This window comes from Chanodichthys erythropterus, chromosome 11 (genome assembly GCF_024489055.1).
Source record: "Chanodichthys erythropterus isolate Z2021 chromosome 11, ASM2448905v1, whole genome shotgun sequence".
Lineage (NCBI taxonomy): Eukaryota > Metazoa > Chordata > Actinopteri > Cypriniformes > Xenocyprididae > Chanodichthys > Chanodichthys erythropterus.
The window spans coordinates 32,092,502-32,164,590 of record NC_090231.1 but is presented as its reverse complement, the minus strand read 5'-3'; the positions used below and the strand labels follow the sequence as shown (position 1 = coordinate 32,164,590).

At 37.3% G+C, this 72,089-nt stretch overlaps 3 protein-coding genes across 3 annotated transcripts; 1 reads left to right on the top strand and 2 right to left on the bottom strand.

Moving 5' to 3' along the window:
• Positions 1-601: 601 nt before the first annotated feature.
• mns1 (meiosis-specific nuclear structural 1) lies at positions 602-7,776 on the bottom strand. Its single transcript, XM_067401056.1, has 10 exons — positions 7,687-7,776; positions 7,278-7,502; positions 3,301-3,428; positions 3,102-3,204; positions 2,796-3,025; positions 2,442-2,658; positions 2,250-2,357; positions 1,442-1,699; positions 1,188-1,313; positions 602-1,057 (listed from the first exon to the last, which is right to left on the bottom strand). Exons 1-10 carry the CDS (start codon positions 7,687-7,689, stop codon positions 950-952), a joined length of 1,506 nt encoding a protein of 501 aa, XP_067257157.1. The 5' UTR covers positions 7,690-7,776; the 3' UTR covers positions 602-949.
• An 11,658-nt stretch (positions 7,777-19,434) lies between these two features.
• On the top strand, positions 19,435-22,536 carry LOC137030441 (intelectin-like). Its single transcript, XM_067400756.1, has 8 exons — positions 19,435-19,507; positions 19,746-19,824; positions 19,942-20,094; positions 20,169-20,416; positions 20,495-20,653; positions 20,939-21,059; positions 21,294-21,397; positions 21,620-22,536. The coding sequence occupies exons 1-8, from the start codon at positions 19,505-19,507 to the stop codon at positions 21,770-21,772; spliced, it is 1,020 nt and encodes a 339-aa protein (XP_067256857.1). The 5' UTR covers positions 19,435-19,504; the 3' UTR covers positions 21,773-22,536.
• An 849-nt stretch (positions 22,537-23,385) lies between these two features.
• On the bottom strand, positions 23,386-71,487 carry itga11a (integrin, alpha 11a). The gene is made up of 30 exons (XM_067400755.1): positions 71,436-71,487; positions 62,936-63,047; positions 47,762-47,874; positions 46,938-47,029; positions 46,590-46,704; positions 46,089-46,216; positions 45,853-46,001; positions 45,616-45,760; positions 45,171-45,336; positions 44,842-44,912; positions 40,290-40,434; positions 39,914-40,062; positions 38,294-38,437; positions 36,317-36,520; positions 36,105-36,235; positions 35,863-36,029; positions 33,616-33,755; positions 33,273-33,383; positions 33,063-33,148; positions 32,783-32,987; positions 32,524-32,622; positions 30,175-30,251; positions 29,686-29,769; positions 29,507-29,597; positions 29,298-29,411; positions 26,863-26,946; positions 26,324-26,434; positions 25,642-25,737; positions 24,878-24,991; positions 23,386-23,463 (listed from the first exon to the last, which is right to left on the bottom strand). Exons 1-30 carry the CDS (start codon positions 71,485-71,487, stop codon positions 23,386-23,388), a joined length of 3,573 nt encoding a protein of 1,190 aa, XP_067256856.1.
• Positions 71,488-72,089: the final 602 nt, after the last annotated feature.

Sequence of the window (72,089 nt, the reverse complement as noted above, 5' to 3'; positions counted from 1 at the left end):
GATGTAATAAAACGGAATTTGCAAGGCTTAGAATTAATATTGAACTTCCTAATGCTGTGTTAAAGTATGTGGGTTCAGTTATTTGACATTTCCAATGCAAATGATTTTATGATTAGTTTGAAATGTGTTGCATATTTCTTACAGTGACTGCCTTTTTAGAGGGATTTCATCAGAGCAGAATCAAGAGAGGCTTGACATTTTCATAACGCAGGTATGGATAACAGTAAACACATACAGATGGAAGAATTTTACAGCCATGACAGCAGCCAGACCAATGTAATGGACTAACTGAACAGAATGACTGACAGCTGTTGAGACACTGACAGACTGGACTGTACATGAGCAGTCACATCTGATTAAATTCTTGTTGTATGATATACTGCCGGCCAACCATCAACCATATCCAGTTCTTTCTTAGGAAGCAAAGATCTCACTCAGAGGAAAGGAAATCCTTGTTTTATTTTTAATGATTGAGAAAGACTAACCAAGTCTACAAACAGCATGGACATGAACATGGTTTGTATCACCACTAAACATTTTTCCAAGTGAAATTTACCTTTAAAGGTTCAGATAATAGGGAAAAAAACAATGTATTGCCCAGCATGAACATTAAATACATCGAGAGAATGTGATTAACTCATCTTAGGTGATTCAGATTTTCACATCGGTTTAATAGGTAGCATCGTTTGAGGCCAATGTTTTTGCATAAACCAAAATCACTAGCCTAAATGAGTTTGTCGTTAGAGTAACACACTATACAATATAGATTGAATATAGTGTATACATTTATTCAAGACAAAGTTCAATTATGTATGAAATTTGTTCCAATAGCTTGTGGAAGTGGCAGACGGACTTAACAGCTCATAATGCACTGCCAAGTATATCAGCACCAACAGATTTGAATTAAAAAGAGCGCCATCTGGTGGTCATGACAGTAATTACCCTACTGCTATTCATCTCCCCAACCCTCATCTGAGAAAATATCAGCCTGTCGTTGTTTAAAACTGTTTTTGAAATCCTCATCAAAGTGCTCCAGATCCTCTTCTTTGAAAATACCCTAGTAAAAAAGGAAAATAAGAAAAACAGATGTGTGATAACAAATACATGCTCTAAATAATGATGAATCTGAGCATGCGAGATGGCTAACAAACAACGAGTATCTGTGTACAATGGTGTGGTGTTCTCACCTTTGGTAGGTATCCCAGCAGTTTTGTCGCATGCTGTTTTAGGAGCCTCTGTCTCTCCTCTTCGATGATCTTCCGACGCTGAGCCTCCCTCTCCTGCTCCATTGCTCTCTCCTCTTCCTCCCTCTCCTGTTGAATATTTAGATTCATTCATTCCACATAATCAGCAGTTACTGGTATAGTCTGAATCATAAGGAACTAATGACTGAGCTGCATATTTACATGTTTTTTGGTTGATTTGTGGGTTTGAGTCTTACTTGTTCAGCCAGATACTGCTGTCTCCTGTCTTCCAGCAGCTTCTCCACTGCCCGTTTGTGTTCCAACTGTTTCATACGGCGCTTCTGGGCATTCATCTGCTCAATTCGGTCATCCTCTGCAAACTTGGCCATCATCATCTGTCTGAAGGCCTCCTCTTCCTCTTTCTCGGCTTGTATGCGCAACTGCTTGAAAGCCATCATCTCCCGACGCGTCTGCTGCAGCTCCAAGCGTTGCCGGATCCTCTTCTCCATCTCTTCCTGTGAGTGACATGATGGTAAAGAGATAGTAAACTTTTACATGGTGCTATTGAATTCACAAAGCATTGATAAATAATACAAATTTTTACAAATAATTATTATTACAAATTACAAATAAGTATTACAAATTATTATCAATATAAAAGATAAAACAGTATTTGGTAACACTTTATTTTACACATTATATGTAGTTACTATACTAATAATTACTATAAATTGTGCATAATTGCATGCAACTAACCCTTAACCACACCCGAATCCTATGTAGTAATTCATAATTTAATTACACCAGACAGCTTAAAATAAAGTGCAACCCAGTATTTTAATACAGTAAAAAATAAAATAAAAAAAAACTATTACACAAATAACAATCATCATTGGTTGATCATAAAGTCACAGCATAGGAAATCTTAAAGGTCCCTTTTTTGGGAGTTATTTGAAATATGACTGGGACATTTTCATGACATGAATCATGAGATTGACCTTTGACCTCTTTGGAAAATATTCAAAGTGCATCCAGTAAAGTGTGATGTAGTAAGACAGTTCTCACAATTTCTTGTTGTCTTGCAGCCTCTGCCTGCTCTTCCAAGTAGAGTTCCTCACGGACACGCTCAATCTTCTCACGCTGTCTTTTTTCCATCTCGATCTGCTCAGAGAGCTAAACCAGAAGGAAAGAAAAAAACATATTAATAATGATTACTTGCCTGTACTTGATTGCCCAGAGGGGTAAGCTGTCACATACCATTTTGTGCAGGGTTTCTTTCGCCTGCTCTCGCTCTCTAACTTTGGCCATCCTGTCCTCCTCCTTCCTTTGCTGGTATTGGGCAAACTCAATGATGCGCCTGTTCTCTGCCTCCACCTTTTCTCGCTCCATACGTCTCCACTCTGCTTGCTGCTTTTTAAAATCTTCAATATATCTCTGAGTGGCCGTCACTTTCTCAAGTCGTAACTGAAGCTCCCTATAAAATAAGCTTGCCGGTTTCAAACCATCCTAGAACCATCTTTCCAACTCATCAAAAACAGATGTTGTGATAGTCTGTTTTCTCCAGAATTTCAAAATAAGAAAATAATACGTTTAAGAAAAATGAACACTCACATCTGATCCTCCTCATAGATCTTTCGCACTATTTCGTCCACCATGAGTTTCTCTTTAAGAAACTCGTCATAGGCCTCCTGCCTCTTGCGCTCCTTCTCCTCAAGCTGTCGCTCAAGTTCTTGCTGGTAACGCACCACCTCCTCATACTTCTTCTGCTCCTGCTTCTCCTTCTCAATTTCTGAACGCTCATGCTCGTCCTTCATCTTACGGGCAATAGTAGCCTCTTGTCGCTGGTAATAAGTAAATTCACAATAAGAAAAAACACAAAATAGTTGGCCAAATGTAAGAGCGCTGATTCACACTCACCATGGTCTCATATCGCATGGCCTCCTTTTCTGCCATCTGTGCTGCCCGTTCTCTGTTCAGGTATGCAGATTTGAGCTTCAACTCTAGCTCTCGAAGCTCAACGCTGACAATAAAACACAGAGTTTAATAAATGGCAAACCTATAAAAAACATTATATAGTGCTACGGAGTGCCATTAAACTACAAAACTGGTCTGTTACCTGTTCTCTTTAATGTACTGCCTCATCTTCTCGTCTCGGAGTTTCTCATTATTAATTCTCGCCAGCTCCTTTGCCATCCTCTCTTCTTGTTCAAGCTGCCTCTCTTTGAACTTCCTGTCCTCTTCTGCCTAAAAACATACATTTTGCAATATAAGTCTATATATATATATATATATATATATATATATATATATATATATATATATATATATATATATATATATATATATATATATATATATATTTTTTTTTTTTTACATTTAATTGTAAAAAATATATGTTAAATGTGTTGATTCAGAATAGATGTTCGATGTATTAAAAATGCATAAGTAATGTTTCATGTATGTTCTTTTTTTTTTTCTTTTTGGACCCCAGGAAGACTGCCAGTGCCATAGAGCTAATGTGGATCAAAGCAAATAAACAAAAATGAGACCACACATTTTTTTTTTTTTTTTTTTGAGCATACCCTTACAAAAAAGAAATTTATTCAAGTGTGCCATTAATATACTTCTTATAAGATAAAAACATAAGAAAGTATACTTTCAGTCTACATTTTATATACTTCTTAGAAATATACTTAATATTACACTTAAGTATACTTGACTTATACTGACATAAAGTCCAAGTATATTAGGCCTATACTTGTACTCAATCTCTTGATCAAGATATTCTTAAATGTATTCTAATTATACTTGACTTGTAGTTGTGTTTACTCTTTTGATTGAGTAGCATACTAATACTATTTTCACATAGTTTTAAGCTAACATTGTTTGAAAATATTGATTTATAAAGAAAACGGATGTTCCTAATTCTGATTGTGTGAACTTTTATATAGTCCACTGGTAGCACACATAAGCCGTTTCCCTATTCTGATGCTGCATGCTTTTGCATCACAGCTCCGTGACAAACGCTGTGCCATTTCCAGGCTCCTTCAAATGCGGCCTCCAAATGTGTCCTTCATTACCGTGCAATGAAGGATACAACAGCTGTGTCCCAATTCAGAGGTTTCATCCTTTGAAGGACTCAGACTTCAAAGGTATTCCTTCAAAGGTTGCAAAGGTTGGAATGAGTGTTCCACTAGCCTACGGAGGACTGGAAGCTTTTTTTCTCTTTTTTTTTTTAAAGCAGAGGCTAGGTTCTTTCTTTTGATATAGCCTATTGTATTTTCAGATTTCATACAACAAAATATTCTGGGGGACATGAAAGTTGTGTGAAAATGATTAAAAAAAGCTAGTGGTGAAAAAAGCTTTATAATGGCAGTGAACAGGGTCACAAGTATGAGCTGAAGTAAGAGTCTCCATCCACATCCATCCATCATAAACATATTCCACACGGCTCTCTCTATACGTCCTACGCCTTCCCGATTTAACTTACGGAAAAAGCTCAACTGACGCGGAATACGGAACGTGGTCTGGCAGAAGCTAGATATTTTACTTCAGAACTTATTTTTTTTACACAAATGCATCAGTTTGCGTCAGGATATTTATTAATAAATCTCTGATTGTGTTCATCAGATGGTGAGTAAAATTTTCATTTAAAAGTGAACTAATACTTTAAGCCTTGTCTGTGAAACCAGGGGTAACGTTATAAGTATGATGCTAAGTTCACCTAAAGAAAACAAGTATATTTGCAGTATAAAACTACTAAACTAGTAGTTTACTTAGAGCATACTTCAAAGTGCATTTTCATAAACTAAAAAAAAAAATGTGCTACAAGTATTTGACTTGTAAACTATCAGTATCTATGAATTCACTTGTAGTATAGTTGCAGTACAAATTAAAAATGTAGTTGTAAACTAGTTGTGTACTCAAGTTTACTACTGTAACATTTAAAGTATAGGGCAATTCCACGCAAAGGTCATCTTTACTATGAAAAAAAAAAGTTTTAACCAAAAGAACAAAACCCTTTTTAAATTGTCCATTTAGGTCTGTAATATACTGTATTAATGTGCTCTAACAGAAATTTTAAGAAAATTGCCTTGTTTATCCACAATATATGTGGTAAGTAACAATGCTTAAATTAAATTTTCAACCAACCATATTTCATGCTTTCAAAAAAGGGATCAAAGACCCCATTTTTTAAACTTTAATTTTAGCAGTAAGCATTGTGTAGAAAGATGGATACATGCCTGAGAAATAAATACACTCATTTAGTCATAACAGCACTGCCTGATGAATTTATAAGGGCTAGAATAAAGAGGTCAGGACGCTTCAGTGCTCTGTCACGTCCGTAACGTTTTAATGATTAAGTTTATGTCATATAACAATTATAAATGCAAATAACTTGAAACTTTATATGCAAAGCTAAATTATGTTTATGCTTATTAGGATCAACAATTCATTTCACTACGTTGCTGTGAACAACCATAATAAGCGTTACGGACGTGACCGTTACGGACGCTTCATATTAAATCCTATGAGTTTGCTTCTTTATATTGCTATCATCTGTTTCAGGCTTACCATATCAGAACATACCCAATAATCGCAATACTCTTTGTGCTTTGTTAGTTTTAATATGAAAAAGGTTTAACTTTCAAATTCAGTCGATTTTATTATTTTTTTTTTTTCAAAAATTAAACAATAGATGTCGCTCTTTAATAGCCTACGGCGTGTGACAGATTAGCTTCTGCAGCGCCTGTAAGCGGCGGATCAGGCGCACATGAACCGATCTTCTCTTCCTCTTGCCAGAGAACGAAATATGAACATCAAAAGGTAGGCCTATATGATACAGTACAACTTATAGAAGAGCATTGTGTCTCATAGGACACTTCCCTCGGGAATTGGGATGTCGCGTTACCTGTTGGTTAAAAATGAATAGCCTAGCCTATAATGATCACAATCCGCGCGATCAAACAAAATGAAAATAATACGATTGCAATAATTTTGACTTGAAATAAAGTTTGATCATTTTGACTCAAGACTCCGCTTTAAACTCTGAAAACTAGACGAAAAAAACCGTGTGGTCATTCATACACAAAACATAAAACTGACATGATTGCGATTGGCAATAGTGTCAATCGGTTCACCTGACTGTGGGGAAAACATGCGATTTTAAACTGCTTTATGATAAACATTAATATTTGTCAATGTATTTTAGCATGCAGTTCTGTAAGAAGGAAAATCATGGTCTCTAAATTGATTCTTGAACAACGCACATGCTTGTCAACATGAGAAATAGGTCTAATCTATAACCTTTTGCAATACAGAGTATAACGTTACATTTGTATAAAGTTTAGTAAAAAGTTGATCAATTGTGGAGTCTTACCATACTGGTATCCCAGATTTCAATATTTGGTGGTGTACATGCTTGCTTGAGGTCTCTGTGAAAGTTTTAAAGCAGTTTTAAAGCAGTCTTCTGTGCCGCTTTCAGACCGGTCACATCCGTAACGGAAAACTGTCACATCCGTAACGTTGTTTTTTCCTCATTAATGCGAACACGAAAAATGAAATAAAATTATTATTTTATGCTCTGTGGAGAGCCAACCCTTCTTTATTCGGTGGGCAGTATTACTTTTGGTTTGCGCAATGTAATTCACAGAATTCTTAAAAAATATGTTGTCACCCAAAACTTAGTGACTTTTTTTGTCACGTCCGTAACGCTGTATATTTCCCTCATCTAAAAAATAAAACAGTTGAGTAGACTGACATTTTTCTAATGTCTGGACTCCTTTGGTAAGGGATTATGAATATATAAATAGACGGTTCAATATGTTGCTATTAAATGCATTCTTTGAGCATTTATATTTCAAGTTTTGACTCCAAATGTCACGTCCATAACGCTGGAATTGCCCTATACTTGAATTCACTAAAAAGTGGGCCCAAGTATTACACTTGCAAGTAAACTATTAGTACAGTACATTGATATTAGTATACTTACTACATACCTAAAATATACTTGAACTTAAGTATAATTTATAAAAATTAACTTGAAATATACTTCTTTTGGAAGGGTACGCTTAAGTATTTTATAAAACCAACCCTGAGAAGTGACTCCTCGATTTGTTTGCCATACTCCTCATCTTGCATCTTGCGCAGGAAGCGCTTTTTCTCGACTCTCTCTTCGCACTGGAGGTTGGCTTGAAGCTGCCGCTCTTTGGCGATGCGTTTGGTCTGATCTTCACGCATTTCCTCCTGTTTGCGGTAATCCAGGATCATCTTCTGATGGTGGTTGTGAGAGATGTTGCGCCGCTGGCTCATGAAAGACTGCAAAGACACGGTCGCTTATAAGCTCTACAACACAACCTCGCCAATTAATGACTTAAACCGGGTCTTACATGTCATCTTTATTCGCGCATTGTCTGTAGCATTTATATAAAACGATTAACGTTAGTTCGTTACAGCAAATTGTTCATGGCTTTTTAACTATTAAAATCTGCGTCATATTTACCATTCCTCAGGTGTGCTCGACAGCTCCGTCGAATTTGTGATATAAATGCTTTTGTTTCTATCCAAACAAAGTGGGAAACACGCTCATTTGTTTATGAGTCGTTGTCCTAGAAACGCCGGGCTTTCAGACCTGGGAATAAAGACGAATTTTATTGGGCGGCGCAACTCTTGCACAGCCAATAGCCAACAGGTTCCGGAAGTAAACATTCCATTTATTTTGTCAGAGGAGAAACTTTATATTGAAGGATTCTTTAACAACCTTTGACGACAGACCTACTATGTTATTCATCTATGATAGGCTAACGTTATATGTTTCTGCTGATGCCATCGGCGTTAATTTAACTTAATTTATAACAATAAAGCGGTTGTGCTCGGCCAGCCAGATTCATGTACAGTTTCTCCTCTCTTGGCTGCACTTGCCCTGCCTTTTCTTCACTGTTCTATATAATAAAGGCAAAGACAAAATTATTTTAAAACATAAGGATATATAAACGAAATGTGTTTTAATATTACCATTAAAGATATATATATATATATATATATATATATATATATATATATATATATATATATATATATATATATAATCTTATGATAGTGTAAGGTGAATGTTGTGCCAGAAACTGAGAACATCAAATAGAAAAGGGTAATTCGGTAATATTTTAAATTCGATTTAAAAATAAATAAATCAATAAGATAACTACATTTTAATTAATTTTCTAAATACCCCACATCATTAGGCACATATAAAACCTTCATAAAATCATACTTTCTCACCCCAGGCATTAAAGACCTTTTATTGTTCTTTTTTTTTTTCTTTGTTCAGATTTAAGCACCTTTTATTCTCAACCCTGTAATGAACAAAATGGAATTGGTTTTAAAAAGATTTTTATACAAAACTTGCTATGAAAAAAAAAATCTACCTATTGCTCATGTGTCCCTCATAACAATTTAATAACTACAAATGCAACATTTATCATAATTTTCACATTTTTATAGGACTGAATTTAAAAATAAATTGTTTGTCTGTGTTTTCAATTTAGATGTTTAACTAAAACTACATTTTTAGTGTGTTAGCCATTAACATGTCAGGTTGTAATCAGCAAGGTTGTAATTTTAATTGTCATATTTGGTGTACTATCCCTTTAAGCCAGGATTAGGCCTTAATTCAATTCTCCTATGCTGTTTACATTCAGCGCTTCCAGGTTCTTCGTCAGAATGACCACCATGACCCTTGAGTGATCATGGCGGCGGCAGGCAAGTGTGGCAGGTATGGCTACTTTATGCGTGTATATTGACGCTATTTGACCCAAATTACAAGTGGAAACATAGAACAAGGAAGGAGAGGGTTCGGTGAGCGGACTGCCCGGCTCCGAGTTTGTACAGCCGGGAAGTAGCTACCAAGTCACCGGGTGGAATGAGAGCGGGGGTGTACGGAGAATTCAGCGGAGCAGGGGTGCATCAGAGCGGATCAGATCGCGACTGAAACCGGGTACAATACTGCACACAATACCACGACATTACTTTTTTTCAGACACTTAACCAAACACAAGATCAAAACCAAAAGGCTTGCTGGGGGGACGTTTAAATATTAGGAGTATTGCCTCAAAAACTGACCAAGTGCATAAACTCCTCACCGACTCAAATCTGGACTTTATTTTATCAGAAACATGGTTAACAAAGACATTCCCACAGGCAGCTTTTAATATTCCAGGCTACAACATATTCAGAAGGAACAGGAAGACTGGAAAGGCGGCAGATTACTCTTTTATATTAAACACAATTTACAATGTAAACACATACATGTACAGGAAAAATTGAACATGGGAATTGAATGTATTGCATTCACTATAACTCTGTCACCTCAAATGTAATTTATTTTAGTTGGTATTTATAGGCCACCCTCCGCAGATATACATTTTTACATTTCATTTAAGGATATTTTAAGAGAACTAAATAACCTTGGTAAAGAACTGATCATAATGGGAGATTTTAATGTAAATTGGACAGACAAAAACTGTAGAAAATGATTAAAAGAAATAACAGGTTTATATAGTTTCACGCAATTAATAAACGGGCCCACTAGAATAACCAAGCCCTCTAAAACACACATTTGACCTTGTATTTTCAAATAAACCAGATAGAATAATTAAATCTTTCAATTTTATTACAGGCATTTCAGATCACAATTTAGTTCTTATCGCTCGAAAGCTAAATAAGAATAGATTCACATTTAGAAAAGGTAAGAAGGACATTTTTTATACAATACCAAAAAATGATCTAGTCCATTTTGACTCAAATGCAAAAGGTAAACTGTAATGATCTGTCTCATAATGATGGCATTAACCAATTTTGCACACAGTTTATAGATACAATTAATAATGTTAAAGGTAAATTTGTTAAAAAGATGTGTAACAAAAACAAAAAGGCACATTCACCCTGGTTGACTGATGAGATTTGGAACTTGATGAAAAGAAGATACTATTTGCTCAAGAAAGCCCTAAAGACTGGCATTGATACTGCGGCTATTTAAAGATTGTCCGAATAAAGTAGTTAAGCAAGTCAGGACTGCTAAAGCAAACTTCTTGAATTGATTACACCAGCTAAAGGAAACAATCAGTTAGTTTGGAAACATATAAAAGAGATTACCCGCAAAGAAAAATGTAATAAAAAATATGAAATCAACATTAATCGTGTATTAACCCATGAAGAAACTTTTAATATGTATTTCAGAGATTCTGTACAGGAGCTTGCGGTGGTTTTTGGAAACAGAATAACTGAAATCAGTCCTGCAGACTCGAACAAAACCAGTTTTACATTTAATTGAGGTCTCGGAGCAAGAAGTCCTTAAAATTTTACAAGGACTTAAAAATTCTAAATCACAAGATGCTTATGGGTTAGACTCCTGTATGATCAAAAGGAATGATTTCACCTTATGTGGGCCAATAACACAGTTAATAAACAGATCCATTAAAGAAGCTAGTTATTACACCGTTGCATAAAGGAGGAGACCAGGCTGAAATTGCCAACTATAGACCAGTTAACATCCTATCTGTAATATCCAAGGTAGTGGAAAAAGTAGTAGCCAAGCAAGGATCATTTAAATTATGGATGTCACCCCCTGAATCCAATGCAATTTCCGATGCAGAAACAGCTCTCTGTTATTTTGTTGAACAGCTAAAATGTAGGTTGGATAAAGGGGGGTGGGGGGGGGGGTAGTAGGAGCCATATTTTTAGATCTTAAAAAGGCGTTCTGACACAGAAGCTGGAAGCTCTGAATGTAAATTGTGTAGGAAATTGACACTAAAGAGAAAATAATGTTGAATAAAGTTGTTATTTTTGTTTTGTTTTTGTGTACAAAAATTATTCTTGTCGCTTCATAAAATTAAAGTTGAACCACTGCAGTCACGTGGACTATTTTAATGATGTTATTAGTACCTTTCTGGACCTTGAAAGAGGTGGTTAAATTGCTGTCTATGGAGGAGTCAGAGACCTCTCGAATCAAAAATATCTTAATTTGTGTTCTGAAGATTGGAACGACATGAGGGTGAGTGAATTAATGACAGAAATTTCATTTTTGGGTGAACTAACCCTTTAAAGTAGCCCAATTCCATGGGAAAACTGTGGACTTGGCAACACTGTGCTGGAGTTTGTTTTTGTTTTTGGACAAAAAAAAAAAAAAAAGGCAGGGACTATTTACAAAATATTTATTTAAAAAAAATCAAAACAACAACAACCAAAGCTCAATGGACAAAAGAAATGTATATTAATATTGCCTAAGTAATATTGCAAAATATAATAATTTATTTAAACACACACACACAAAAAAAAGTAGGTTTAAAGGTGGGGTAAGCCATATTTCAAAAATGCTGTTGGACATTGTTGATATTTGAAATCAACTCAAACAAACACACCCCTCTCTTCAATGCGCTGCCTCCAAAACTCACCCTCCAACCCTAACCACCCTGCTCCGAGTCGGTCTCGAACCCAGATTACTCCTGGCATTAGCTGCGCAACTCTCACTATCTGGCCACTGTTACACACGCAATGTGAGAGTGGATGTCTTGTTTATCACAGCTGACGCGCAACAAAATAACGCTTCAGAAAAAATAAAGTGCAAATGAAGGAATGTCACGGAAGCACAAAAAAATGAACGTACAGTACACAATAGTATATACAAACAAGAGTTTGTTGTTGTTACTCACACGTGGAGCAGAATACAAGCAGCCTCCACGTCTGATTTCAGGCCTTCCTGCTTAGCTCCTTCCAGTGCTGGAAAGCTTTTCTATTATTAAAGGAACACTCCACTTTTTTTGAAAATAGGCTCATTTTCCAACTCCCCGAGTTAAACAGTTGAGTTTTACCGTTTTCGAATCCATTCAGCCGATCTCCAGTTCTGGCGGTACTACTTTTAGCATAGCTTAGCATAGTTCATTGAATCTGATTAGACCGTTAGCATCGCGCTTAAAAATGACCAAAGGGTTTTGATATTTTTCCTATTTAAAACTTGACTCTTCTGTAGTTAAATCGTGTACTAAGACCGACGGAAAATAAAAAGTTGTGATTTTCTAGGCTGATATGGCTAGGAACTGTACTCTCATTCAGGCGTAATAATCAAGGAACTTTGCTGCCGTTCCATGGCTGCAGCAGTGCAATGATATTACGCAGCACCCGTGAGCCCCTGCTTGCACAGGGAACGTGCCTTGCAACCATGGAGACGCTGCGTAATATCATTGCACTGCTGCAGCCATGATACGGCAGCAAAGTTCCTTGATTATTACGCCTGAATGAGAGTATAGTTCCTAGCCATATCAGCCTAGAAAATCACAACTTTTCATTTTCCGTCGGTCTTAGTACACGATTTAACTACAGAAGAGTCAAGTTTTAAATAGGAAAAATATCAAAACTCTTTGTTCATTTTTAAGCGCGATGCTAACGGTCTAATCAGATTCAATGAACTATGCTAAGCTATGCTAAAAGTAGTACAATCAGACTCGGAGATTGGCTGCATGGATTCGAAAACGGTAAAACTCAACTGTTTAACTCTAGGGAAGTTGGAAAATGAGCCTATTTTCAAAAAAAGTGGAGTGTTCCTTTAACGTGGGTCCTAAAGCGCTTACCCAGTCATAAACCTTCATTCCAGTGATATTCCTTTTGAGCTCTTTTGTATTGTCTCATCTCTCTTTCTGCAGTCTTTCTTCATATATTTCTCTTGCTCGTTCTCTTTCCTCAACAGTCATACGCCCCCTAATACTGATTGGCTATGCGTTTGTTCTTGGTGTCGGTCTATCTAACTTTCCACCTTTAAATGGGCATGCACACTCTCCGACTTGCCCAGAAGCTTGCAGTCAGCAGTGATTGCTAAATCAGAGAAGAGAAACACAGACAACAAACTTAAGTGTTCTTGAACCATAGAAATGAAATTTAAGAAAATAAATGAAGTGAACTAAGCAGATGATACCTGTCTATTTAATCTATTCATGGTTTTGTAATAAACTTAAAAGTGACAACGTAAACAAGCTGTGCGTTCACCCAAATAGGGGAGAGGGGGGTAAGCTGTCACATGGGTAAGTTGTCACTCTTCATAACTCCAAAACTAGAGACTCTATCTCAAAAATCAAATAGCCACTTTGTGTGACTTATTCTTCTATAGTCAACTTCCTGTTCACATGTGGTCAAGATTGCTCTAATCTGAGGTTAGCACACTTTTCTTATTTTTTGGCTTAAAAAGTAAAAAATTTGCACTTCAAATTTTATGCAATACAACTGTTAGATATGAATATTAAAAATTATTATTTTGCACAACATAGAGGAGACAATAACGTGTCTTTTGATACTTTAGCTGACGTGCTATGTTGAGCTCACCTTGAAATTTAGCCAACATTAGCACACATGTCAGTTTGGGGCAAGTTGTCTCAATGACTTTGGGTAAGTCGTCACTTCCTTTTATTTGGTATGACATTTATACCATTGTGATGTATGGTGCTCAGCAAATGTTAGACTGTGTGAAAAGTGTGACAACTTACTATACCCTACTATATAACCTGTATTTCTGTTACAGTTTCTCGAATCATCCATAACATTTAGAAACCAGTGCTTTTCGCAAAACGATTTGCAAAAAAACAGCACTACACAATTTCAACACACCTGTTTTGTTTAAAATCCTCTCTCATTTCAAGTAAATATTTGATAATGAACACCAGTGCCATTAGAATGACAAGTTCTTGTGTCATTGTTCACAAACAAGATAGTCAAAATGCTTGACCGTGTTGTTGTCAATATAACAATGCGCTCTGTCAGTATTTCCAGATGTTAGCATTGGCCACAGGGGCAATATCAAAACAGGCAGGGAGCTTGAGGGCATCCGCCATGGACATAACAGGTCTGGCAAGGTGTGTCAGGTTGACCACAAGTTCATGTTCGATCTCTGCGGTCACGATAAGGCAGAAGGATACGACCAGCTGCTCGCATCGACATCCGCGGTGGAAAGTCCAGGAAAGAGAATAATGGGAAATGTAGTTTGTAAGCGAATGACAATAGTCTCATGTGGAGTGCCCTCTGGTGGCTCTCAAGGGCACTCCAGCCGGTGATCATAATTGTCTCACATAGAGCTGCTTTATAGCTGAATCAAATTTGTTTCATAATTGATAAACTTTGCAACATTCACACTGTTATTGAACTGTATTGAATCAACATAAATTGGGCTGAATAATTCCACTATATTGTAGAGCTGCATTATTGCTGAATCTGAAGTCACTTCATAAATCTAATTTTGCAACATTATTAATATTTTTCTTTTTATTATTGTAAAGCTACTTTGAAAAAAGTCTGCATTTTATAAAGCACTATATGAGTAAATATGACTTGACTCGATAGAATCCTGTATATGTGACATTATGACACAGGATGTGTCTGTGTGAAATGTTCCTGGATTTGGACCACTGGACAACTGCCTCCATCCTGCGATACCACACTGAAAATCACTTCTTAACTCTACATGGAGGAAACCTTTTAAAATTATTTAAAAAAGTGGAAATTAACTAAGATTAATAAATGCTTTACTTTGAAGTACTGGTCATTCTTAGTTCATGTAAACTAAAGTAGTTACCATCTAGGATACTAACCCCTGTTCCCTGAACTTGTTTACAAAGTACCATGCAAGTCAAACTATTTTTATTTAAAATGCTCTTATACTAAACATGTTAATTCTTGGAATACAGCCAGGTTTATGTCATATTAGCAGAACACATTTTACACATGAGGAAAACTAATGTTTAGTCAAGATCCATGATTCTAACCTGTACTTGGCCTTAAGAAAAAGTAGTTCTCATAATTGTTTAACATATTTGTTACAATAAGGATATAATATAATTAAAGCTAGACCATTAATGGCTCCTCATTGCATGCTTATGGCAATGTTAACTTTTTTTTCTCTCTTTTTTAAAATCTATAATCTTAATAGATTATATATTTTAAATTATTTAACAAGTTAGTTCAAATGTACCACAATAAATACAATAGAACGTGATAAATTCTAGGAAAGATGGTCATGAGAAGTTTAAAAAGCTTGCAAGATCATCATCATGTTTTCTCCTCTTTTCATGAGTCTTTTTAGTGGCTGTCTTTAGATCATGCTTGACTTTCTCCATAGCGTTTTACTACATTATCAATAGAATTCAAATGGGTTTCACATTTTATCATAGGAACGGCTCGCGCAAATCTTATCACACTTTTGGAGTGCGCTGGTGAACGCGCGTGCGGTGCGCCACACATAAAAGCTCCGAACGCGCGATTTATACAATTAATTAACAGCCTGATTCTATGTTTCGGTGTTGTGGTTAGAGTACTGGCAACGTGGGAGAAGTGCCGGTACGTAAGACAAAGCGTGGGCACGCTACAGATTAAAGAAGTGCCGGTGCGTACCGGCCCATTTTGAGCAATGAGTAAGATCGCGTGGGTGTTTCAATCCAGATTGCTATCTTTTTATGATTAATCATGCACTTTTATTGCGCTATGTGCAAGCTATGTTTCGTTTTCGTATGCTATTGAGTGAATAGATATAGAAATTCCTTGATTTCTATAAAAAAAAAATCGAACCAGTTTGAACCGGAACGCCGCCCCCCCTCGAAATTCAATCCCGGGACGCCGTCCTCCCGCGTTACCCCACCATTTCCACCCCTGTAAATATATATATATATATATATATATATATATATATATATATATATATATATATATATATATATATATATATATATATATATAATATATATATAATATATATATCAAGAATCAAGTCTTCACACTTGAGTTATAGAATCATTTATTTATCAGATTCTTTCAAACCGACTTCAAAAGCAAGTAACCACTGTTTTTATGAATCATTAAATCATTGACTCACCTGGTTATTTCAAAAATGCTGAACCGTGCAAGAATGATACACCACTCTGTGTTGTGTTGCATTCATAATATTGTGTCTAAAATTTGTCAATTAATATTAACTTACTGTTCATTTACCTTTTCTATACATAACAAAATAAATTAATCTGTGCAAAAAGGGCGCTTATCAGAGAGCATAAGGGCATTGTATGTGGCTTATCTTTACAGGCCTGTGAGGACGTGCTTCTAAATCAGGTCAGAAATCTAACTGGATATGCATAGGCTACATATAGAGTACATATAAACTGTCTAATCTGAATTTACAATGTAATTTTACAACCATTTAAAAAAGCATTCAGCCAGTTCAAATTAGCCATTGATAAGATTGTTTCCTTATTCCACTGTTGCAACACAGATAGATGTGCTCATTGGAAAAATGTCACCTTCATTTTTTCAAAACTCCAGAAATGTAGGCTACATACATATACACATAATTCACTTAAGCTTCTAGCTGAAATGAGCACTATGGTAATACAATACCTACAACTTTTATTTCTTTTCACACAGTCTGGTGTAATCTTAATGGACAAGATTGTCAAATCCGAAAACCTCTTTGTGTGCTCTTTGAGGGACAGAACCCTATGTGAGAGGAGGAGGATCTGAAATGTCATGTTAGGTTGCAAAAACAGAAATAAAAAAGCTGGTTTTAATTGCAGCAGTGCACAAACAGACTTAAGCACAGGCGGGCATTTATAACTACAACTGGACTTTTGTCTCAAAACCTTATAGTTACAGTTGGCCAATAACCTATAAGACTTTCTCTCTTCTGTGGAGCACGAAAGAAGATATGAACTGTTTTTGTTTTAGAACAAGACATTTTAATAAAAGAGATATACATATTTTAACTATGTAGTTTCCTCAAGTGGTATAAAAGAGCTTTCTTTCTAATAGCATCAGTGTTTGCCACAAAAAGTTAGTTTGTCATCAAATACAGTGCTCAAATACTTAAACTGTTAAGCAGCCTGCAGCTCATCCCTTGATGAGAATAGGCCTAATAAGTAACTGACACTGTCTGCACTGGATACAGTATACAGATGCCCATTTAATTTCCGAAATACCCTACACTCTTGAGCTACTCCTGACAACAGGACAAATGGAAAAATAAAAGAATGTTTGTTTTGCTGCATCCTGTTTAAACAGCTTTTATTGAGTGACAGTAAATACATTTATAATGTTATAAAAGATTATATTTCAAATAAACGCTGTTCTTTTGAACTTTTTATTAATCAAATCCTGAAAAAAAAAATTTGTGCACCAATATTTTGTACAAATGTACACAATAAATGTTTTTTGAGCAGCAAATCAGCATATTCAAATGATTTCTGAAGGATCATGTGACACTGAAGAATGATGCTGAAAATTCAGCTTTGCATCACAGGAATAAATTACATTAGTATTTTCAAATAGAAAAGCTATTTCAAATTGTAATAATATTTCACATATTACTTTTTATTTTTATTTTTAATTAAATAAATAAAGCCTTGATGAGCATAAGAGACTTCTTTTAAAAACATTAAAAATTTTACTGATCCAAAAATTGTGAACGGCATTGTATATATAGTACACCCCTTTGAAAAGTAACATTTTAAACAATATCTCAATGAACACAAAACAATTTCCAAAATGTTGACAAGACTAGGTTTAATATAACATATTTTTAACTTATAACATGAAAGTAATGTTAATAATATTACTTAAATTACACATTTTTCAGTTTTACTCAAATTAGGGTGATGCAAAAATGAGTACACCCCACAACAAAAACTACTACATCTAGTAGTTTGTCTGGCCTCCATGATTTTTAATGACAGCACCAAGACTTCTAGGTATGGATTGAACAAGTTGGCAACATTTTGCAACATCTATCTTTTTCCATTCTTTAAGAATGACCTCTTTTAGAGACTGGATGCTGGATGGAGAGTGATGCTCAACTTGTCTCTTCAGAATTCACTATAGGTGTTCGATTGGGTTCAGATCAGGAGCCACTGAATCACTTTCACCCTGTTCTTCTTCAGAAATCCAACAGTGGCCTTAGATGTGCGTTTAGGATCATTGTCATGTTGGAAAAGTGCACGATGACCAAGGGCACGGAGTGATGGTAGCATCTTCTCTTTCAGTATAGAGCAGTACATCTGTGAATTCATGATGCCATCAATGAAATGCAGCTCCCAACACCAGCAGCACTCATGCAGACCCACATAAGGACACTGACACCACCATGTTTCACTGTAGGCACCATGCTTTTTCTTTGTATTCCTCAGCTTTGCAATGCCATACAGTTTTGAAGCCATCACTTCCAAAAACATTTATCTTAGTCAAGAGTATAGAGTCCAGGTAGTCTTCATCTTTGTCAGCATGGGCCCTGGAAAACTCTAGGTGGGCTTTTTTTGTGCCTGATCTTTAGGAGAGGCTTCTTTCGTGGACGGCACCCATGCATGCCATTCCTCTGCAGTGTACGCCGTATTGTGTCACAGGAAATAGTCACCCTAGTTTGGCTTTCTACTTCTTTAAATAACTGCAGTGAACTTGAAAGCCAATTTTCTTCAACCCTTCTCATCAGAAGACGCTCCTGTCAAGGTGTTAACTTCCGTGGACGATCTGGACATCTCTGTGAGATGGTTGCAGTTCCATCTTTTTAATTTTTGTACCACTTTTGCTACAGTATTCTGACTGATAAGTAAAGCTTTGCTTATCTTCTTGTAGCCTTTACCTTTCTGGTGTAAAGAAATTATTTTCTTTCTCAGGTCTTGTGACATTTCTCTTCCATGTGGTGCCATTGCTGACAGCATGAAATGGGAAGGGTTTTAACACCCTTTTATAGTCAGCTGTCTGCTGGACACCTGTGTAATGAATATTAGACTCACCTGTGGTTGAAATCTTGTTAAATTAGACATTTGTAGACTAAAATTTAGCTTTGCTCCAGAGACTTTCAGTGGGGTGCACTTATTTTTGCATTACCCTAATTTGAGTAAAACTCAAAATTTTGTTCTCTAAGTTATATTATTAACCTTATACTTTCATATTATAAGTTAAATAGATGTTATATTAAACTTAGTCTTGTCAACATTTTGGAAATTGTTTTTGTGTTCATTGAGATATTGTTTAAAATGTTACTTTTCAAAGTGGGTGTGCTCATTTACGCTGAGCACTGTATACTTGTTTTTTGTGCAATAATAATAATAATAAAACAAAATCTACGTCATGACCTACTTAAACCATTATAGATTATGATATACAGGCCCTAAACATACTGTAATATCTGTAAACTTTAGTTACTCATAACTCAGCCATTGATAAGAAAATGATATAAATACACATCATTTCCTTATGCCACTTTAGACAGCAAGAACACAAAAAACATTTACCTCTGCCTCGTTCAAATGGTAAGTTAATATGCTATCTTGTTCAGATAATTGAAGCGTAAAAACAGATTATACAGTATATTTGATCATTTATTGAATGTAATGAATATTATTGTTTGAAAGAAAAAAGTGCTGAATGTGTGAAACAGATTTGTCATCATCTTTTGCTTTTAAACATTCTTCACACAAAAACATGGAACCAAACACATCACAATTTCAAGTTTACATGTTTTCAATGTTTTTTTTGTTTTGTTTGCAGGCTGTCTTTCTTACAAAAATGTATTTAGGGATCCTTCTCAGTCTCTCACTGAGTTTATGGTTTAGTGATGCTAAATCAAGTAAGTATTTATTATTATTATTATTATTATTATTCCAGTAATCTAGATTGTAGATAATTATTTCTGACATGCATTACAGCAAAACCAGTGTTTACTCTATTTATGATCTTTCTACAGCTGGAGCAATGTATGTAATACAGGAAACAGAAGCACCATGTATTAATATCAGTGATTCCAACAACAACCATGAGCTTGAAAAACTTCTAGGAAGAATTAAATATGTTGCTCGAAGCTGCAAAGAAATTCTTGACAAATATCACGTTTATGAGGGTATGTCTTATTTATTTATTGTATTAAGCAACAACTCAATTTAGGTGACTCAAGCATTTCTTCTGTTCACACAGATGGCCTGTACTATCTGATCTCATCAAGAGGGGTCCTTTACCAGACCTTCTGTGATATGACCACTGCAGGCGGCGGCTGGACGCTGGTGGCCAGCGTTCATGAAAACAACATGTACGGAAAGTGTACTGTTGGTGATCGCTGGTCTAGTGAGCAGGGCAGCAATGCAAACCGGCCTGATGGTGAAGGGACATGGGCAAACAAAGTCACGTTTGGAACAGCAGAGGCCGCCACAAGTGATGATTATAAGGTGTCTTTTTATTACATTCAATATCAAAACATGTTTATCTAGAATCTGAATTGACAATCTGTTTCCTTTTTGCCATAGAATCCTGGATACTTTGAAATTGCGGCACAGGATATATCTGTGTGGCATGTTCCTAATAATGTGGATTCGGAACACTGGACCATTGCCTCCATCCTGCGATACCACACTGAAAATCGCTTCTTCAGTCTCTACGGAGGAAACCTTTTCAATTTATTCAAGGTCAGATAAACTCTGACACCAGATTTGAGTTTTAAATATTCCTAGAAATATATGAGAAGTATTTAGTAATAACAAAAAAAAAATTGTTTTTACTTGTTTTAATTTTTTTTTCCTTTTTTTTACTATATATATATATATATATATATATATATAATTTATTTTTATTTTATTTTATTTTTTATTATTATTATTATTATTTTTTTTTTTAATGGATGAAAAGCTGAGGTATACATTTAGGAATTAATTTTTAGATGAATGCGGTATTCTTCTCTTCCATTTTCCCAGAAATATCCTGTGAAGTATGGAATTGGATCGTGCAAAATTGATAATGGACCTGCTATTTCAGTCGTGTATGATATCGGAAATGCGGATTACAACAAAAACCTGTATGGTCCCAATATTAGAAGTATGGCAATATTTTTGTTCAATAATTTTTAAAGAAAGTCAGCCGGTTTTAATATTAGTGTACATTATAATGTAATGTAATTGTAATTATAATTGTGTATTATTTACATCATGGCATCATTGTTGAGATCTGATCACTGAATATAATGAAAGTGGTGTCAGGTGTGCATGGCAGATTATATTTTTTTCAGTGGAACATAAATCATTAATAATTTATTCTGTATTTCTTTTCCAGCGCAATTTGAGCCTGGATTCATCACATTCAGAGTCTTCAATAACGAAAAGGCAGCCATGGCTCTTTGTTCGGCTGTTAAACCAACTGGCTGTGACACTGAATATGTGAGTTATATTCTGGATTACAACAATGTTTATGAATAGCATTTGAGACAATGGCAGACCAGAGGATTTTAAAAACAGAAAACTTGAATTATGTATTTTTTAAATATTCAGTGAAATCTTTTTAGGTGCAACTATATTTTGAGTTGATATACTTCTGGTTATGTACTTGTTCTTGATCAACAGAGCTTATGGATAGTTATTAATGTACTCATATTTTTGCAGTTCTGCATTGGTGGAGGTGGACACTTTCCTGAGGGGGCCCCTAAACAGTGCGGGGACTTTGCGGGTTTCGACTGGAGTGGCTATGGTACTCATACAGGCAACAGTGCTTCCAGAGACATAACCGAAGCAGCTGTACTTCTTTTTTATCGCTGACACTGAAACTAAAAACACCTGATTCATTTCCTTCTCTTTTGAAATATATATCACATTATCTGACTGCTACATTCACAATTATGTAATTCTTTATGACATATCTCCTTTATATTGGTCTGTAATCTAAGAATAAGTGAAGTTTGTTCGGTGGGAATTTTAGGTATACATGTTTAGGTGTTTGTAACTGAGCAGTCAGTTCTGCTAGTATATGTGTCATGTGTTATATATATGCATGATCTGTTCAAAAACAAAAGTTTAAATAAATCCAGTGGATTTATTTCCACTAATTGAAACATTAATTTATGAACACTCATCCTTTTTCCAAATTCTTTATTTTGATATTCATTTTTATTATCTTTGACATATATAATAAAGCATTGAAGAAAAGGGGTCCCTGACTACAATACATCTGCAAATGATAAGGATGTTTCATAGCACTGTAAACACTCAACATCTTTTAACATTAGGGAACATTTGATCAATATTTTTTAATTTTTGAAATGAATAAATCATAAGTTTGGTTGATGTACTGTATAGGCAGCATACCCTTTCTCAAAGGCTACTTGTTGAGGTGTGAAGCATATCATGTGACTAAACTAGGTCTGATGTCTCGCTAGAGATACATTGCAATGCCATAATCTTTATGAAAGCACACATTTGAAATTTGTTTTACAAAGATAAACTGTATATTTACAAAATTCAAGTTTGTATCACTACAATACTGTATAAAAAAAGTGCATCAATGTTTTAAAAAAAAGTCAAATAGTAAATGTCCACCTCTATTGTTATTTGAGATTGAAAAATGAGCATATAGAAAAAAAAAATGTTTATAATTATTTAGGGTATTAGAGGAGGATAGTTCATAAAAATGTAATAAAGTACACAACACGGTTCATTTTCTATTCAATAAATTATGACCACTGAAAAAAAAAACAAAAAAAAACAGAGTTACAAACTCCAGTGCCTAATATTATATTACATATAATAACATTGGCCATTACAATAAAGTGAGCCAAATTTTCCACTTTATTCCCTTCAAGATGGCCCATTTTTTTCCAGGTGTCAAAGATAGAAGCACCAGAACCAAACACGGCTGTTTTATGGAGTTACAGCCCTTTGAGGTTTCTCTTGTATATTTTCCTGACTCTTGTCAGACTCTATATTTGGCCAAGGATCAAATCTATTGACTGCGATTCCAAAGACCCTGTGAAAAAGTTCTTTCCTTTGAATTCATGTCAAAAGTCAAGCTTTTCTTATTGAATGCATCTTCCAAAAGTCTCTTTTGAACATGTCTCTCAGAAGAACATCCTTTAAGAGGTTATGAACATCATGTCATCTGAGAGGGTTTTGATCTGGAGTGAGAAGAGAGATGGAGACCCATCTATGGGGTTGGCTCAGTAAGCAGTGCAGGCATGATGAGGGTCATTGCAGTGTTTTTCATGGTTGAACAACAGGTCGTCCAGTGCACAGAGCATACCCCTCTCATTTCTTTATTGCCTCAAGTCCTGTTTTTCTCTCTTTCTAACTTTCTCTTTGTTTCAGAGACATCTAATGTTGCTGTTGGTTTGGTCCCTGAGATGCAGGCCTGTCTGAACCCTCTTGAGCAGCCTGCGTTATCGCTCTTCCACCATCTTGCCATTAGCCTCATTCTCAGCCTCCTCTTGCCTTTTCTGCCTTTGGAAAAATCCCAACTAGTTGAGTGTAGAAAAAAAAACACAAAACAAAAAAATACAACAAAGAAACATAAAATAAGAAAGATATTCAAGATTCACTAATCAAATAATCTATCTATGCATATATATTATCCAGGGCTCAATTTAAGGGGGGACTGTATCCTCCTTTTTAAAAAAATGTACAAATGTAAAACCACCATCCCCATTAGATTAGTAGTACTGGGCATTAAGTAAAAATTATCATGCAAATCAAATTTTAAAATTCTAATATTAAAATATCTGCGACTGACAATATTATAACGCGCTGAGCTTGCACAGTGTTAAAGGGTTAATTCACCCAAAATGAAAATTCTGTCATTTATTACTCACCCTCATGTCGTTCCACACCCATAAGACCTTCGTTCATCTCCAGAACACAAATTAAGATATTTTTGATGAAATCTGATGGCTCAGTGAGGCCTCTATTGCCATCAAGATAATTAACACTTTCAGATGCCCAGAAAGCTACTAAAGACATATTTAAAACAGTTCATGTGAGTTCAGTGGTTCTTCTTTAATATTATAAAGTGACGAGAATACTTTTTGTGTGCCAACAAAAACAAAATAAGGATTTTTCAACAATATCTAGTGATGGCCGATTTCAAAACACTGCTTCATGAAGCCTCGAAGCTTTACGAATTTTTTGTTTCGAATCAGTGGTTCGGAGCGCCAAAGTCACGATTTCAGTAAACGAGGCTTAGTTACGTCATAAGTGTTTTGAAATCTCAATAGTTCTCGTGACTTCGGCAGTTTGATACGTGATCTGAACCACTGATTCGAAACAAAAGATTCGTAAAGCTTCGAAGATAAGAAAAGTTATTTTGTTGGTTTGTTTTTTGGCGTGCAATAAGTATTCTTGTCGCTTTATAATACTAAGGTTGAACCACTGTAGACACATGAACTGTTTTAAATATGTCTTTAGTAGCTTTCTGGGCATCTGAAAGTGTTAATTAATTTGCTTGTAATAGAGGCCTCACTGAGCCATCGGATTTTATCAAAAATATCTTAATTTGTGTTCTGAAGATGAACGAAGGTCTTATGGGTGTGAAACGACATGAGGGTAAGTAATTTATGACAGAATTTTCATTTTTGGGTGAACTAACCCTTTAAAACAAGCTTTTGCCAAGCTTTTGATCATTTGATTTTCTTTAAAAAGGAGAGAACAGAAGGTTTGATATTTCTTTGATTAGTGTTTAAGGACATGTTGCTGTACGTGTGTGAAGGACTCAGAGATGATTCTGTGTGAGAGAGGGGAGATGTATTTCATTAAAATCACCCTATTCTTATCATCTTTCATCTTTACCATCCACTGTTAGAAGTTTGGAGCCCAGAAAAGTGTCTATCTGTCTGTCTGTTAGCCTGTGTGTGCTTAAAAATGTATAGGGCACATTACCTTCCAAAGTGCCAGAATGAGGAGAGAGAGAAGTAAAAGGCCTCCAAGTGTGCTGCCTATGATAATCCAGATGGGAACTCGGTAATCCTCCTCTTTCCTAATCTCTAGGATTATCTGAGAAAACACACATACAAAAGAAATATATAGAACACTTTAATGCTTTATCAGAGATGTGCAATTTTGACATACCTCTTATGATTTGACTGCTGGTTACCTATATTGTGCTGCTGTTGCGTTTTATGTTTTATCAAATGTTTCATCTGCTGCAGTTGAGATCAGATTTGCTGATGTTAGCATTTATGTCTATTTCCTGTCCTGCCTATAGATGGCAGCACCACACAGCAATAAAGAAAAGAACAGAACTCAAGAGTGCTGCTGGTCCTTTCGGTCCCCTTGGCTCCAGGTTCTTTTACTGGGGTGAAACAACTCTCTCAGTAGCTCACCAAAAGACACTGATGCGTAAATGGGAGGTTCTGGCATGAAAGCCTGACTGTGTCAAGTCAAATGTTCAATAATGTTAGCATGAAGGCATTTATGTTTCATGCCTGTGTGAAATTGTTCTTAACTCTTTCTGACAGATGGATGAAAATACATTGTTTGTCAATGTTTTTCTGTCTCAAAATTGCCAAGGATGGAAAAGACGAAAGCAACTTATACTAATCACATCTTCACATATTTAGTCATGGATTTATATTTACCTATTCTAAACATGTTTTTGTAACGTGGCTTTCTGTAAATGCTAATGTGTACAGAGGGTGACTCACATGTCTGACCGGCCTCTCTTCAGGCAGAAACATGGGGCTGGAAGGGTTCAGCTCCACTGAGGCTGTTGTTACCAGCTCAAGGGTTTTGAACTTCAGCTGCCGTGATAAGAAAAAGTTTTCAGTATTTCTGACAGATACTTACTCCAGTGGATGTGAGAAAGTGAGAGAGGACCAGCACTAGAGGTGAGAGGCTAGAGAGGTGGCAGAAAGAGTCAGTGTATTTGGACATTTAAGCTACATTTGTCACACAATGTCTGAATTTCATTGCATTACATACAAAATATCAAATCAACTGGAATTTACAAACAAATGATGCTTTTCTCAGAGCTAACAAATGTTCTGAACAAACTGATCTCAAGGTGATTTTAGTGGGGGTTTTTTTTAGTTGTTCCACTAACATATACAAATGTGTCTTCATTTTGAACAATATATCCACTGTTTTCTAATCTGAAACAAACATTTTATGAAATTATTAACTTGAAAAGTGTACAAAATGTAAGATAAAATATGTACTGTTTCACTTGCTGTCTCTAATTACTGCTCTAGTCATAGTTTTGCATTGGTTTTGGGAGATCCTCCTCTTGACTAAAGACTTCATGTTGTGTGCGAACACTATGCCTTGATGTCAAGTTCTTCCCACATTGCACTTCTTCTTCTTCTTCTTCATCAGATTGCTACTCACCGCATGCAGTGTATCAGTACGAAGGGATCCGCCGATTTTCACGCTAACATCTCTGTTGGAAGGCAGGCTGATGGTACACTGCACTGGCACTGCCAGGGTGTTGGAGTAGTTCTGTGCAAAGGACAAGATTTCTCTCTCAAACAGGCAATCTTACTGATGAAACCCAGCTGCTTGTGGTGGAAATCTGACATGAGTTAGAGTTGCATTTCAAAACTCCCCACCTCAGACATAAGAGAATCTTCAAAAACACAATAACATTTCTAGAACTGTTTGAACCACATTTACTAATAATAAGCCTTATTTATGGCACAATTTATTAAACTCAAGTGGCTTTATTCAGAGACTATAAACCAACTATTTTGCAGAGAAGTTGTGCATTAAATCAACATCTCATATCTGAAATCGGCCAAGCTATAAAACGCTGTAAACAGCATAAACCACACTTTTAATGAAGTTCTATAGTGCTAGTCTGAAATGTGGCACAAGCTTTGTCTGTGATAACAGGCAGACACTATAAGCCTGTGCAGACAGTGTCTTACCAGTCGTGATGTTCGTGAGAGGTCCTCTGGAGAAGCCCGACTGTGTGCCACATGCTGAGGGGGGATACAATGACTTCCACCTACCTGATGAAAAAATGATCACTATTAATATAATTCCTGTAGTATAGGTTCTGTAGTATCATTCAAGTACACCTTGAATGATATGTAGATCACTTTGGATAAAAGATTTGAAGTGCCCCTATTATGTTATTTTAAAGGTTCCTCATTTTATTTTTGTAGGTCTCCTGCAATAGGCCTACATGAATCCAAGGTCAAAAGACACTTTAATTTTCTCAAAATATACAATGCACATCACCACATTTCTCAAAGAGTCTGAAAACAGTTTTTTTTTTGAAGATTCGCTCTCTTAACCCCTCCTTTCCAAGAGTCTACTCTGTGCACTGATTGGTCAGATGCCAGTCTGTTGTGATTGGTCTACTATTTACAGCACGTGTCGAAAACCAAACGGCCATTACCATGCCTGGATTTCATCTCTGGAGGGTTCTTCAGCGCTTGATACACCTTAATACAAATGATGGCGTCAGTTTTTCTGTATCAATTCCAGTGCGAGTCCTCATTCTTTTGAAGTGCATTAAAGTGGATTTGCAGTGCCGAAAACAGCGTTTTCTTGACATGTCGACAACACAAACCAAACTTTTCCAGGCCTCGGCTACAACAACGGACACCAGTTTTTGCGATGTTTTGTTATCAACAAAGCAAATATGCACAAAAAAATATTGGCAAAATTTGCTGTCTCGAAGCTGTTTCCATCGAGTTGGCCTATTACCGATAAAATGGTGTGCGTAATGACATCATCCCTAAAATAAGAATGTATTGTCGCATTACTTTTGTTATATCGCAAAAAAAATATGCCATTGCACTATTTCTGTACATAATTTTACATAGAGGCCATCGCAAATTTGTATCTTTTGCATCCCATATTTGTAAAATGTACAGAGTAATGAGACTACTGAAATTTGCCAGTACTGCTTATTTTCACATATAATGTTATTGAATAGGAAATATTGGAAGACAACGGCGAAGTGGAGCAGCTCGTCTGACAGGGCTTTACTGCCTTTATTTCACAAAGCATAGGTTTTGAAAACAAAGAAGCTCATTGGTCCTGTATGCACAAATGTTTAGGGTCCATAAAAAGACTGGTACAGTGAAATATTCAGTCTTTGCATATTGAAACAATCTTTAACGGCATGAAAATGCAGTCAAGCCAGTCACGGTTTGACGCAGCCGGGAATGCATTCAAAGCAAAAAAACTCATTCAAAGCAAAGAGTTATTCATTCTGGCTTCAGATTTCAATAACATCAAATCGATCAAAAACATCAAATCGCTGAAACAGACTAATGATTTTATGACAGTACTTTTATTTATTCTGATACAGAAGTAAAATTTCTGTATTTTATTTTACATTTTTTGTTAGTGTGGAAAACTCCACCATTCTACCTTAATTTGACAGACACACTGCTTTTTTTTGAGCTGCAGAGATTTTCAAGACACTATTTTACCCATCCCATCCTTGTGATGCACCTTTGAACTACAGAGAAACAGTCCTTTAACGGGAGCAACACCATGAACACAGACGCTGCATGACATGTATAGGCTAATTCTGTCACGTGACACCGTTTATTTGCATTAATGCCCCTTTTCTCGACAAAATGTGCTTCCAAACCAATTTTTGTGACCTTTGAAGTATCGACCTAGAATTTAAGCGGTAAAGATAAACGGAAAAATATTGTGTCGACATTTGAGAGATTTTATCGAAAATGGCATTTCCATCCGCTACATCGCTAAACATTTTGAAGTGCTAAAACTTTTTTGACAAAAAAAATATCCTTGGATGGAAACCTGGTGACTGTTTGAGGGCGGGTCAAAGTAGACATTCCCTTGCAGCCAATGAAGACCATAGGCTGGCATTATGCAAATGTGTTACATTGTGTTACATTGTTACATACTGTAGGTATATAACTGGAATTGCTGACAACTCGTAATATTTCAAGAAGCATAATATAGGCACTTTAAGACTTAAAAGGCTTAAGGCTAGAATATAAAATCTGAACAGATTTTAGAACACTAGGCATCATACACTTGTAAATGGCTACGGAGGAAAAAATGGTCATTATACACTAAATGACTGATCAACAACACAATATCAATATTTTTGATATCCTCCAACTGGATTGAATCATAGTCTGAAGCTTCAAAAGCATCTGCCCATCATACACAACACAATTTTCTGTGAAATCTGTGATTTCAAATCTGAAGACTGGCTCTGACTTTTAGCAACTAGCATCAACTTATCCAGACTGTAAATTGGGAATAACATCTGAGCAAAAAGGCCAAACATTTTTGAAAATCTAAGGAAAAAATCTAATGTATTAGCAGGTACAGTAAAACTATAGTCTAGTTGTATCCTTCTCACCTGGTCAATATGGAAATCTCTGATCTGCAGGAGTTGATTGCCATTTTTCGTGACCTCAGGGATTGCAATGTAAAGTTGCAAATCTTGGACTGGAAAATAACCAAGGTTCTGGATCTGTGATGCATAAAGGAAACATGTTTGGTTTTTAAAACACCAGTTTTTGGGGTCCTGCTCTCTTTTGTAACAGATAGCTAGGAAGTGGACCTCACCTGAAAGGTAAAGTTGAATGGAGGGTTCAAATCACCCGGTTCTTCTAGAGAGAGGTCAGGTTTAAGCTCATATCGGGTTGGGTAAAAATCCCTGCAAGAATGAATATTTTTTGTAACTACTCTAAATCCCACAACCATGCGTATTGATTAGAGCGTTTAAACAAACACATCAATCTTACCTTGTGAAGAGCAGATCAGCCTCATATTTCAGAGTGTAGAAAATGTCATTAATGTTATCGTGTAGGACAACTTCCTCACCCTCACTGCAGAAACATAAGAACAGGCATGAAAAACCTCCCAGGCAGATACACCCTGTAATTCATTGCACAGTGACACTTGGCCGCGTGTATGAAGAGTTTAATGTTCCAGCTCAGGCATCATTATTGTCCAGGGTTTCATAACATTCCAAACCATCAGCAATGCTCTAGATACTTTAACTGCAGCCCAGCCACATCTAGCAGATTTCAATCCGAGTGTGGCCATTTAGTAATCCAGTGATCCATGCCCATTTTCTTTCTTTTTCTTTCTTTTTTTTTGTAGTCCACAGGATAAAATTTATATGATTTTCAAACAACTTCATTTTTTAAAGCAAATAATCTGTCTGAAATAGTGCAGAATCCATTATCTCAGATAGATGTTAGACCGGCTAAATGTTAGCTGTGTCCTACCTGGTAACCTGCAGAATGAGCCGTATGTGATCAAACAGAACCGAGTTACTGAATTCAAATTCCAAACGAAATGTTACCTGGGGAGTAAAAGAAAAAAAGTAATGTTTAATCAGAACAGCCACATGATAGTAACACAAGTGACTGACTACTGTTAGTAGCTTGCTTTGTATTTTAAAGACCTCCAAAAAAATAAATAAATAAAAACCCAAAGCTTTAGCAGAGGATTTAGGAGTAAAGCCTGCAATAACCTGCCTTAAGCTGGAGGCCTCAAAGTCAAGCTGACTGAAGGTATCATTGCAAGTCTAGAGAAACTGCTGACAATTGATGACATTGATATTCATTGATGACAATGAATAGGGATAAACAAAAACATTTGCATGCTCACACTTCCTCATATTTATTCATTTAGCAGATGCTTTAACCCAAAGCAACAGACATGTACACAAACTCAAAAGTGCTCCAAACACAAGCTACTAAAACATTACATTCAGAGGTTAAATAGGTCCAGAACATAATGCCATTTTGCTCCATACACATGCTCAAAAATGAGTTCCCTGGCCTCCAAAATTCAGATTTAACCTATGATCACTTCTAAAACCATAACATTTTAGAGATGAATCAGTATTTTCCAGGGCAAACAGCCTTTCTGGATGAAGAAGAATGACACAAACAGGCCAAGACCCTGCTGGATAGCCTATCCCTAGCCTTATTCTACAGACCAATAACATCATTTTTGTGGGAGAAGGCACTTCATCCACTGCTGCTGGCTATTCTCTAACCACCACATGAGGTATTAACTTCCATATCCTGTATATACATCACTTAAAAGTAACAAAACACAGATACAGAAGATATACAGACTCTGCTCCAATTCATGAAGCATCTACTCTAGCCACCACTTCTGAGGTGATCCAAGTCTCCATACAGTTTAAAGACTGAATGCTTGTCTTTTTTTCTGTTATTTGATAATATACTTTAGGTGGAACAGCATTCATCTTTGTTATTCCAAAACTGCATGACAGTCTATGTTCTGTGAAACATAAAATGCGGTGAACTCTTCTTGTCGATATAATGAAAATCAGTGGGGTCCAAAACAACACTATACCCCATTGACTTCCCCATTATATGGGGAAATTTTTTGTTCCACAAAAGAAAGTCATACAGGTTGACTTGGAATGACATGAGGGCGAGTAAATTATGACAGAATGTCATTTTTATGTGAACTATCCCTTTAAAGCACATAAATTGGCATTTCGTTTTATTCTTGCTTAGAGAAATGGAAGCACTTGAACACAGCTATAACTACGTGGGCAAACTCTTCATTCTCTCTTGGTGAGTAGTGGCACAAAGCAGCATGGAAAATCCTTTTTACGTTCTCTCCTCCTGAGCTCTCCTCCTATTATTCCACTTTTGCCCCATCTCAAACTGTTCTGAGCTGAACCAGGCTCCCATGTGGGCCCATAAAATCTCTCTCTGTAGCCACAAGTGTAGCTCCAATGACCCCCAAACCTCAAGAAAATGAATCAGGACTCTGTGAGAAGCTGTTGACCCGTTTCCTATCAAAGCAGTGCCCTAGCACAGGACAGACTTCTGTGGTCCAGGCATTGTGATTGATGGGTTTTGCTCTGTATGGATGTAGTAACCGTATGGTAGCAGTATTCTTGCATTACATTCCTGCCTCATGTTTTTATTTTTCTGTAGAGGCCTGAACACAAGCTTAAACAAAAAAAGGACACTAAGTGAATCATTCTGTGACTTCAGGGTGCTGGTGACCTTGTGAGTAGGTTTATGCTCTGTGGAACATTCCAGACGTAAAGATTTGGTATTTCTGTGACAGATTCTGACAGTTGTGCACATGGGTAATGTAAAGAAGTCTATAGGGTTTTTGACTGTGTGGTCCAATATGTTTTGGTAAGCAAGGCTTCCTAGAGCACAGACGCCTAGTGCTAACCCTGGCGTAACCTCTAAATGTATATTGTTGCTGAACATGGCAATAAAAAATTCTCACATTAGGATTATACATTATATAATTCTGCATATATGATAATATACAGTCACTGGCAAATTGTTAGCTGTGCACATATGGCTGGCGTATGCTTAAATTTACTACATTTGTAACATTAAATTTGACATGGCTAAGGTTCCTGAAAAACAACACAAACCCAAAACCTTTGAACTGCAGTGTAGTTACAGTAACCTCACTAGAGAGCTAGCGTAGCACAAAAAGTGTTTAATTAGTTTGTCAGTATTGGTGTAAGAGTGTATACTCTTACTGGTGGGTAATAGTTTCTGATATGGTTCAGTGTACAGTAACTGTCTAACTGTATAAATGTGGCAATGACAACTCACCTGTGACTTTGCTCTCATAAATGGTGCACTTATATTGCAAATTTTCTCATATGTTCGCTTGTTCTCACTGCGGCAGTCTATGTGTATATCAGAGTTATCCTATAAAGACAGAAAGATCAACCTGATTTAACTTACAGTAACAATTGCAGATGCATTTCTAAAAGGTCTTTACTATCAATCAAGATTATGAATGAACAAAGGAACAAATCAATCAATCCTCATCAGGTACCACACAACCAAAGGTATTAGATGGATTTACCTTCACTATAAGGCTGGAGAAGCGTAGGTTTGGAGTGTAAGTGATGTTAAGCTGGGCTCCATATGCGTTCTCTCCTCTATTTTCTAGATGTACATCCACTACCATCCTCCTCCTGGATCCTTCCATAATGCGTTCAGAAGGTTCTGCTGCTGTCTGACCCTGACATAACAGACTGCCTGCTCGAAACGCCTGGGCACAGAACTGCCTGTAGAGCATCAGAGTGGGCATGAGCATGCGCATAAGTGTGTTAGCATGTGTGTGTGTCTGTGACTTATCTTACTTGTGACTTATTAGATCAGTTTGAGAATGTAACACCAAGTCTGGAACACAATGGTCATCTTCATCACACCCGTTCCAGAATGGAAGCTAGAGAAAACCAAGAACCATTACATTTATATGAATTAATATACATACAAAAGAGTTTCTTAATGTTGTTAACGAAAGATATACAGTGTGACAATGAAGCTTCCTTTGACCTACAGACACTCACCTGTGTTTTCACAGTAGTTGGCCAGCCATCATCCAGAGCTGGGCCTTGTTCCAGGTCCAATAGCTCTGTCTCTACAGTGAATATAATGGGCCTGGCGTAGTCTGTGGTCTCCTGTGTCAACATTACAATATCATAAATCTCTCAGTCTAAATAAATGGCTATAAAAGAGTAACCTGGAAGAATATAATCTGCTGCTGTAATGCTAGAAAGTGAACTTAATAAAATAGGAATGTTATTGCAATTGGGAAATCTGAATGAACAGACACAAAAGTACATAATTATCAGAACCAATAATGATTTGGCAGTTATTGCAGTTACTGTGACCAGAGAGGTGAAAGCTAACCATGACGTGGAAGTAGATGTGGTCACAGGTCTCCTCTCCAGGAAGCAGTGTAAGATTCTGAGGCTGAAGGCGATCTGGATCATCAAACAAGGCTCGAGGGTTAAAGCGCTTCTCCTCAAAGAAAGCACTATAGCTAAGAGCTAAGAGAAGTGAACATACAGTGGAAGATTTAATTATCACTTTACACGTTATTTATAAAGCTAGACAGAATGTTGGCATATACGCTACCATTCAAAAGTTTAAGGTCGGTACTATTTTGTTGGAAAGAATTCTTTTATGATTACCAAGGCTGTATTTATTTGATCAAAATGCAGTAATATTGCAAAATATTATGATAATTTAAAAGAACTGTTTTCTATTTGAATATATTTTAAAGTCTAATTTTACACAATCTTTCAGAAATCATTCTAATATGTGGATTTGGTGCTTCACTATTATCATCAATTCTTAATTTTTTTTTTGTGTTTTTTTTTTTTTTTTCAGGATTATTTGATGAATACAAATTTCAAAAGAACAGCATTTATTTGAAACTTTAAACATCATATTATAAATGAAACTTTATACATCATATTATAAATGCCTTGACTGTCTCTTTTGATTAATTTATTGTTTCCCTTCTGAATTAAAGTTATGAATGACCTCAAACTTTTGAATGGTAGTGTACTTGTACTGTAAATACATTGTTTGCATAATTGTTACATCAAAAGCATCAGTTATATATGACAAAATGAATATTGCACAGCATCAACTTTACGTTTTTTTATTTATGGCCACAGCAGTGCTCTATCATGTCTGAACTACAGACAGATTTAAGACACTCTAGAGGTTAAATTTATGATACTCTGAAGATCTGAGAGCAATTTTGGAGATCAAAGGCCTTAAAAGACAGAAAATCTAATCTTAGGGAAAACCCCTTATAAATGGTGTGAGGATGTTCAAGGATGTTCAAAAAGAGGTTTTAAGCTGAAAGACACTCTATAAACCTAAAGTAATCCTATTTTCTAAAATCTCATAAATGAGAAAAATCTGTACCAATAAATGACACACTTAAAGCTTAACATATTCATAACCCTTCTCAACACATGTGAGGTGAATTAGAAAAAATATGTGCCTCCTTTTATAATGTCCCAATAGTCTGATTTCCCAGATGATCAGAAAGATGACACATATTAGTCTTTGAAACCCATTAAGTTGGTTTCACTCATGACATTTTTGATGAAGATGCTCTGGGGTCGTGAAGGTTAACTAAAAACAGTTGTGCTGCTCTGTGGTCGCACACATTACACATTATGAGGAACCTGACCTTCCAGCACATGATTTTCAAAACAACCTATGATAGTCGCCAAGGCCTTAAGTCAAACAGCATGTGTCAAACACTAACTAGACCTGTCCTGAGGGACTGAGGCATTTTAAAGCAGCAATGCAGTCTGCCACACTTTGTCGCTTCTACTAAGGGTTCTTGCACAGCGATGACTTCATGTGTAGGACCCATAAAACACAATATTCAAACCATTCACATCTATAATATCTGGAACCATTTATGAACACTATTCATTTTAATTGTATGGCACCCTGTCACAATATAACACATGCTAAAAAGACTTTTATACTAATTTCATTCATCTCAGCCAGAGTCACAATGTGTACTTTACTTCTAAATTTCCAGAGCTAGCTAAGCAGTTTCCTCTCCCAAAGAAAATCTTGAATCAACAAAGCAACAAAGGAAAGATCAAGAGATTACTGTATGATGAACAATTCATCACAAATGATATATTTTTCAGGCTAATACGTGGCATGCTTAGCAGGGAAACCTTAACTGAACTACACTGAATCTGCAGCTGGTTGGTGGTATGAGAACCCCGCCAGCTGTCAGCTGTTTAGTTCTCTTCTAATGATATAGTAACCAACAGATACTATATGATGAGTGGAAACTGCTGCTTTCAAAGCACTTTCATAAATTCCTGTCCTCCATTTCCAGTATAGAATGTGTTTGGGCGAAAGCTAAGTGTTATGTTATTCTTTGTTGCAATCCAACACTAAAACAGATGGATTCAGTGGAAAAATGTCCATATTATTTACACAAGTAGATAAATTAGCACCAATATGATCAACAATCTACACAGAAATGAAACTTTTTATTTACCAATTTCTTTATCTTCTGAAAACTTGCAAGACATAAAAGTACAATATTGCTTATTTATTGAAAAAAGTATTTGAAATTTTTATTATAAAAATATAAAAACTGACCTATTTCTTGTGAGGGTCTGATAGGAGTCCGAGATGTGACATTCAGACATACAATAGCCGACATGCAGGTCACATCTTTCCCTCCTCTCCGACAGTCTTTATTGAATATGTTGATCTTGCTGGGCTCAAATCGAACAGTGGCATGGATTTGGACAACACTTCTAGACCTGTAGCACAGCAAATACTATTGAGGTATTTAAGGAGAAACAAATAGTGTAAAGAACCCTGTGTTAGAGACCCACCACAGAAGTACTGCTGCACCGAGGGAGCCCACAGCCAGATCCACCAGGCCATCTCCATTCATATCCAACTTCCCATGGATACTACGACCAAAGTACTGCAGACCCGGGGCCAGCTGAACTGCAGCAATCCTCTGACAGAGAGAATATCGATTCAAAGCAAACACATTCAAATAACGAATACACAAGAGAACAGCTGGATACGTATGTGTTACCTGTTTATATTTCCTTAGTATTTTGTTGTGTTGACTATGGTAGATGTAAATGGCTCCTTTGTGGTCATCCTCTAGTGGAGCTCCCACCACCAAATCATTAAATGAATCCCCATTAAGATCAGGAACAGGGGCCAGTGCAGAGCCGAAACGGGCATTCTGACCTTGATCTAAGATCTCCAGCGAGCCCTCCAATATGAAACGAGGCTGAAGGGAAAACAAGCACAAAGAGCTCCTGTGAGGTAGGACACAATTTAGATACAGCATGAGCCTTGGTGCTCCAGGTTGATGGCTTGTACACTACAATTGGCAGAGGCAGGGGGGAAACTAATGGGTTTCACAATGCAACAATGTACAGATATTTTGCTCTTTAATTAATTCAACTGACGTACACTGGACTGTACTCTGTCTAAATGCTTTGTAAAATCCACTATAAATCAATGCTGCTTTTGCTTACTGAACTCTAGAAGTCTTAATTGGACTAAAAATACTCTGGGAACACATTAGGAATCGGGGCTACATACAGTAAGAATAAATATTTTGGTTTAAGAGAGATAAAAAAGAAGCCTATTTACATTTCGTTTATAATACTGTTGTACAAAGATTTTCAATGCAAACTTTTAATGAGGAATATGAGCATTTTTTATATTTATTTCATACACCAACTATTAAAAAAATTTAGAAACTCTGAAAAGAGGCTGTTTATGATGTAAATATCCACTTAGGTTATGGACAATGGCTAAACATTTCTGTAACCAGAAACAATCTTTTGAGGAATTTGTTAAAGATCCAGAGGTCACGACGACAACCCGCCATGTGTTTATGTAAGAAAACTGGATAACACTGCTGAAAAAACAAATGCTACATAGAGACTGCAGCACTACTGTAACAAGTTTTTGAACATTAAATGTAGACTTTAGGAAATACAGAAAAATATTCCACCTGAATGAAATAAATAGTTATAAGCATAAACATTCACCATAACAGTCGAAACCCCCCCAAGGTCAAATGCAAGAACTGCTCCTGTACTGTCACTTAAGTTGAGGCCAGTGAGAAGGCATTTGTGCCTCTAAAATCAATTAGTCTCAAATGTGTGGAAAGTTTGAGGGAAAGGTGCAATTTCTCAAAGCAAAGACTGTTGATGTCAGCCAAGTATTTGGGAGAGTAATTAGCCATGCACATCACCCTCCTCCTAAATTCCTAAATCTCTCACTCTCACTGAAAATATACGGCCATAGACGACAGACACATGAAATCAGTTGAAGAAATCAAAGAGAAGAGAAGAGAAGAGAAGAGAAGAGAAGAGAAGAGAAGAGAAGAGAAGAGAAGAGAAGAGAAGAGAAGAGAAGAGAAGAGAAGAGAAGAGAAGAGAAGAGAAGAGAAGAGAAGAGAAGAGAAGAGAAGGTTTGCATAATAATGGCTGGAGTATATATACTAATTGTATAATGACTTAACTATGATAAATTATTTTATTTAACGATGACCAGTACTGTTGATGTTTATGGTTGCAACCTGAGGTACAACACAGATTGTGGTCCCCTGCTTCAGGCTGCAAGGAAATAGCTTAAAAGTGCTAAATGAATAAAGATGGAGGTCTGCTTCATTCACAACATTGCTTTTGCATGCACTCCAGCTTTTTCCATTTATTAAAGCAGCTCTCTTTCTTTCTCTGTGAGCTTCATATAATTACATTTCAAGGGGGAAATATTTTCCTGCTGAGTTCACCCTTTACTACTCTCTGATGCGAGGTATGGCAGGTGGCAAAAGCCTGTCAGTATTTATGTGAGACCATTAATGAGGAACTGCATTAATGCACAGGCACAGTTTCAGAGCTTGGATCCATCAGCTTTAAGACAAGAGACACCATATGTTGTGTTGCATTCTGGGTGAGAAGTAAACAAGAGGTAATTTAAAAGCTAGTCAATGGATAATTAACTTGTTTTTCAACAAGAATACACTGAAAGACTGAGGAAACATTACCTGCTCTGTGACTCTGTATATGTAGACTTTGCCCTTTTCCCAGCCTCCACTGAAGAACATGGGAGCAGCCACCAGCAGGTTATCAGTGACTCCATCATCATCACTGTCCACTGGAGCAATCTCACTGCCATAGTATGACCCTATCTGCACAAACACATCCATCGAAGCCAGACTGATTACTACTGGTGATTACTGCTGATTAAACTGTGCTACACACTGTCCTCAAGCATAAGCATAAGGACATAGAAATATATAGAAATAAATATGCCATAATATGGCAGTTCTTTGCAACTTCATACAAGCAGTTGGTCGATTTAATAATTTATGGCTTGTCTGTATAGACAAACCATAAATTATTAAATTAACCAATCGACCAACTGCTTGGATCTAGACAAAGGAAAAAACAGCATAACTAAATGCTTATCATTTCTCATGTGCCTCTCTCAATCACAATCATCTGTGCAATATATGCTTTCTAAATATATAGTCACATGAATAATTATGCAGTTTGCAAGACTAATAGTGGTGATATTTAAAGAATTAGTTCACTTTCAAATGAAAATTACCCCAAGCTTTACTCACCCTCGAGCCATCCTAGGTGTATATGACTTTCTTCTTTCTGATGAACACAATCTGAGATATATTAATAAATATTCTGACGCATCTGAGCTTTATAATGGCAGTGAGTGATACCAATGAGTATGAAGCTGACGATGCATTTGTGTAAAAATGGATCCAGTTTCTTCAGCTTCATACTCGTTGGTATCGCTCACTGCCATTATAAAGCTCAGATGTGTCCGAATATTTATTAATATAACTCAGATTGTGTTCATCAGAAAAAAGAAAGTCATATACTCCTAGGATGGCTTGAGGGTGAGTAAAGTGGGGGGTAATTTTCATTTGAAAGTGAACCAATACTTTAAGGCAATTTATCACGGTGCTAATCACCTGTTAAATGTTTACCTCCTTTAAAACTGATCAAAATCTTTGTGCTTTGTTTATGAGAGTCAATTTATTTGCATGCTTTAGGACTGTGATGAGAAGCACATGGATTTGAGTTTGTAGTCTAGACAATCCACTCATCGCAAATGAAAGCCAGGAGAGATATGTAGCAAACTGAAAACACAATGACCAACTGATCACTGCCGTTTGTACAGTCTAGCTGCTTTTCCACCATCAGGCCAAACCACTCTCATTAGTTAACCATTCCATTCCGTGCCGATCCGGTCCAGCTGATACGGATATGGTTTCATCAGATATTTCTTTTCATTTTACTATTAACTTGTGTTTACATAGCTCAAATAGTGCGCTTGGCCAGCTACAGAGAAACTGGTAGCCAGGCAACAGCAAAGTGACCAATCCTGAGTGGAGACATCACTACACACATTCTACCAGCACGGTTAACCTGGAACCATTCCTTGCTGTTCTTAGAACTGTTCGGCTCAACAGCGGAAAAGCAGCTTTTGAATACTTGGATACAGTTAAAGAGCAGAGCTGTGAACACACAAAAACTGTTTGAAGAATGAGTCAGAGCAGCGGAATGCTATTTGAGAATACATGAGCATTGTATACAAACACTGTGGGCTGCAAGTGTTTGTAAGCATGTTTTAAGTGCTTTACCTGCTGTCCCTTGAGTGAGTGTAATATAGTGAGCTCTCCAGTATTTCTCATGGTGAAGATGATGACCTTGCCCGTGTGGTTAAACCGTGGAGCTCCTGCTACATATAACTGGCCACTGCGAGCTGACACCACTGAGGTCACTGTGTAACCTACAAACACAAAAGGAGAAAGATGATAAAAAAAAGCTTATCAATTTTAAAATTGGTATTCTGGATGCATCACTTTGCTTGGGAACAGAGTGGAGTTGAGATCAAAGAAAGTAAAAAAAAATGTATAGAGAAATTCACATTTCACATTCTCATTATTTCACACTGGGGCATTTATCTATCATTAGCACTGACAGTCAGTGTTCAGTGTATAGGTGTGGATTTTTTACCCAGGTAGGCACCATGGTTCTTCAGTTCATCTGGGAACTCTTGTTCATAGGAGGACTTTGGTGGGACCACTTTACCCTGACGAGTCTCCTTCAGCACAGCCCCATTCCAGTCATAAGCTCCCACAGCTCCCACTAAAATACCGTCCTGTAGACAGAACATACAAATATATAAACAATTACATTAAATTCAGGATTTTTACATTTACAAACAATTCATTAATTTAACAATTGCATACAATTCACTAACTATTTTCTTAATTTCTGTCAACTCTTATGGCATCAAACTACAGACTTTGGGTCTTTAAAGAGATGAAGAGAAGGCATTTATTGTTTTAATTTGCCAGTTCTTGTGTTTTCCAACTATTTTTAATAAAACTCTGGAGCACCTGCATGTTAAACACAATGGCACATTTTCCAGTTGTTTGTTCAGAACATACTGTAGCTACATTCTTGACCTCGTTTAGTTCTCAGTAAATTCATTATACAGTGATTCACACATATCATCTTATTCTCATTCAGTGTCCATCCAGCTCCATAATTTCTCTGGAAGTGCTTTGCATTCAATTGTCATGGAAACCTCATAAACAATTTATTTCCTTAGTGATGAGTTTATTCTGCTGTAAATTATGAACAAAATACTTGGCATCCCACACTGTTAATTTTCTAGACAGTAGTCGGAATGAAAGCAAATGGAATGGGTTCAAGTTTCGAGAGAACTTCAATTCCCGGATGGTTGCTTACATTTAAACAAACAACATTGTTCCGAGCGATCACAGCCCAGACGAAACATTCTTACCAAACTTGCAGCCCACTGAGAACACGCTGCTCAAACTCAGCGGATACGACATAAATAAAAAGAGCTGATAATCATGACTTTTTGGTTTTTAATCAGAGAACAAAATGCACTGTGGATGAAACCACCAACATTTTCCAGAAAGCCTCCTGTTTTCTGTGCCTTTCTGGAGTGACCTCATCCTTCGACAACTTCTACTTCGTCTCTACGGTATCCTGGCTTTCACAGAATAAAAGGAGTTACATCTAAATGGAACAGTGCTGGCTGCATGTGATGTTGTGCACCTGGTGACCATTGCACCTCATCAACGCTACCATAAATCCATCATCGCTTTCTTTTCTACTGAACCAGCTCCACATACACATGCAGAAGATGTGATAAGGGACCAGCACAAAGTCACAAAAAGTCTGATGCCACCAGGACTTTCCCCATATGGCCCATTTTATTATCAATTTTATTATACAGTCTGCACTCCCCACCACAGTGGATGCTGAAATATGGCCAAAAGCATTGCAAGCCTGTGAACAACAATTTGCAAGCGAAATTAAGAGTGTCACGAACTGCAAAACAGATTGGCTGCACAGAACCTATATGTGTAAAAAATAAACTTTTGCAAATGTCAAAATGACTTGTGTTCGCTTACAGTTTTTACAGTTTCTCTCACTCATGGAAGGTGGGTCTACCTTTTTCTTGTACCCAATCAAATTATGTTCTTGTTGTCCATTGATTTACTCTTATCTGATTGCTTCATTAAACACGCCAAAAACTTTATCTTCATTTGGCTCAGCATTGTTCTTACTGAGCCAAATAATTATATATCCATCTGTTTTTTTTCTTTTTCAATTAACTTTAAAATGACTAACTTTAACCTTTCTCAATTGTATCTGTGCTTGTAATTATTGCTGTATTGCGAATAAGTCAACCCCTTCAGCAGTGACTTATTCACAATATAGCACTAGCCTCGAGTACCTTATTGCTTTTATAAAATGGTTACAACACAATACAAATATTAAAGCCAAAAATATGTATCAATGCAACTTTCATGAAGTAAACTTTTACTAAAAGCCTTCCTTCTGCCGGAAACAAAATTGTCCCTGACCAGGAACAGCAACAGAAGTTACATTATCCCGCCATTAGATGGTGGCAAAGACTATCTTTATGAGTGTGTCAGTCAATAGCGAAGAATTTAACATTGAAAAGACTGAATTGTTGTGAACACGGAACAAGACGCAACTGACAAATGTTTTGACTAGCGCTGTCAGTCACGGGAAAACCACTTAACTGTTAAAAGGACAAGATAATACATCTGACCTGATCTGACCTGAAGGAAAAAAAGCTAAATCTGAATGCAGGTAATAAACTCGCTCACTCGATCTCTTTCTCACAATACTCTTCTACATAATACAGTAAGCTTCAATGAACAATATCAACTGAGAACAAACAGTTTATGTTGCTAAGAGTGGTTGCTAAGGGTGTTATGAAGTGATACACAGAACCGTTGAGTGAAGCGGTCATAGCCGTGTTTTATTGTGAATAAAACACAGTTATTGACCAATCAGAATCCAGGACAGGAACTAACCGTTTTATAATGTCAAATAATGTTGTCTTGTGATCATGATAAATGTACAAAAATCCCCAAATAAATAAACCAAATAAAAAAAAAATCTGGGGCATGAAATGAAGTGTAAGCTGAATATGCCATATAAGCCACTTTTAAACTTAGACACATCCTGCTTTAGAGAACACCATCTGGATTTAGAGGTATGATTTTCTCATAGAATGCAAACATTCTTTCCAACAACTTATACCCTCCTCTCAACACTCAAGATGCTTTTGCTGCAGATGCTGTCCCAGGCATCCAGAAGTCTGATGGACTGGATTTCCAGTCATCCCAATGGCCATCTGGAGTTTTCCTATGTTTCTTCCACAAAAAGACTAGATATAAATAACTCTCATGGCAGGTTTTGCTAGCCTTCAGGGGACAGAGTGGAAAAATCAGGGGGGTTGCATCAGCAGACTGTGCAGCCTGGACAGAGATGATTAGCGTTACAGTTGGGAGCAGATCTTGGATGGATATAGACCCACCAGGTACAGTTTAGGCTGATTTTTTGGACGGAGCATGGCAGATGGCCTGCCAGAACAGCAGGTACAGTATGAGAGTGTAGAATGCTGAGTCTGTGCTGGAGGACAAACCAGCTCTAATATCAGCTTTGAGTTCAGACAGAGAAGAAAAATGTTCCTTCTCCCCTGAGGTGCGACTCCTCCACACTTCTCACCATAATAATCCTTTCCCTGGGAAAGCCTGGGCCTTATATACATTTTTCGGAATGAGAATCAGAAAGAGGCTTGTTTGAATTATCAGGGAGGAATCTTATCTGCTCACCATATAATAATTTTGGTGTATCATATTACTGACAGCGACATATAGAGATGACCTAAAGAAAGAGAAGAAAAGAAATGAAGAATGTTTAAGGAGACAGAAAGAAAGAAAGCAGTACAGAAAGATAAGGTTTCAGTTCAAAGAAAGTAAACCTAAACATTCACTGAACGTCTGACTTTTGGTTCAGACAAAGTTCTTAATCTGATCTCAGTTAAACTGTCTAGGCTTTGCTTTCAGATGAAAAGGAAAAAAAGAACTGAGGAATAAAGTCGACCGAGAACTTACAAAGCACGTTTATATTCACACCGATACACTGATAAATTCCAAAAATCAGCTTATTGAATTAACCGGAACGGTTTACATGGAAACCACTAACCCGGCAATGTAGGTAAACCATGTTTACAAGACTTTATTTAAAAAATCTGGTTATTGCCGGGTAGTGACGTAAAAACCGAATCATTTGTAAACAGTATTTTCACAATTTTTTTTATAACTTCTTGTGTCAAGAAAGAGTCGGAGTTTGTGATTTATTTCCTCCTCCCCTACCGTAAAATTCTCACTCTTTTGGGATGTGCTTAAATCTGCAGGAAACTTTCCTGTCACATATCACACATGCACAGTTCAATAATCTGACAGAATGCAGGTTTAATGTTTACATGCCGAGCAAATCTAGCCTGACTACGTCAGACTTCCTACTTCCGCTCAATTTCATTTCGCTTCTGTACTCAGTCTGAGACAGCGTCAGAGCTTTCTGTTTACCACCGGTCTGGAAACAGCCGGGCCAATCAACGAACAGAGGGCGGGCTGAGAGCCGTGACGTAGATGCTAAGCGCCGAGTTTTACATTGTAGGTTAGAGAAATCGAAAACCGAAACGACCGCGGAAATGGGAAACGGGATGCAATTCGCTCTGTTATGGAGAACATTCAACTCTTTTTCAAACTGAAGCCAGAACAAGAAGAGTGTTTGATAAACATTTGTTTTATCATGTGTTTACAACAGGTTTACAGTGGAAGTTCAATCATAGATTTGAGTTCAATGCATGATGTCTGTGCTTCGATGCGGCTGTACAGGCACATAACATACGTCATAACTAAACGTATCTGATTGGCTTACGGGTAACCAATGATTTTAAACTTCAGACAAGCGCCCCCTGGCGAGAGAGAAAACACTTCACTATTATGCCATTCCAGACTCAGCAGAGTCTGGTATTACCAGGCTAGAGCAAATCGGGGTAAGGGTGAAAAAACTATCTGCGTCGATCGGTTTATGCTTTAGATTATGACCTTACTTTGATAAAGGCAAATGGGTTAACGTGTTTACATGACCATATGTAAGAATGTGCATGTAAATGTGCTCACAGATGGACATAAAGTCTCACCTCCACTATGTGTGTGGAGAAGCCAGCCTGAGACATCTGGAGACCAAATGCTGTCCCATTCTTGCTAGTCCCTGCAGACAAAGACAACATTAACACTCAGGAGAAAAGAGTCCACCATTTCCTACAACAGAGCATTGCAGATTTCAGTGGTCTTAAAGAAAGAGTTGGCACAGAGAATATAGCAAAGAGATGCGGTATGAATTTGAAGATTTGGTCTAATGTGATTTACAGTGTAGGGCTGTGCAGAGATTTTACAGGCTGAGGTTTTGGGCTGTGTTATGGATATGATGCAATGCTGTGTGTGGTGCCATTGTGGTAAAATCGCCAACCCTCTAAACTGAAGATTCTCTCTCCGAGAGCGTCCACAATGTCCTTCAAAGCTGCCTCGTCTGTCACGTTAAAGAAATGCTTATCATCGGGGTCACTAGCGATGTACTTGATCTCATTAAGGAAAGCTTCGGGGTTGATGCCTCTGCGGTTGTAGTAGCCCAGTACCTATTGTGAGGACAGACGACAAGAAAAAGTCAGTCTGAAGAAAGCTCAAACATGATGGATTTCTCCTGAGTACCCAAGACAACATCTCAGATCTAAGGCTCAATAAGTAGGGGTGAAAGCGTTGGCTCCTTTTCACTGGTGTAAGCAGCTGAACGTGACCTCAATGACCAATTTTAAAATAGGTCACATAATTTCAGCATGAAAATGGGCATCTGATCAATATCACAGCAAAAAAAGCAGGAAAGAAAGTGAAGTAAACTGAAGGAAGGCAATACATACAGCAATTGCATATCTGGTGATACCGTCCCTCTCACTGTCCTCAATGACCTGCTGCAGGTCAGCGTTGTCATGCGATTCTCCATCTGTGATGACGATCATGACCTTCTTTGCTCCTCTTCTACCTCCATGTTTAAAGGCCTCTGAGCTGTGAATATCCATAGATAATAACTTATCTAAGAATGACACTTACAGAGCATAAGCAAAATGTACAATTGTTTAAAAGTTTGGGGACAGTACCGTGCAACACTGATTCCCAGTGCAGTGTTGGTCTCTTCTCCTCCTCGCTGGCCTATTTTACGAGCTGCTTTGACCACATCTTCCACAGAGCGAAAGTCATTCAGCTGAAACTCTGTTACCACCTTCTCTCCATATTGTAGTACTCCAACCTGACAAGCACATGATCCATCCCACGTGATAAAAATGAAAATACATATGATACTTCACATTGAGATTGTCCAGAAAGTCAAGAACACCTGAATCTGTCCCGGTCCAACGTAGAATTTCCGCAGGATGTTGATAAGGAAGTCTTGAACTTCATTCCAAGGGTAGATTGAATTTGAGCCATCCAGGACTATAACTATGTCCATGTATGTCTCACACCCTGATTAGGGGAAATTACATGTTTTTGATGCCTTTGGCAGATAAAATCCATAAAACGGTAGTAATTCTGTTCAGAAGCAAATTTTAGTGATTGGTTTTTTGTTTTTTTTTAAATGACGTCTGTGATTCTTTCATCAAAATAAAAAGGGATTAATATTCTTAGCTTTTTCTTTATGAGCAGTCATGATCATTTTCTTTTTTAAAAGAAGATTAATTCCACAATATATTGCCTATGGCAGATCCAGAAACTGTCATGGCCAAATTCAGCATAAAAACAAAGTCTACAGTTAAGACAGTAAGTGGAAACATATTACCGAAATGTCACTGCAAAAACTGTCCTAGTTAAATCAAGGGTGCAGGTGCATTGTGCTTACTTTGGAAGGCAGGAGCGATAGTGCGGGAAAACTTGAAGCTGGCGTTGACTCTGGAGCAAATTCCAGTGCTGTAGTATGAGCTGCCACATTCGTATGACCAAAGGGGACCACAAGCCTGTGAATTATCACAAAGACTATTAAGCGCAGCATTATTAAAAGAATTTATGATTTACAAGAAGATCATGAGCATATTTGACATAAAATTATGATTCTGTAGTGTTCCACAGGGAATTAATGATGTTTAAACATTTAATATTAGTGTTGTAAACCGTTTAAATGCCAGATGACTTTAATGTAACAATGAATATGCATTATTATCTAACCAGACATCCAAAACATTGAACTCACCACAAAGCTGTTGTCTTTAGGGTTGGACGAAAGGGTCATTCCAAGTCTCATCTTATCCTTTCGTTCAGAGACATTTGTCAAAGATATCCTTCCTTAAGAGAAAAAAAATTAACAAATGTTGCAAATGTGGAAGCAAAATAAAATGCTGTGCTGTAAAATCTGACCACAGTCCATATGTGACATATGTACTTTAAACAGGGACTTCCTCTAACAGTAAACATATTTGTTAATCCTGTCTAGACATTCCTGACTTTATCTGCAGTGTTTGCATCTGTTATGTGTGTGCATCTATGGTTGTGGTTGTATCGACACACTTAAGATTATATAGAACACATACAGTATGCTTGACATATCGTAGATGTTGTGTTCTGTAGTGAAGACCCCAGATGTGTACGTGTAAACTAAAAGATCAGAAGTGTATTTGAATGAATCAATGTGGTCCCCCCACCCCCCATTGCTTTTCACAAGGCTTGCCTGGTAACACTTTACCCAAACCACAACTATTACCCTTATTGTGAAAGCTTTGTGAAGTAATTATTTGGTGCTAGTAAATAATTAAAGTTCCTTTTGGAGTGTATTTACAAAAGTATTTATACTAATTATATATCTAGTAATCATAATCCACAGGCATCCATTGTTAATCTCATCAACAAAATTACTGACAAGAATTTTCATTAACGATGGGTTGTGCAACTCCACCAATGATAACAAAGAGATGTAAAATGTATTTAAAATGTAGCATTTTTTTTGCTGCATTTTTCACAGAAATGTCCTAGGACAACAACAACAAACAGTGTAAAGGATGAACTCTGCAGTCACCATACCAAGATTGAGTTTGGTGCAGCTGGGTCCACCAGATCTTCTGCTTAAGGGACATTTGTACACATCTCCTGTCTGATGCTGCCCATTTGTTTCCAGTGGGGCTCCTACCAGTAACCTAGAAACATCCACAATCCAAACATATAAATATTATCTTTGACACAGTACAGCATTCATCTAACAAAAATATCAGACAGAACACATGTAAATAATATAGCCAGAAGCCTGTTGATTTAAACTCCCTATGAAAACAGGGACGTTTAAAGGAGGTTACAGGAAGTGAATCAATGCGAGATGGCAGGTGAGTGGAATCTAACAGCAAAGGAATGTTTAAAAAGGTTTAAGTTGAATGTTAATGTCTGAGGTAATGTATCGATAGAAGCGTTCAGGGCGGTTAGGTATGTGGGACTCTGCTGAGGTCTGTTTGTGTGCGTGTTGAAATATGTATCCTATGACCCAGACTGACTAAACACATCGCTCCATTAACGCTGACATGCTTTACACGTAATACTGCTCCTGCAGAGAGCAATCAGGGACAATCATCATTCAGGTGCAGTAGCAGCAGTACTGTAGGGAGCAGTTTGTACTTTTCACGGCTCTCGGAAGCATGCAGCTTTTAAAAGCAAAAGCCGTCACTTTCACTAAGTAGCCGTGGAGGACTCATTTAACTAGTCACAGATCACTGGAATACTAGGCATCCATAAACACAGCAAGATGTGTACTTTCAACTGTTTATGCAAGAGACGCAGAATTCTTTCATGCTGATAGTGATCTCAAGGGAGAGAGAAAAACTGCTTGACATCACATTTATGTGCCTGTGCTGGGTCAAGATGGGCTCTTAAATGTCATTCAGAACTCCATAATTAGTTAATGGTGGTGAGGTGGTACTGTACCATTAAATTTCCTGTCAGACATAAGGCAGTATCTTTGCATTGGGGTCAGAGAGTGAAAGTAAAACTAATCATGAGAAACTAAAGTCCATTTACGGCAAAAGAGCTATTTTACGATCCATGGGTTATTTGTCTGCCTTTTTAGGAGTAGCTCTCATGTAAAATGCTATATTTTCTCATGAGCAGCCCAGCATTGCAACTCAGAGGTCTGTTCACAGCTCAAAGTAGTACTTGGTGATCTTAACAGCAAGTTACATTATTAATCTGGAGTAAGAGTATACTTATTTGAAACCTTGTAATTTAAAGGTGCCCTAGAACTTTTTTTAAAAGATGTAATATAAGTCTAAGGTGTCCCTTTTTGGGGCATCATTAGAAATGAGCCGATTCAGGGTGTGTGGCCCTTTAATTCTCGTGCTCCACACCCCAAGAGCTTGCGTTTGCCTTAAACAACATAAAAAAAAAAAATGGGAACATGGACTGGCATATGCAAATATTGGGGGTGTACATCCCGACTGTTACGTAACAGTTGGTGTTATGTTGAGATTCGCCTGTTCTTCGGAGGTCTTTTAAACAAATGAGATTTATATAAGGAGGAGGAAACAATGGAGTTTGAGACTCACTGTATGTCTTTTCCATGTACTGAACTCTTGTTATTTAACTATGTCGAGGAAAAATTAAATTTTTTAATCTAGGGCACCTTTAATCTTGAGATCAAGGTTATGTTAAGTGGATGTTAGGTGATCTGTGAAAACCAATTCACAAGCATCAAAAAATGACAAAAAACTGCAATTTTTTACTTTTGGGGTCATCAAAACATCACCAGACCCACAAATAATTTTAATCATATTTAATTACAGTATATCGCATGGTACCAATCTTACTGATGTAGATATTCTACTGCAAAGTGATGTCATTGATCACTACCTTTTAATGTGCCTACTGCATACCGCTAAAGATAGATTTGCAAATAACCAGCATGATCTATCTCAACTGCTCAGTGTACAGTGGCGAGATTAGCAAATAAACAGACATTACATGAACTGAATATTCTATGAAAAATTTTAGTCAGGATTCAGACCCCATCATTGCACAGAAACTGTGTTACAAACGATGTACTTCTAGCTTCTGACCAAGGCTGCATCTCAATACTGGTTTTACTTGATCTTAGTGCTGTGTTCGACACTATATATCATGATATACTCTTACATTGATTAAAAAATTACATTGGTATTCAGGGACAGGCATTAATGTGGTTTAAATCATATGTATCTGACTGCTACCATTTTGTTTATTTAAAAAGGGAATTATCTAAGTTAATATAAGTAAACTATGGAGTGCTGCAAGGATCTGTTTTAGGCCCTCTGCTATTCTCAATATACATGCTTCCCCCTGGTAATATAATTAGAAAACATATAAATAGTTTCCACTCAGTTATATACTTCTTCACAACCAAGTGAAATCTCTAAATTATCCAAGTTGACAGGGTGTGTTAAAGATACAAAAATATTTAATGACCAGTAATTTTTCTTCTGTTAAATTCAGATAAGGGATTACTTATTAGACCAAAAACATGTACACAGAATCTCCTAGAATACAATTTGCATCTACAAGGATATACTGTTACTTCATCAGTAATGCAGCTGCTAAAGTTCTTAACAGGTCAAGAAAATATGATCATATAACCCCAATTTTACCATCTCTACACTGGTTACCTGCTAAGTTCCATATTGATTATAAAGTATTGCTACTGACCTATAAGGCCCTAAATGGTTTAGCTCCTGTGTATTTAACTGATCTTCTATCACCCTACAATCCATCATGCTCTTTAAGGTCACAAAACTGTGATAGTAAGTATGTCAGTCCACTAAGTAAGTCCACTAAAGGAGGTAAAGCATTCTCAAATGTTATGAACAGCAGCTACGCTAATTATTTTCCATTTGCTTTTATGTTTCTACATCAGGATGCCCACTAGAGATGTTATCCAGTTTGAATCCAGACTCTTATGAAGACTTCAAGTTCGAGGACTTCAGATGATGCCAACTCTGAATCAACATACATGTCACAAACTGGTTGTTCAGAACACATGACAAAGAGGATTAGATTCAAATATCTTTAATGCATAGGCTAATCCACACAACGTAACTCAGGAGAAGAAAGGCAATGTAACAACCTCTATAAACTGACAAGACCAGACAACTCACAAATTAAACAATGGAAATTATATACAGGGAACAAACAAAGGGAACTAATTAGGCAACAGCTGAACAGGATGACTAATCAAATGAGTAACCATAGTAACTAATAATGAACTCAGGCAGGCAGGCAGGAAAAAAGCAAAGACAGAAATCAAACTTAAACAGAACATAACTGTGACTGTACACCCCCTCCTGGGAAAGGCACGACCTTGTGCCAACAGTCCAAATAGTGTTAGGATGCTCAGGTGGAGGATGTGCAGTAGGTGGAGGACAGGAACCTGGGAGACGGGAAACCAGGGATATGCAGATAGTGGGAGGAGCCAGCGAGAAGCCCTGAGCAGGAGGAGCTAGGTGGAACCCCAGAGTCCAGCTGGGATAGAGACCCATGGCAGCGTCAAAGGAGGGAGGAGCCATGGCAGGGATCTTCTTGATGAGGCCATGGGGACGACTGATGGCAACAGAGCTGATGGTGGTGGAGCACAGATAGAGAACAAATGAAACGACCCCAAAGGTTATGGAGGCCACAACGGAGATGAAGCAACGTCCCCCTGAGATGGAACCGGGGTACCGGAAAGCTGAGGCGGAATTAGAGTGACTAAAGGCTGGTTCAAACTGTGCGATTTATAATAGTCCTTTGCGATGGTTGCTTGTCAGACTCTACGAACATGATCCACATGTCACACAGTGGGATCTCAGCTGTCATTTATGTCAGACTGTACGACAGTCAAGACGCGTTAAAAACGGACGCGAGCATGAAATCTTGTCCGGAGTTTTATATCATCAACCCATACACATTCGATGACTGTGAGCGGCATTATACACGGGATTGAAATGGAGGCTAACAAAGACATCTCTATCATTAATTTTGATCATGGCTTGCCTTGAAAAACAAAGACAATTTGATGTTTGTTGTAAGAGAAGTCAAAGGTAAAGATGGTAAAATTTGATCGCAACGGTCATTAACCGGCTGTCTGTGAACATGTCAAACTAGTGATCAAAGACTACAGATTTTCGCTTAGGATTATAGGAATCTTTTAGGATTTGCAAATCGTAAAAAAAGAGCCTGAGCACAGCAGACAGCTCATAGGTCTGTGGCATAGGAATGGCAACTTCTGATCCAATGGGAGCTGGTGGTCCAAGGGAGCCTGATGGAGACATAAGGCCAATGGTCCCTGGTGAAGCCAAGGGAGGTAGAAGTGAAGGCAGAGGAGTCAAGGGCAAAGGGCCAAGGTGGAGTTACGGGATCAGCTGCTGAAGGCGGAGCCAGGGGATCCATTGTTGACCAGCACCCACTCCACATAAACGTCTAAATCATCACAGGGAACGTTCGCTGGTAGGCATGCCCTAGCCTGCTTGCTCAGGCTGGCATGGTAGAAAACACTGAGTGAATGATCTGAGTAGTATGTAATGCACGCCAGATCTAAAAAGTCCTGGGTATGATCTGCTACCGTTCCTTCTGTTCTAGACATAAGCAGTATAACAGAGGGCAGATCCATGGGGGAAAAAATAAACAAAACCACACTCACAAAAAATGCTGCAACCAAAATCTTTTCTAGGTCTGTCACAAACCGGTTGTTGACAACACACGACAAAGAAGATTAGATTCAAAAGTCTTTAATGAATAATCCACACAAAGTAACTCAAGAGAAAGGCAGTGTAACAGCTGCTAAACACTGACAATGCCGGACAACTCACAAATGAAACAAAGTGTGCATCTCAGCTCCCTAGTTCAGTAGTCAGGGCACTGATCAGGGAGTCGGCCACATTTACACAATATTCTGATTCATGACCTAGGAAGCTAGGGAGCTAGGGAACAAACAAAGGAACCTAATTAGGCAAGAGTTGAACAGAATGAATAATTAACTCCCTGAGTTCCGAAAACGCGCCGGCGCGTTTTGCAGGATTTTTTTCACATTGCAGCAAAACAGACTTAAAATACTCCATCATTTCTTGTCATAGAGACATAAGTAATATATCTATTGAAACTATAGAATGTCTTCTTTTATTTGTGTACACTCAGAGTAAAAACACAATGTTGTGCTTTTTGTAAAATAAAGAAAACTAACATGATGCATGATCTCTCCTCTCCCTCTGAACGAAGTCCAATCTGATAGTTCTCAGAAAATGAACTGTAACTTATGAATACTAATGACAAAAAAAATAACACTTATGTCTAAAGAAACACTGTAATGTCAGGTTTTAAATCGTGCAAGTCAAATCGAAAACAAACATTCTGTGTTTATGTAATCTGTATGAAAAGAGAGCCATGTCAGAAGTCTGTGATTCAGCTCATTACCAGCTAATGCGGCCACGCCCACGGAGCCAGCGCTATTCAGACGCAAATTCAGAGGCAATACATGTATACATCGTCTCAATCCTGTATTTATTGTCTTGAAAAGTGTTTATTTGGATGTTAAAGCCATGGTTAGCGATCTCTAGAAGACATGCCGTTAGTTCCTAGTTCCTTTTCTTCTTTATATGAATTTGTGGCCTAAAGGTGTACAGAGCGCTCTCCGGCTGCAAGTATGAATTGAAAACACAGTATCCAGCACTCATAGTGATGACAATAAATATTACTTCTCCGTATAGAAAATTTACATAAATATATAAGAATCCATCAATATTTCTCCAAATGTGCATGCTTTTAAGCTAAAGGCCTATATGAAATGCCATAGATGTAACATAATTGTTCAGACACTTTGCATCACAGAAATACATTATATTTTAAAGAATATAATAGAATACCATTATTTTAAATTGTTATAATATTTCACAGTATTGCTGTTTATGATGAACTGAGAGATTATTACAGAGGGTTTTTTTTCCACAGCCTACCTGACTGAAAGGCCTCATTAATATGCAAGTCATTTCAGGTGTAAATGGCGCATTATTTATGATGATTCATGCCTCCACGCATACTGTGTTTCTTGACAAAAAGTGTCTTACAAAAACTAAATCAATATATTGTTTTATATGAAGGAGTAGGCAGCATAATTTCTACATAATTCTGAAGCAAAAGCTCTAGTCTACAACCTCCAATACCCAAAAGTCTTGTGAACACAGATTTAATATACTTTCTTTTGGCCTTATTTCAGTGACTTAAGTTTTTTGTTTTTTCAATAACCACGCTTAAACATTATTCCTTCAAAAATACAAACATGTACATACATGTTCCTCACATATTATTGTAGCCTAGTTTGTGCTGAATACAGTGTAATGACATTTTTGTCATTTATATGTTTATCAACAACTGAAAAAAGCACAAATGTCAGGGCATGTTAAAACTTCTCCAAGCCCCAAATCAGCCTCAAACTCCAGAGGGTTAAATGAGTAACCATGGTAACTAATAACGAACTCAGACAGGCAAGAAAAAAGCAAAGACAAAAAACAAACTCAAACATAACATAATTGTGACAATACGAAACTGCCAAATTTTCTATATATTGTGATCATTATGATCAAAACTTGTAGTGGTTTTAACATGCTCTTGTTTCTGCCTAAATTAATACATGACACTAGCTAATTGCATGATTTGTATTATCTTAGAATTGTACTTTTCTGCCAAATGGACATTACGCTGACACAATCACCTCAGATAACAGATTACTGTAAATTGTTTTGTAGAAGCATGTATTTTCTGTAAAACTGCTTTGAAACAATATTGTGAAAACAAATAAATGTGAATTGAACTGAATTAAATATTTAAGGAAGTGGGTCCCTCAGAAGGGGATCATCTTATTTGAAAACGCTTCTGCATCATACATGAAAGATTCAAAACACAAAGGCACTTATACATCCTGCCACAATGAAAATATTTAGAGGCACCACATCTCACGCACACCATAATCACCACATCTAAAGCTGATTCTGACAGGTGGTAAAGGTTAATGCTCTGAACAGGAGCAATACCGACTCAGGGATAGTGTGATTCAGGGAGCGATATCTGACACTCGTTTACTGCAGATCCAGACCTCCATGAGTGTTCTGCCATAGGCCAAGGGTCAACATCATGGGCCTCTCGGGAAAATATTTCTCTGTTTGGCAAGCTTCTCCAGTGAAGCATTCCAACAAAATCTGAATCCAGCTCCCCAAACAAATGGATTTTACCCATTACAGTTAAAATACAATTATAAGACACCCACAGGCTATTTACAGTGGAATTAGGGAATGTAGAAGTTGTAGCACTGCAGATGTATGTTGACTGCTCAGCCTCACTTAGGTAATTTAGTCAATACAGTGAAATAAACAAAATTAACTGGAAGTGACAGTTTATCACTCTTTCTTATGTAAATATGACATTTCTGTGATTTAACAATATTTGCATGAACAAACCCTCTAAGTTTGACATGGGTTTGAAATGAGCATGAAATAAGGAAATAAGTTTACACATAAAAAAACAACCAAGTCTCCAGTTAAAAGTTCATCTAAACATTTTCAAATGTCTCTGGAAATAAGAAGGAAGGAGCTCAGACTGTGTGCATATTTTCACTGCTATTAATATTGTGAATATTACTGGTGTTATAGCCGCCTTTGGCACTACACTTTACACTTGAGTTCAGCTTGGGACACACTTACCTAAATAAAAAAAAAAATCGGAAAGAAGGAAGTATGAAAGAGAAATAGAGAGATGAGCATGAGAAAGAAGGCCATTGTTGGAGTGATTTAATAGTCTTCTAGGGCAATGACACAGTGAGCTGTTAAAACAATCAGGCTTTGATTCATTAAGTTCAAACTTTTTTTTCCTCTGTGGCAGGGCTACAAAAAGCTAATAGCAGTGAATGAAACAGCCTCGCTAATACACAACCTTTACATATTCAATCTCCCACAAAACGCTGGACTAGCGGCCCAAGTCCGTTGGAAAATTCTAAGAGGAAAGGGTTTGCCATTAATAGCCAAATGTTTTTCACATTTGGAGAGTTAGAAAAGACTTTGCTGATGGTACAATGGTGCTGCTGAGGTCTATGAAGTGCCAGTGAGTCCACTGATATGCTGTTTCATTACTTTCATATATGACAGGAGAGAAAAGCAGATGCACAAAAACAAAACAAAAACATTAGTTACTACAGCCTACAGTTTGCTAGCAAGCTATGCCTTCGTCACATAAATGCATATTACCTGGTTGCAGTAATTTACAAAACAGCTCGGTCTCCTTTTTTAAATTCCCTAAAAATGATGATATCAAGAAGAGGTGAATTAATTTTGTGAAGAGCCACCTTGATAAAGAGCTGAGGATCACCACCAATACCCGCCTCTGCAGTGAAAATTTTACATCAGAGTTTTACAAACTTTCATCGGCGACAACTGGGATTCACCGATAATCCGTTGTTACTGGTGAATGGGGCCAAACCAGCTATAATCAGCAGTATGTAATCAGCAGTAATCGATTCATTCAAATTTGGCTGAGTGGTTAATAACACATTTTTCTGTAGTCTGACATACTCAGAAAACATATTTAATATTGCTTTACACAGACTTTAAATCACGGTCTGTGAGTTAATGATTTAAAACAACACGTTAAACATCACAAATACCTCAGTGTGTAATTACCATGAAGCGTAACACATCTGCAGTGTTACTTCTTCACTGTAAAGGTATCAAAACTATAGTAAACTATAGCAAGACACTCCACATAAAACCCATAAAACTATTACCGGGCATGTTGTTTTATCTAATAAATACTGCTTTGTTAACAAGACATTCTTGTACAGATGAATTTTCCTGCTCAAGTGTAAAAAGAAGGTTTGTGAGCTGTATTTCAGACGTGTTTGTGTCTAGAAATGAAGAACGCTTCAACCCTCCTGCTGCTTGTGGAATTCTGAGGTCACATGCCAGACAAAAGTCAAAACTCAGCAAGGAATACAAACTGCAAAACTCTAAAAAAAATAAACAGGCTGTGCGTATGTGTCCACGTTTGTCTCTATGTTCATCCCCAGGGATCTGTCCAGCCAATTTTGTGGATGTGCAACAGTCAATGGCCACCCAAGGAAAAATCCCACTGGCAGCCAGAGAGACCTCAGAAAAAGAAATCAAGTGTAATGAACGTTACACTGAGAGATCTTACTATGGAGTTTTGTACCAAAATAGTACAACTTCTCATTGAGCACACTGCAAATGTCTACCAAGAATTAATGTCTTAAACTTAATATTTTTTTTTTTTTTTTTTCAGCAAGGATGCATTTATCACAGTTTATTCAAAAATATTAAGCAGAACAACCATTTTCAACATTGATAATAGTAAGGGTTGATAATAAAAATTCTTGGGCACCAAATCAGCATATTATAATGATTTCTGAAGAATGTGAAACTGAAGTCAGGAGTAATGGCTGCAGAAAATTCAGCCTTGCCATTACAGGCAAAAGAAAAAAAAAAGAAAAAAAAGAAAAAAAAAGAAAAGTGTAAAACACACAAATCAATATGAAACTGTCATAAACACACATTATTCATACTTCAAAGAGCTCAAAGAGACAAGTATATACCAGAACAACAGATTCCTGGAATAGTTAAAATATTCATCACCCATCAAAAAATATTCTGTGCCCCAAAACACCCACAAGCTCCATATGAGTTGTGCAATGAAAGCTGTATGGAGCTAGGTCTGCTTTTACCATCATCAAAGTGTGGCTTTTATGCTTTTACAACATATATTTTTAGACTCACCTTTCAGGGGTCTCTGTGTACTTGTGTGCACCAAGTTTACACTCAAATGAACCGCGCTAACAGAGCAAACACACCAAAGTTTGTTTTAATTGAACCAAACATGCCAAGTGTGAACACATCCAAAGAGACTCAACAGCTCAAGATCACTTTTTTTTTTTTCAGAAAAGTGAAGACATACTGTCACTTTTGGTGACATAAGCAAACCTAAGAAAAAGTGTATAATTCTGATTTAAAATAAAATTAAACATGCTTGTTTAGCGGTTTACATGGCACAAAAATATAACGTTCATCCAATTGCAAAAAAGCTATATACTAATTTGTGGAACATAGGCTAGTTTTAACATGATAATTTCAAAGTTTCTATCCTGTAATTATGTATCTGCTATTAAACATGGTAGGCAACTGCTGAAATTGTTCCAATATTGAATATACAGTATATAAGGCAATGCCTGAGTCTTGGAACATGTATAGTGAACATGTTCCAAACAATCCAAGTGTACGGACCTGAAATAAAATGCATATGTTAACATAGTATTAAGAAAAAGAGAGAAAAAATATGAGAGAACAGTAACTACATACTCCCTTCTAGTCCATGGTTTCAGTAACCACAGCTGATGTTTGTGTTGCCAGCCCCTTCCCTATTTTCCTATACCACTAAACCCCTTCTGTGCCTCTGAAACTAGGATAACACCTTTTTGCACTGTACTGCACTGTGATAGGACCCTCACTGCAACTGAGAGAAATAGAAATAATAGTGAATACAACTATACTCATACCATTTTCAGCAGTTGACTCATTATTTTATCATTATATTTATATAAAACAAATTACACATACTAGTTTTAAACAATACTAGTAGGCAATATACTATATTCTATATCGAACATAGCCAGATTCAAAAAGAGACAAGGATGAATATGATAGTCTTTTGCTGTTATCATTATTCTATTCCCCTTTAGCTTCTTCATTAGATTTTAGATATGACTTCATATGGTATATGATATGATATAAAACCATTACATGATATATGAAACCGAAAACAGTGACCAAAACAGTGATGTTTAAAGGGTTAGTTCACCCAAAAATGAAAATTCTGTCATTAATTACTCACCCTCATGTCGTTCCACACCCGTAAGACTTTTGTTTATCTTCGGAACACGAATTAAAATATTTTTGATGAAATCCAAGAGGTATAAAGTGGGTACGGAAAGTATTCAGACCCCCTTAAATTTTCCACTCTTTGTTATATTGCAGCCATTTGCTAAAATCATTTAAGTTTTTTCTGTCACCCCATACTGACAGAAAAACACAGAATTGTTGAAATTTTTGCAGATTTATTAAAAAAGAAAAACTGAAATATCACATGGTCCTAAGTATTCAGACCCTTTTCTGTGACACTCATATATTTAACTCAGGTGCTGTCCATTTCTTCTGATCACCCTTGAGATGGTTCTACACCTTCACATCCAGCTGTGTTTGATTATACTGATTGGACTTGATTAGGAAAGCCACACACCTGTCTATATAAGACCTTACAGCTCACAGTGCATGTCAGAGCAAATGAGAAACATGAGGTCAAAGGAACTGCCTGAAGAGCGCAGAGACAGAATTGTGGCAAGGCACAGATCTGGCCAAGGTTACAAAAAAATGTCTGCTGCACTTAAGGTTCCTAAGAGCACAGTGGCCTCCATAATCCTTTGGGATTTGGGACGACCAGAACCCTTCCTAGAGCTGGTCATCCGGCCAAACTTAGCTATTGGGGAGAAGAGCCTTGGTGATAGAGGTAAAGAAAAACGCAAAGATCACTGTGGCTGAGCTCCAGAGATGCAGTCAGGAGATGGGAGAAAGTTGTAGAAAGTCAACCATCACTGCAGCCCTCCACCAGTCGGGGGCTTTATGGCAGAGTGGCCCGACGGAAGCGTCTCCTCAGTGCAAGACACATGAAAGCCTGCATGGAGTTTGCCAAGATGGTGAGAAATAAGATTCTCTGGTCTGATGAGACCAAGATAGAACTTTTCGGCCTTAATTCTAAGCGGTATGTGTGGAGAAAAACAGGCACTGCTCATCACCTGTCCAGTACAGTCCCAACAGTGAAGCATGGTGGTGGCAGCATCATGCTGTGGGAGTGTTTTTCAGCTGCAGGGACAGGACGACTGGTTGCATCGAGGGAAAGATGAATGCGGCCAAGTACAGGGATATCCTGGACGAAAATCTTCTCCAGAGTGCTTAGGACCTCAGACTGGGCCGAAGGTTTACCTTCCAACAAGACAATGACCCTAAGCACACAGCTAAAATAATGAAGGAGTGGCTTCACAACAACTCCGTGACTGCTCTTGAATGGCCCAGTCAGGGCCCTGATTTAAACCCAATTGAGCATCTCTGGAGAGACCTAAAAATGGCTGTCCACCAACATTTACCATCCAACCTGATGGAACTGGAGAGGATCTGCAAGGAGGAATGGCAGATGATCCCCAAATCCAGGTGTGAAAAACTTGTTGCATCTTTCCCAAAAAGACTCATGGCTGTATTAGATCAAAAGGGTGCTTCTACTAAATACTGAGCAAAGGGTCTGAATACTTAGGACCATGTGATATTTCAGTTTTTCTTTTTTAATAAATCTGCAAAAATGTCAACAATTCTGTGTTTTTCTGTCAATATGGGGTGCTGTGTGTACATTAATTACATTTTTTTTTTTTTTTTTTAGCAAATGGCTGCAATATAACAAAGAGTGAAAAATTTAAGGGGGTCTGAATACTTTCCGTACCCACTTTATGACTCCTCCATAGACAGCAATTTAACCACCACTTTCAAGGGCCAGAAAGGTACTAAAGACATCGTAAAAATTTTTTCCACGTGACTGCAGTGGTTTAATTCTGACATAAAACATAGACATAGATGAATGAAGGTCTTAAGGGTTTGGAACAACATGAGGGTGAGTATTAAATGACAGAATTTTCCTTTTTTGGGATAACTAACCCTTTAATTAGTGCTATAGAGTGTATTTTGTGCATACAATGTGAATAAGCTACAACAGGTAAACATGTCAGCTTTATGAACACACTTCACTGTGGCCAAAAATTATGCTAGAGAAGCAATATGTAAAATTTGTTTGGCTCGTTGCCGAAGAACTTTACTACAACTGGTTTAATTTATTACCTCAGAACATGACACTCTGAACAGCATACTGAGTTCAATACACAAACTCATATTTAAATTACACAAATTTCTATTCAGGGTTTTAGCCTAAATTAAAACTTTGAAAATTAATTTTGGGTGCAAAATTAGGTGATGTGATATATGATGTGTGATGTCATATATGATTGCACTGCACTGAAATTTCCAAAAAATTTGAGGACAAGGGACTATGACCCTGCCTCAGAAAGTCTCCATGGACCCCCAGTCAAGCATCATGTCAAAGCATTTTTTTAGTCACTTCAACGAATATAATACTGTAGGTATTCTGCACTAAAAAAATATGAACTGTCAGAGTGCGTTGTGTGTTGTCCACGCTGAAAGGCTTCGGGGTTGTGAGAGAGGTGAGAAACAGCTAGACTCCATTACTTTCTTGGACTAAACATTCTCCTCCGAGGAACTGACTGTGCTAATCAAGACATTTCCTGACTCAAACTGTGAGAGCACCAGTACACATGAATAAGTAAATAGCAAGCAGTGTCTCAGTGTCCAAACTATTTCTCCTGTTCAATCGATCTAAAGTAAACCTACCACATAATGACGATTAGCTACCATCTACAGCCAATTCCTGCACAACCCTTTTCCTCTCCTGCTGCCTATTCTTGCCAGCATAAACACAACACAAGCTCGCTTAAGCTCTGTCTCTTTATCACATAAACAGATGGGAATGAGAGAAGGTATTGCTGGCATAAAAAAAATATATTAATTTTCATCTCAACATGAGGTAGTGTTAGCTTTCATTTCATTAACTGTAAGCAGCACACAGGTGTAAACTTACAACTTACACAATATACATCTATAGTGACATTTGTTAATTGGGCTTTCACTCAATATACCTTGTCTTTATGTGTAGTTTAGCCTGCTACTGTAGTATTTGTTGATGTGCTTGTCTTTATTTAAGACTGATTTTCAGACTGGTATGTTGTGTAAGAGCTCATTCACAACACACATCCCCCAAACAAAACTTGAATAGGATCTAAAAATAAATAAAAATAAAAAATAAAAAAATAGAAGTGACACACACAAGAGCCAAGCCAGACACACATGCCACACAGAAAATTTCCTTTGGCCTGTTAATGGTTTCCAGATGCCGTGTGAATGGTGCAGAGACAGAAAGGGGGTCTGTTTGGCAGCCGCTCACTTGAGAAAGTCTTTGTTGATATCACCCCATATCAGACCAGCTAAACTGACAACACACTCACATCTAAACTATAGACCAAGCCATTTAGCCATTACCTAAGGAATGTGAGATAGAATATATCATTTTCAGGATCTCAGGTACAATGGGAAGGAAAAAAATATCTTCATTACAATGAGAAGCAGATGAGCTGGATTCTCTTGCATGCTTATACCAAACAAACATGAGGTCCTTAACACATTTCTATGATATAAAGGCAAAGGGGTGAATTACACTTATAAACAAAGAATATTTTTTTCTTTGCAGGCACACTTATTTTTCACACACAGACACACGTTGATATATGTGGTTTATGGGGTTTCTATTGCAAAATGGACTGTATAAACTGTATATTCTATCCCCCTAAACTACCCCTACCCCTACCCATTACAGGAAAATGTCTGCATCTTTTGAAAAAAAAAAAGAAAAAAAAGTTTAGTATGTTTTTTAAGCCATTTGGTTTACGAGGACACAAGAAGTGTCCTCATAAACCATGTTTACTTTGTAATACCATGTCATTAAACCACATTTGCCAGAACACAGAGAGAGGGAGAGAGAGACTAGGCAGGGTTTCAGGTGAGCTGTGGCCAAGCAGACAAACTGAGATGCCAGATTTGAATCAAATTGCCAAAGCAAAGGGAGATGATGATATCATAGTGATGGACGACAAATGTTAAACTCCTTCCAATTCTCATAATCCCATAAAAGCATCATAGGTGGATTTTCCTATTACAAGAGATCTAAATTTACTTGTGATGAAAACTATATAAATCATGAGGCAATGGATCTACTGTTGGTTTGGGAGATGCAATGAAAAACAAATTCACTATTTCCTTTGACATCTTTCTGGATTACACTTCCTTCACTTCAAGAACTGGACACAGGATTTTTCATTTTGTTTTGACAGATGAATGTAAATATGCTTTCAGACTATGATCTTGCACATAACCAATGTGCTTTTGACATCATATGTATGAGGTATTTATGAGGGTGAGAAAATGATGACAAAATTTTCATTCTTGGGTTAACTATCCCTTTAAGATCAAGGGGTACAGAGAGTCTTCTTACCACTTCTGTCCCCCAGCCATGTGTTGTTGGACAGTGTAGCCAAACTGCGTCTGTCTGGGGCCCTTTATGATCCTGTGATTTCTGGTGTCAATGTTGAAACAGTCATGGAACCCTGTAAACAGACACAGACAATTCAAATATGAATATCATCCACAGCATGCTTGGACATAGGACTACACACTTACTGGCAATGGCAATAGATTCTGTGAGCCAAGCTCCAGCAATGAGTTCCAGCAATGACCCAAATCTAAGCAGCAAAATTAAATTGTGGCTAAACCAGCATAAAGAATCTTAAACTGTAGTGCTTCTAGTCATGAGCGACACTGGATGTAATCTGTACTGTTTCAAAACAACTCACAGACGAACAGTAAACAGAGAGGAAAGTACACTTTGTTTTTGTTATTTGACCAAATCTCATGACAGATTCACAGACAAATATGCACAGACTTTAAATAGCATGTGAAAATGTATTTCAAAATTTAAGTCATTTTTATTGATTTTTGAATGTATTATTTTATTGTATTATTAAATTTGGATATAGATTTTAACACCCCTTTTACTCAGATGTGGCTTATGTACTGAATTTAATCCTTGTAGTGAGTATTTTCATAACGTGAATGACTGAGCAGCAATGACTAACCTTATTAATTAAACTAATTAGGGCTTTTTGAGGGTTCTTTAAAATGTGGTCCAGAAATCCTCCTTACATGGAAAAGAATCTATAGACACTTTGGTGTTTTGAGGTTTCATCCCATTCTGAAAACAGACTTTGATTGCTTTATCTCCGTCACCAAAGTTCAAAGGTGTCTCTGTTTATGCATAACATGCCTGTATGGCTTCTGCTTATGTTCTGAGGGCCCCTTAAAGACTGGAAGACCCTGGTCACTGGATTAACAAACACCTTCATGGAGGTCCAATGCTGAAACCCCTTCATAATCAGTCTAATGCTCATGGTCATGGAGAAAGCCTGAATGATTTTCACCACTTGACCTGATACTCTCAACAGACTCTGGTGCGAGACACCAAACTATTGGATCTCATTATGAATGAGACTAAACAATAAAGCTGTCAATCACCACAACAGATCTGACTGTCTGCCCCCCCCCCCCCCACCCCCCAAAAAAAACGTAAGGAAGTTACATCAATGACTCACAAAACTCTTACAGGCAGGTTCAATTTCATTTCAAATCAAAAGACTATTATGTCTTTTAAGTTGCTTCCTGACAGCACCATAATTATGGCTTAACCTGAAGCAAAGGCTGAAAAAGATGACTGTTTAGGCTACAGATACTTTTTTTTTTTTTAATTAAAGGGGTAGTCCACCCAAAATCTGAACATTCTGTCATCATTTCCTCACCCTCATGCCCCAAACCTGTATGACTGTCTTTCTTCTCTGGATCAAAAGATATATAGGTCAGTGTTGTTTTGGACCCATTTTACTCTTATTGGACTATAAAAAACATTCTTCAAAATATCTTTTTTTGTTATCCAGAGAAGAAAGAAAGTCATACATGAAGGTCATGATGAGTAAAATGATGAGTGAATTTTCAGTTTTGGGTAAACAAAACTTTTAAGTATTTATAGACAGACTTGAGCAAATATAATAATGTGTCAAATAATCATGCCTTTAAAGATTTTGTGAATATTTTGACATTAGATGCGTAGCCTTTTCATGTTAGAAACCAACTGAATAAATATCAGTATCTGTAAGCATAAATCTAGTTAAACTAAATCTAAAGCATGAGCTGAATTGAGAAATATATATAAAAAGCCAAGTGTAAACAGAATGGTTAATTTATCTGAGAATTACACTGAATTACTCCATTAATCTCCACTCTGAACAACAGCATATGGATGTCATAACCTTGCATTTCCACGTGTGCAACGTTATGACATCCATATGCTGTCATTCAGAGTTCTGAAAATGTATCCGTTTGACCAAAAAAAAAAAAAAAATCAAGGATGCAGAAAACATACATGAATCTGATGAAAGGCCTGATTCTCTCTGGTGGCCCCAGGTCTCTTTGCCTCTAGTTTGGCCTCTGCACCAATGGAAAAAACAGAGGGGAAACATCCATCTCCTCTGGATTCAATTAAAAGACTTTTAAAGAAAATGTCTTTCAAAATAAAAAAATATTTATTTTCCAGCTGTCAACAGTGAAAATGAAACAGTTTATTGATGACAATGCTGATAAGTACAATGTCTGCTTTATGCAGAGATATAGTTTCCATTCAGCATATTATATCTTGCAGAGGATTGATGGATGAGATGAAGAGATCTCCCCCTTAGTAGAGGGGAGAGGAAGAGAAGTGAAGTGTTTTTAGCGTCTTTCTTTCTCTCGCTCTCTCTCTTTCCCTTTCCCACGTTCTCTTTCTGTAGACAAAAGCATGAATAATGACAGGCTACTGTAGTGCTGTAGGGATGATGTAAAAGCATTTTTGCACATTAATCTGCTCAGGCAGAAGAATGCACACGGAATAATGTGGACCACATGTTCCTCCTAGCCTAATTTTTGGTCACTGCCTTTCACAGAAAGTGATAAACAGTTGAGAGTGATGCTGCCAGTCACTGACGTTTTATTCTGAGCAGGAGTACTGTATGTCCTGCTGTGAACTGCAATGAATGCTTATATAGAGAAGCTCAAACTGACCCCTGGTGCACACACACAGACTTATTCTCATCAGATCCTCTGTCCCATGCATGGCCTTCTTCTTCAAAAGCCAAAAAATGATAAATATGTATATTTAACAAACCGATATAATTTAATGCTTACTTTCCGAATAAATTTATTAATTTCTTTTGAAAAAAAAAATCTTTGACTACAAATATTTGAAATTGTTCATCTCTGCCTCCTGCTTTGTTGAATATCAGACGAAAATCTGATATTTCCGGACAGAGAGAGAGAGAGAGAGAGAGGGAGAGAGATCTAGATTTAAATAAACTGGATCTTTCAAACTCATATAATTACCTATATAAACTCATATAATTACTGAAACTATAAAATTCACTTATATGGCAACATTCTGTTGCACACATTGCAACACTGTCCAGACATCCAGAACCTTTTAATCTTTTCCCCACACATTCTCCTGGAAGACTTCATTCATGAATAGCCACAAAAATGAGAACCTTGCACATGCATGAATCTAGATCCACTGGATCCACATAGATCATTTTACTTTTTTCTAGAATTTCCCCCCCTTAATTCTTTCCCATAGTCATTGATCACTTTTTCCAAAGTGCTGGTTTAAATACACATCTAAGGCATCCAGTCTCTTACTGAAACCAAATCGTCCCAGACACCATCTGAGAACAGCTTTACCCTTGAAAAAAGAAAGAAAAAAACCTAAGGGAAAACAGAATGAGAAAGAGAGGGGAGTAGAAAGGTTCTAGTTTCCATTTAAAAGCCCTAACGTGGCAGACACTTTAATATTCTCTGTAATATCAGCAGGTCCTATAGAGTGGGTTTCCTGTGTGAGGATGTCTTTGCCCAGATAAATAAACCTCAATACAGTGGCTGCAAGGGTTGCGCTGTGTGTCCAGGCCAGGCCTGTGCTGTTTTGGACCACAACCAAGCTACAGGAGCCACACCACAGTCATACTGACAGAGAAGCTCCAGTCTATGAGAATGTCCATGGATCCTGAAGACTAACAATACCAGAGCTTGACAGACCCATGGTATAGTGGTCAGGATGCATAAAGAGCTGTTAACTGAAATGCAGGTTCGAATGTTCTAGGATCATTCCCCTATTTCTCTCCAATTGTCTTTCACATACTGTATGAAGACCGCATCTTCCCTGAAAATCTAAAACGCTTACTAAAGCAGAAATGTATCAATACCTTGTAATACAAATGCTGATTATGAGCATTATGCAAGTACACACAACACCCTCTTCTGGAAAACAAAAATAGGTGTTACATCCTGTTGATCTTCTGAGGAAATAATTTTAATTATGCGACATGCTTGACGTTGTCACCAGACAAAAATAAGCAAATAAGTGTTTGAACTGAGTGAGATTTCTTAGATTTTTCTTTTTTCAATTGAAGATCAGGAAAAAAAAATCATGTTAAGTCAAGTCACACTTTATACAACAGATTATTTCAAAGTGGCTTCACAGACATACAGATGAAAAGGGAAATAACAGAATTAATGATGTAAACTTCATCAGATATGAAACAGCTCTAAAAAAGACAATAGTGTCATTTTTTCAGCTTAAGCTTATTCAGCGTTGATTCAGTTCAATTAAATAACTGTGTCAAGTTCAACAATTATAAAACGAGTAAAATTCAGCCATAAGCAGTTCTACAGAAGACAATTTAGTCATTATTCAGCTCATTTCAGTTCAATGTTGTTTCAATAGTATATCTAAGACTATCTTTTTCTTCAAAAAGGATGTATAACTTGATGGTGACAATAATATGAGACAAAATTCCAGCTACAACCTGCAGCTGCACTTTATTACAGTAGTTCTCTTAAAAAAAAAGTCAATGCCACATGCCCAGAAACCGAAAACTCGATCAGGTCATAATCAAAATCAAAACATTTCTAAAGGAACATTTAAGCTGGTGTAGTTGGTGGTCACATCTATGGCATATCTACTGCAGACCATCCAACACAATCTAATTCATAATCAAACCCCCAAATCAGTGCCACCAATACTAATGTATTACCAGAACTTAGTTAGACATGCAGCTGTGTACAAGCCCACATGTGACAAACACCCCCTTCTAAACATCTGCTGACCCCTCAGTCATCCCTTTCCTCCTTCCCAAATATTTATGTGAAGAACTGCCCTGATGCTAATGAGCCTCACTGATGCCCACTGGCAAGGATTATGGGCCAGCAGATTTGCTTTTAATAAACTCCACATGCCAGAAAGGCATCTTTCAAACCACTGCTTTGAAATGCTATTTTGCTTAAGCTCTAATGGACTTCATGCTCTTGCTGTATGTGTGGAACCTCAGGGACTGATTTACATTCTCTTACACTCACAGATCAAGATTAAAATGACCAGACATTGCTCATTTCATGCTGAGATTCCAACCGTGATCTCTGTGGTCTGGAAATCTCATTGAAGGGCTGCTGAGAGATGGCTAGCAGGGGATAAGGCTGGTGGCCTACAACTGGGTTTGTGGCCAAAGTAAACTATCCATTAGGCACGTGGCATCAGCAGACTGATATACACCACAGTCAAGCATTACTCAGTAGCTCTGGAGTTCCTCACCAACACAAAATAACCTTATTCCATAATTATTATTTCCTAAGTAGTACTGCAGGCAGAAGCGTCTGAAATTACAATATTTTATCTTTAACTGCAGCCTAAATCAGCTGCTACTAACATCACAGCTTTTACTAACTATAAAGATAAATAGATTACAGCTTTATCTTTACACCATAAATCAGCCAGGAAACAAACATTTACCAAACGACAGGCATTCAACTGGCATTTTCACATATTGTTCTTATCATGGTTATCTCCATCATCAAAGCAAAACAAATCATATTTTAATCATATCAGTTGTAAAATGTGAGTTATTAATCTGAACTGAATGTACGCAAGCTGTGTGCGCATCATCAGAATGTGTACACAACAGAGTGTGTAGTCCGATTCACAAACAAATTATTCATGTCAGTTATTTAGTGAATCATTAAAAAATGTCACTAGTTTGAATTAAGCCAGGTTCACACTGTGAAATTTTCCCAAGATTTGGCCGTCTGAGATAAATTTTGCAAATTCTAAAAGATTCCTCTGATCCTTTGATTAATGACTGTTGCGATCAAATTTTACCTCGGACGGTATAACTTGTTTGCAATCATGTGATTCTGATGATGCGCGAATTTCAGATGGAGGGCAGGAAGTGAAAATTGGATGGACAAGATGGAGAAAAGACCATACTGTGCTGGTTTAGAAAGGTATAAACAGAAAATCACAACATATATTGGACGTGATCCTTAGGAAGAGAAGCAATTTTTCTACTGAAAGAGTTGCCTGCCATTGAGGCGGAAGATATAGAGAATATGAAGCTGCCATCACACCGTGTTTAGTTCTAGTCTGGTTTGTTTACATCATGCTGCCTTTCTGCTATTGAGTTGCGGCAGTTTTTTGATTTTCTGTCGTGATTGTGAAAAATGTCACCTTTGTAGGTTATTCACGCTGAATCGAGAATTGCAATAAGAACTCACATCATCATTCAGGGAAAAAATGGATGGTGTAATACAGTTTTCGCCTTTTATATGTGTAAACACACTAAAGCCGTGTTCAGACTGCACGATTTTCAAAGTAGTCGGGTCACTGTTCTTTTCACACTGCATGACTATCTTGGCCAGCATTCAGTCGCTGCTGTGTTCAAACTGCACGATGGATCGGCGACAGAAGGTTTCACACTGCATGACTTTACAATGGGAAGAATCGCCGACAACTCTATCTGGCACACAAACTACGTTTCACAACCAAACACACGCGAGATGTGACAAGGAAACAACGCGATATCACGCGTGCAAGACCGGAGTCATTATTATTATTATTATTAAAAACGGTAGCCCGCAAGAAGCTTGCAATACGAGTTGACTGTGCGCTGATTTGCAGCGAAAACAAGAAAAAGAAAAGAAGAATATGGAGGAGGAAATAGTTGGGGAGACTGTGGATTGTGTGTTCTGCATCGAGAGTTGGAGGTAAATACATAACTTTTCAATGTGCTGCTGTTGCGGATGGTCAAGCAAATGTTTGTGCTTTGCTTCTGTATGATAGAATTGTAATGTTTATGTGTACGAAGCCATGCTTGCTGATGTTGTGGTCTATAACTCCTCCCCGAACTCCCCGCGCTCTGTATCTTGCTCTCTCATTGGCTGTCGGTCATCACCGATGTAGTTTTCAGTCAGAACACTTTTCACACAGCAGGATTTTGAATCGCCGACAGGTCCAGATATTTAGCATGCCAAATATCTCACGGGCGTCGGCAACTCGTCTGCGATTCTCGCATATCGCGTCTTTGCTCATTCACACTGCGTGATTGTCACTCGCGTGAACGAGCACCGATTTGCCTGTGATTTCGGGCATTTGTGATAGTGATTTCTATATAGAAAAAATTACTTCCTGCCCTCCAGCTGCATTTTGCGCCACAGCAATGACGTCATGTGCAAACAAACTATTCTGGCAGTGTCAGAAAATCTGGCACACAGTCCTGCAGTGTGACTTCTTCTATGACGACAATCAAAGTGTCTTCATTTTTCAAGACAAGTCGCAATCAAAAGAAACACGAGTTTTTTTTGTTAGCCACCATTTAAGGCTCACAGTCACCAAACGTGTATGGGTAGATGATGTAAAACTCCAGACAGCAAGTTTTCTTGTGTGCGTCAATTTTTAACGCGTCTTGATTGTCGTACAGTCAGACATTAATAACAGCTTATTAATTGGATGTCCATGTGAACAGATGAATATTTTCTTTCAATAAGAACAGGTTGAATTTCAAGCAGTTTTGATATCACTCCATCGCAATATTTGTCATGATTGTGTGCCTCGCTTAAATGTATATGAGTGCAGGTCAATTTAGGAGCATCATCTGTGCAGACAAATGTCTGATACATTCAGCTGCAAAGTGAATGTAGAAGTTGCTTTGTATAAATGTGTCAATGTACTGTGAGCAGGAAAAGGCTGAAAGGAGTACAATAGACAGTAGTATTACAGTATTGTACTAGCATAATGTTTACTTTGCTGGACTTGATTAAAATTGGCCTGGGTCACATCTGGTTTATTGGGTCTGGTCAAGATGAGTAACAAACAAACTAAACAAAAAATGCATGTTTGAACATACCAACACACACATGTTCTTTATATCTCTCTCACACATTAGTCCTTCATTAGTACTAGTTCCATCTGCAGTTAGACATTCATTTGCTCCTCTTTTAGATTACATAAAATAAACATTTGGAAATTCTCATTTATTGCTGCCTTCATTTTGCAAATGAAAAGAGAGACAAATTAAATAAGAATTAAAAGGGCAAGAATGCAAATCTGATTTAAATTTTCTCAGGGACCCTTGACCCATGACAGCACTGAACTGCAAGTCATTAAATATTCTGTCAGGAGTGTCATTTCAGAAGTGAACTTTAATCTGGCTGCTCACCAGATCTTTCCCAGACACCAGAAACAATGAACTCCCAATATATTCCTGATAAAATCTCCTTGTATTTCAAAGTATGCAAGTGCTAGGATGGAAATTGGAGCAAGGGTAACTCCAACCATTCCACAGCCAATCCAGTCTCCCCATCTATCAGAGGAGGTCAGTGTAACAGTGCCTGACATTGGAAAGCAGACGTGGGAGATGCACAGTGCTGGGATACAATCTCATGCACACAAATCACATCCATGGCACTTATTCAACTTTCAAGTTGCAGAGTATTTAATTCAGTTTTGTAGTATCAATGGAGTTTCTACTTACCACTTTGCCTCTCTTAAATGATTTTAATTAAAAACAGGCTACACATGCAAAAACACTCACCTGGCATCATGCTCCAGAGAATCCAGAGTAGGTGGGTCCAGTAGTACTCCATGTGCATGTGCGAGACGGAGAACGTGACCAAGTGTGTGTTAGTGTATGTGTGCGTGTGTGCGTGAGGATGGACTATCCTGACAGTGTGCTCTCCTGTACACCCGGCTCTGATTGACTCAACTGCTCCTAAAAACACTCTATATCTGTGGCAAGGAGGTGGAGACTGTGGCCAAACTAAAAGGAGGTGCTCATTCAGCCAACAGACAGATCTTCACTCTTTTTCTTTCTCTCTCTCATTTCCTCCCTCTTTTTGTCTCTTCGTCTGTCTGTCCATGTCTGCTTGATTTGGGTCACTCTATTATGAGCTCATGCTTTGCTCCTGAAAATGCTTTTTGTGAAGAATATGGAAATTCAGGCTTCATGGATCATTGTACATCACCTCTATGGCAAAACCTGATCTTCCATAATCTTCTGATTTGCTTAACAAGCAGTTTAAACGGCATACTTTCGGATAGATGCCCTCCAACTTGATTGATGCAGAGATTTGTGGTTAACATAGCTGCATGTTACCATATAAAGCCCACTGACAAACTTTCAGCAGAACCTCAGACACCATCCAAACCACGCTACCCAAGCATATAATTACAGATTATATAATAACCA

Bases quoted from the DNA above. Each gene is read 5' to 3' on its own strand.
- LOC137030441 (XM_067400756.1), top strand. The intron at 20,095-20,168 runs GTATGTCTTATT...CTGTTCACACAG, and splicing joins CAAATATCACGTTTATGAGG to ATGGCCTGTACTATCTGATC. The intron at 20,654-20,938 runs GTCAGATAAACT...CCATTTTCCCAG, and splicing joins ACCTTTTCAATTTATTCAAG to AAATATCCTGTGAAGTATGG.
- mns1 (XM_067401056.1), bottom strand. The intron at 3,429-7,277 runs GTTGGTTTTATA...GTATGTTTTTAG, and splicing joins TCGAGGAGTCACTTCTCAGG to GCAGAAGAGGACAGGAAGTT. The intron at 3,205-3,300 runs GTAACAGACCAG...TTTTATTGTCAG, and splicing joins CAGTACATTAAAGAGAACAG to CGTTGAGCTTCGAGAGCTAG.
- itga11a (XM_067400755.1), bottom strand. From the start codon at position 71,487: ATGGAGTACTACTGGACCCACCTACTCTGGATTCTCTGGAGCATGATG. The intron at 36,236-36,316 runs GTAACACATACG...TCTCTCTGTCAG, and splicing joins TACTAAGGAAATATAAACAG to AGGATTGCTGCAGTTCAGCT. The intron at 33,384-33,615 runs GTTAGCTTTCAC...ATGTTGACACAG, and splicing joins ACATCTACTTCCACGTCATG to GAGACCACAGACTACGCCAG.